The sequence below is a fragment of the Microchirus variegatus genome (assembly GCF_963457635.1).
Source record: "Microchirus variegatus genome assembly, chromosome: 3".
Lineage (NCBI taxonomy): Eukaryota > Metazoa > Chordata > Actinopteri > Pleuronectiformes > Soleidae > Microchirus > Microchirus variegatus.
The window spans coordinates 27271607-27343695 of record NC_139804.1 but is presented as its reverse complement, the minus strand read 5'-3'; the positions used below and the strand labels follow the sequence as shown (position 1 = coordinate 27343695).

Here is a 72089-nt window from a genome sequence, read left to right as displayed (position 1 = left end):
GGTACCGAGTGTCCATTCACCACCCTGACCTCCTTGTGTGCTGCCCCTAACGACATAAAGAGCTCCCGACTTCCTGCACTGGCACTGAACACTGGCAAGGGACATAATTTGAGAGACGCACAATCCAATATGATCGCCAGTCTTACGAATACGTGCCGATGGAATAAAACTGGAAAGCAGAAAGAATATCTTTGAGACCAGCAGTGGATTTTAAAGTTGTAGAGCAGAGCAAAGAACGAGAAACTACGTTATTCTGGAGATATCTATAGATCGTGCTTGTACCAGATTAATTTGTACATAATAACGTGACCATCATTTACAAATTTCAACTGCCACCAACAGCAATTTCAAGGACTCATATTATACCCTATTTCTCAAAGTTAAATTTGTTCCCTGGTGTCCTAATGAACATGTCTGTGACACGCTTTGGTCAAAATACCTTAAAACTACGTCAGCGTCACTGAGGCTCCGGCAGCTAACAGCAGTTAGCATTTGGAAAAGCGATCATTTGCCGACTCTAGCAGGCACATTGCCTTCATATATAACATGTATCCACTGGACAGATAAATCCTCTGAGGCTGGTAGTTTGTGTAGGACTCTGTGCTGCACTGTGGAGCCAAGAATAGAACTTTTCGAATACCGTTGGCCTCGCCAGCACTCTTGCGTGTTTTACGGACAAAAAAAAGTGGATTTTGCATCATATGTTTAAATATGTTTAATATATTTAAAGGGGTTAAATGAAGAAAGTACTGTACAAATGTGATTTACAAAAGTTGTAAATCTGGAGATCAACAGGTGTGAAATGTCTTCTGACAAAAATGACAAAGAGCCCTCAGTCTGAAACACAGATAACAGATGGATTTGCTCTGCTGATGATCATTCATTGTCAAGGAAGAATGATGGAACTGGGATGAGAGGGGAATGAGGGAAGGACGCCTTAAAGGAGAAGTGAGAAGGAAAGACAAAGGGGAACAGGAGGAAATAAACTTCATTTAACAATTTTTGACAGGATGCAGAGAATCAAATCTCGTCTCATGTGAAAGGAGAACAAATGCTCCACCTCCAGCCAGTTAGAAGACTGGGATGGGGGGAGGTCGGTTGTAATGGTGAAATTATGTGGGTAAACCCCTGAACTTCAAGATATGAAACTAACTAGAATCGGATTGAAAACTTGAAGGGGGGAAGGGTGGATGAGTAGCAGTGGGGGGATAGGGAGATGATGGGGGAGGGAGGTAAGAGAAAGAAGAATAAGTAGGGGAGGGGGGGAGGAGGTCATTAAAGTGCTCTAATGACCTGCTGATTGATGAGGGGCCCAAACTCTGACCCTAAATTACTGCAGACCTTGAGAACCAGTCCTGTGCTCTGCTGATGTATGTGTGTATGAAAGTGAACTATAGACACACACACACACACACATACACACACGTAACAGAATTGAATGCTTTTAAATGCAGAAAACACTGCCAGTGCAACAGAGTCAGGCAACCTGTTACAGCTAATGTGTAGCTAAATGTTTACCAGCTGTCCTGCCTTGTTGTTGTTGTTCTTTTCTTGGGAAGCTTGCAAATCATTACCAACTGACAAGTGAGTTGGTGAACGTGACCACGACCACGGCTGCTAAATATCACCTTGCACCGATATTCGTAACCAGGCTACTTAATCGGGTTTATTATGGGTTCCTCACTGAGCAAATCGAGCATTTCAAAAGGCACAGAGTGCTGTGAGCGAAGCGCTAACATCAGAGAGCTCACATGCTGCAGGTGTTTGGCAGGTACAATGTTTAACATGATCACTTTTTCACTTTAGGGTAAAGGTGGCGCATGAATGAAGGACTTAAAGGAGAGCCGAGGCTGACGGGGCCGTCATGATTAAGTCATAAATCTTTGTATTGAATACATTAATAAATTTGACCTGAAGATTAAGGGATCATCAGAGTTATCGCTGCTCACCCTGAGGGAATATTAATGTTTGTTTGAACTTTATGACAATTTCACTTGAAACCCCAAGTCAGGAATAATACACAACTCTTATGTGTGTGTGTTTCCTCTTCTCCGTGTTGTTGTTTTTTTTAAGGTGGGAGTTGTGATAATTGTGCAGAAGTCACAAAATACAAAATTTTTCTCCTATTTCTGTCCATAAAAACGAGCCAAGTGAACTTTGAAATGTGACGTATTTTCCATATTTGACAAATTCATTTTTTGTTTTAAATGTGAGTACTTTTTGCTCAGGTGTGTTTATATAGTTGAAATCATGTCATCAGACTGCCTATAGGATGAAAAAAAGGATGTAAGACACTCTATATTGCACATTCTTATAGCCTCAACATAGTAATGGGGGAAAAACAGCCTCAATGCTCTGTGTTCTAAGAGCTAATGTGCAAATACATACAATATGGCATGTTAAAATACCAGCTGTTCAGAATCCATAGACGCCATCAGTGTCATGTCACAAGTGTATATGATTGAACCAGATGAGAAGGTTAATCAGCAGCAGGATATGCTCCTCAGTCTGACCGATTTTCACATGTGTGTTCCCTGACCTATCAGAACACAGTGTTGACTCGTGAATAACAATTGCTCACTGTTCTCACTTTATTCCTCTTCAACACACACCCTCAGACGTGCACACACACACACACACACACACACACACACATACACATACACATGCGGGGAGATACAGAAGCAGCCAAACATTTGTAGCCAAATGAAGACCAGATGAAGCAGCCATGACATACTACTGGAACACATGCTCACACACACAAAACACGCATACACACACACACACACACACACACACACACACACACACACACACACACACAACTCTTAAGCCTGAGCCCATGCTTCATTTAGAGCTGCGACCACAGCTTTATTCCTCTTTACTCCTTCTCTCATGTGCACACAAACAGCAGGAGCAGCAGTGTAGCTCCTTCATTACAGAGCTGTAAACTGCAAAATGCTGTTTGGGCCTTGTTAATATGCAATAAAACTCTGTTTTTTCCACTTACCCTTCCTTCTCTCTCCTCCCACCCTTGGTCTTTGTTTGTTTTTTATGAGTAAACAAACAAAGTTGCTCTTGTTGACAAAAAAAAGACCCCACTTCCTTTAATAAATGCCACACGTGTTTACAAAGCTGCAAGAGCATCAACATATTGTGTGTGTGATGAACTCACTATTCATATTTCAATTATTAATTTAGCCAAAATTATTCTAAACTTACCAATTAAAAAAAAAATCTGCTTGAAAAATTTTGTATAAAAAAATACAATGTGTGTGAGTAACCGATAGGAGAATTTGGCCCAAAGCACAATATGACCTCATAGCCTGATGTTTCAGCATTCACTGTTCTGCACAAGCTTAGGATCGGGTTAACTGAGAAAGCTAGGGCACGCACACACAAATGCACACACGCACGCACACACCATTCCACATGCATCTTTCAACTCTTTAACAAAGCTGAAACCCAGACACACCACAGTCTAATTTGGCCACACAATTGTGCGGCTGCTGACACATAAACACACACACACACACACAGCAAGAAAACATAGATTACACACATTCTTTCGGCTTTCTACATCAACACATGAGCCTTAAGTTCATGCTGATAACATCAGCTTAAAACAACTGTAACTTGTGGTGTGTGGGATAAGAACCGAGAAGCACTGACTTTTAGCTAAGACAAATCTGAGGTCGGGAAACGACATAGAGGAAAAAGGTGGGGAAGAAAAAGAGGAAGAGGACAGATAATAGCAAGGTGTGCATGATAGGTTACAACTTCCTTTACTTTACAACCTCTTCTTATGTAACAGAGAAATATAAGGTAAGATTTAACTCGAAAGGTCTTTCGAGGTAAATCTAATAAAAATACATCCTAAATGCAATAAGTTGAGATTCAGACAACTTTCTTGATCCCATGAGGAGCAAGTTATGTGCAGCTTGTACCTGCAACGACTAATAGATTATTTAATTGATTCCAAAATAATCGTTAACTTTTTTGATAATCGAGTAATCGGTTTTTGGCCCACGGTTGGTGTAGTGGTTAGCACTCTCGCCTTTGCAGCAAGAAGACCCAGGTTCTCTGGTTCGGGTCCCGGTTGGAACAAGTTTAATCCCCGGTTGGAACAAGGGCCTTTCTGCAAGGAGTTTGCATGTTGTTCCCCGTGTGTGCGTGGGTTTTCACCGGGTTCTCCGGCTTCCTCCCACAGTCCAAAAACATGCAATATGGGGATTAGGTGAATTGATCACTCTAAATTGACCGTAGGTGTGAGAGTGAATGGTTGTTTGTCTCTTATATGGCCCTGTGATGGACTGGCGAACTGTCCATGGTGTACCCCGCCTATTGCCCTATGTCAGCTGAGAAAGCAACCCCTGCGACCCTCCGGAGGAGGATAAAGCGGTAGATGATGGATGGATTGAGTGTTTAGTTGTTTTTTTTATAATTAAAAAAAGGTCTCAGATTATTCAGCTTCTTGAATGTGAAGAAATCATGACAACTAAATCATTTTCAGTTGTGGACAAAACAAGACTTTTGAGATGCTCATTTTGAGGTTTAGGGGAAAAAACGATCAATGTTTTCCAACAACTTATCGATTAATCGGGAATAATCAGCAGATCATTCGACTATGAAAACACTCATTAGTTGCAGTTGTTAAAGAATTAAAAGCCATCCAAAGATTTATACAAAGCAGAATATACTGTGGCGATTTCCCCACTTAATCTTCAGTATGCAGCCAGTGAAAGAAAGAACTTCATCTTCTTAACGGCATTGAGGCAAACAGAAAAGAAAGAACTGTGACAACACGTATAAAATAAGAACTACAACAACCTGGAATCGATGAGCGAAACAGAGACGAGGGAATTACAGAGTCTTGAATAAATGAGAGTGGAAAAAAAACCCAGAGCGACTGGAGGACAGAGGAACAATGCCAAAGACCTGCAGGGTTTGAGAGGCCCTGTGAATCGTCATGTAGCTCATAATGTGAGAAGAAAGAAATCCACATGAACTTGACACTATGGATATAATACGGATGGTGGGACGGTGGTAATAATGGCAGTCGTTTCCCATTTAGACACCGTTGGATGTAATTATTCGTCTGGCAGTGAGCTGGCACTGTGAGGTGATGGATTTCTTTATGTGCGTTCAATGCTGAAAGAAAGTGAACTGATCACAATGAGTTTATCAGCAGCGCTCAGGTCGGGAGTGAGTGACAGAGAGATGAAGGAGATAGTCTCATCAGAGGGTCATTGGGAAACAAACAAGCCTTTCCCTTCAGAGAAAACAGAAGAGACCAGTTGGACATCTTCCCAGCCTGTAGATTTATGGCAGCACACTGAGGTGAGACTGAGAGGAGAACGTCAGAAAGCACATGCACCTTTACCAGTACACTGTTAAAAAACAATTAATCCATTCACAGTGGCTGGATATATAAAAAGCGAGGTATCTCCTTTACACAAAAATTAGCAGGTATTTGCAAGTTTTTGAAACAGTGGTTGATCTGCTAAAAAAAAGTGACTAATTCCTTTTTCCATTGCCAATAGAGAAGTGGGGTTTTATTCCCACGGTGAGTCATGTTTGACATCACCATAGTGCCATAAAGCAACACATCAAAAAGCAACATACAACAGGAAAAAGTGCCATGGAGACCAAATGGCAATATTACAATAGTAACACTTCAATTTAGTTCACTTCTTTGAACTCAACAAGTTTGGATCAGTGCTTGAACGATGCACATCATAACATCATGCTGGAAATTGGGCAGAGTCAGTCAACATCTAGACGGCCAAATGAGGAAGAAAATTTAGCATCGCGTTCATCCAGGGGTCCTGTTTCCATCGTTGCTGATCAGATCCAGAGTCGATAAAAACCTGTCATTTGACCCAGGAGGGAAAGGCAATTGTATCCATTACCACTGCAGGCAAACACCAGATGTTAGCAGGTGTTAGTGTTTTAGGAGGTTTTTTTTGAACAGTGCAGGTTTTAGTGGGTGTTGGTGGGTTTTTTGACAAGTGGAAAAGGGGCTAAAATTTCATGACTGTGGAGATAAGAGTGAGAAATGAAGGGTAGGGTTCTCCTGCGCAATGAGATACTATTAAGTCATTTTTATTGTTAAATATTTCACAATAAATTGACTTAGTTCTGCTTGTATTACACTTATATTACCACTCAACATGGTCACCATGCCCTATATGTGTTTCATGGTTGAGCAGTAGATAACTTCAAACATTCTGCAGACCTTTAGATTTTAAGAAGCTGTGTTGTGTATTTTGTACATTGTTTTTTTTCACACAGATCGATATGCCTTACACAGGATATTCATGTACAGATTGAAGCAAAGTTGAAATGTATCACATTGCCGTCATATATAACATGTATCCACTGGACAGATAAATCCTCTGAGGCTGGTAGTTTGTGTAGGACTCTGTGCTGCACTGTGGAGCCAAGAATAGAACTTTTCACGGACTTTGGGACTTCTGGGTTAGGGTTAGGAACCTAACTTCCAATTGCCCGGCCTCCTTCTGTGTTGTTGTCCCCTCACAAAGTTGATTATGCAATAAAGCAAGTTCTACATATTGACATATTTCTTTGTCTCTGCTTTATGCTTTATGTAATTCCAGGTCTCAGTGCTCAATGGTCATTGATTAGCCTTGCTCTAGTAGCCTTTATCCATGCCTTAATTGTAAAATCACTACTTGGTACTATTTCACACTTTCCACACACACTGAATGTAGCAGCAAATGTGAAGTTTGCAGATAAAATAATAAATGTGCCCCTAACAGCACGTACGCATGATTAAAAACATCTGAAGAGACATTTGAAACATTTGAAAGAGACCAACAAAAAGAAAAACAATGAGAGAAAATGAGTTTCCATGTTTTTGTCCTTGGCACAGTTGGTAGAGAACATGTTCTCTCTGTGGGTAAAGGGGAGGTAGTGGGGCCTCCTTCCCTCTCCGCTAATCACACTTAATGATGCAAATGGGCCTAAGACATACCTTTGAAATCAAATCCACTTACAGGCACACAAAAACTCACACTAACGGCCATACGGAAACTCACAAAATGCACACACACACACACACACACACACACACACACACAAAGTTTCTCTGGAAATACAGCAAAGGATTGTTGCGGCGAGGAGAGGAGGAATGTAAGGTAAGAAGTTTCCAATCCATCAGCAGGCCCCTAACTAGCCTTGCAGTGGCACAACTAATTGCTCCTAATGACCTCATAGGTCACGCACACACACACACACACTTCTTTTGCCATGTACAGTATGTGGCATAAGGAAAAGAAGTTGAGCCAATTGGTTACCATACAACTGTGGACTGTCAAACCTTTTCCCACTGTGGTCTCATGTGGTAAGGACTAAAATCTCTTTACACAATCATGACTTGTCTTCCACGTGAGGACAAGAAACTGGTCCCCCTCACATTTTAAGTTGAAGGCATGTGTAAAAGTTAGGGTTAGGATTAGGCAAGTATACAGTCGGGTCAAGGTTACAGTAAGTCATCAGGAAATGAATGTAAGTCATGAGTGTGTGCATGTGTGTGTGTCTGTAGACTAAGCAAAACCCTACAGCAACATCAGGATCCTATAGTGGCATTTCCTGAAACCAAACGCTATCCTCTTACACCCTAACCCCCAAACACACACACACACACACACACACACACACACACACACACACACACACACACACACACACACACACACACACACACACACACACACACACACACACACACACACACACACACACGGTTGTAGGATTAGCCCTCCCAGCATTCAAAGTAATTTGCCGTGGGATACAACAAAGCTTTGTTTTCAATATTTCAAAGATTTACTATGTAATTTCAAGAAATCGTGTTAACAGGCTTTACTGCAGGGGTCTCAAACTCACACAAAAAAAACGACAACTCTGCAGTACAGGGGTGGGCGATATGAGCTTAAATTCATATTGTGATATTCCATCATAATGTGATATACATCACACAGAATTTCAAAATAAAAGTGTTATAATATGGAACGATAGTGTTCAAAAAACATATTTATGTCGCAAAATGAAATACTTATGGCCCATTGTATTATAATAAAAGGCATTGCTCACTCCGTCAAGGGACAACGGAGACGGCAAGAGCTGCGATTGGTCTTCAGGACAGGCCGAGCTAAGCTGCTCTGTGCCGGCTCACAGTGAGCACCGAGCGTCCACAGAGGCGGAGCTGATCACCGAGCGTCCACAGAGGCGGAGCTGATCACCGCCGACAACGCCGCTGCCAAACTATAAATACGTCATATCTTAACACACGAAGCACATGTTTAGACTCTAAATGACCTATTTCTGGCCTCAACTTATCTTAAAATTGCGTTCCGTGACACAGAAAAGTGAGAAACGGCCACTGTTTCACAGTCTTTCTCTCACGGACGCCATTGCTCACTGTAGCCAAAAGCACGACAACCTTGCGCAGCGACCCCTACTGATCGGGTGGGAAATTGCAGCGCGTATCCGTCACCACGACGCAGAAGTATGAAGGCTCGAGGGGTCTCCGTGTGTTTACGCAGTCGGATAACGCATTATGCAGTCGGAGAAGTATAATGTGGCCTTTAGGGTAACCCAGCTGCGAGTGTGAGACCTCTGCTTTACTTTGAGAGTTTTTCCATACGCAGAAACAGTGCTTTGTTTCCGACATTCTGTCAAAAGAAAGAATCACAGAGAGAACAAGAATGTTTCTTTATTTTTTTTAAAGCATAGACGATGAAACAGATAAGATCTACCAACTAAAGCAAAAATAAAGACCCTACAGCACTGGCTGTACTTTCAGCTGCACAGAAAGAACTCTCTGGAAGTTCCACAGGTCGAGTTTCCGCGTGAGCTTGAACGAAACTGAAGAGTTATGTGGAGCTGCCACTCTTCAATTAAAACATGAGAAACAGAAATGTGCCTCCATAAACACACGTGTATCCATGCACAATCATCTATTTGTACAATAACATTCCATAACCGACCACATTAATTAGCCCTCTGTGAGGGGCCTGGACAACATTAAAGGAATATTTTATATTACTAGAATAGGGGAAGAATTTTTGAAAAATTGTACCTCCCAACCTCCGTTTCCCATGAGTCTTCATTGTTTTTTGGTAACGTGCCCACCAGTGACACTTGGTCCTGTTAGCGTAACTGTTTGCAAAGATGGCGGACACAGGGAATGAGGTTCCTTCCCCTACGGGTGGGTCAAAAAAAAAGGCTCGGACCAAGTAACCAAATGTTTTTCAAAAAAACGACCCCGATTCTATTCTAATACAAAGCTAAATGCAAAGAAAAACACACCTTAAAACTGGTCCTAATGAGGCAGAATCCCTGAGGAACTGGTTAAGTTTAGGGGTAAGATTTGAATTGTGGTTAGGTTAAGGTTAGGCATTAAGTGGTAATGGTTATGGATAAGACTATGTTTAGGCTGTTCAAATGAATGTGTTTGTGCTTAAATGGCCTTAAATTACTTTTGAAAAAGCTTTAGAAGCCTATCCATGCCTTAATTGTTAAATCACTACTTGACTCACCCGTGACATTTGGTCCTGGTAGCGTAACTGTTAGCAAAGATGGCGGACACTGTTCTGGGAATGAGGTCCCTTCCTCTACGGGTGGGTCTAAAAAGTGCAGAATTAGCGTTGTAGTTTCAAGCCTCAGACCAAGGCAAGTACCAAGTGACCAAGTGTTTTTCAAAAATACTACCCCGATTCTAGTAATACAAAGCTAAATGCAAATTGGTGAAGTATTCCTTTAAGTGCAGGTCCTTGTTTATAAGCCTAAGAACAAAGAATGAATTTGAATTAAACCACACTCCACCCTCCCAAACACATACTTGTACATACATGCACACTCTGGTGTAGTAAAAAAAATAAAAACAAATAAAAACACATTTCCTCTTGGGTGGTTGTACATCTGAGTGGATGAGAGGGAGCTAACAAAGCACTACTGGCATCTACGGCTTTTTCTCTTCCACACTAATTGCTTCATTGTGTTTTTATATGGTTACCAATTCTAGTTGGTACAAAGACATGTTTCTTCAAGACAGGCCTTCAGGTTAAATAGAAACACCTTTACACAGTATTGTAAATGACTGTTTGGATGGTGTTTTCAATCCCGTTCCAACTGGCATGCTCATACGCATTGTACCCCCTTGCAATATACCGATGCCTTGACTATAAAACAGCAAATGTAACAGTGTTATAGAGTTCATTTTAAACGTTTTCCTCTTTGAAAAACTATAAAATGTTTGTTGCCTGAGGCATCACAAAGATTTCTGTTTGATGCGAACCAGACCCTTTGGCATAATGATTAAAAAAGAGGTCTCCATGTTAGCAACAGAGTATTGCCTTTCTTTTACTGTCACTGAATGATTTACATGCCTCCACAGCATGTATCATCCTTGTGGAAAAACGCAACTCATCCATGAACAACAGAAAAAAACTCTACCCAGTGTACTGCCAAGCCTTAGGAAACCACCTCCCAAAGAAAATGAAAGACATTTAGGGAGCTGAGAGTCAACACCTGTTTATTTAAACCCTGGTCTTTCCCAAATGGTTATTAATATATTGATAATAATGACAAACATTCCAAATTATAACAAAATTGTACACTCTTACCTAAGTTTCGCTAATCTTGAATAACCGGTCCCAAATCCAGAAAACAGGGATTTGGAACATATTTGGAAAAAGGCAGATACAGGAGCATGGGATGTGTGTGTGTATTTTTTTTACCGTTTCATTTGTTGAACTCAAGTTGAGTCGATATTATTGTAGAGCCCTCAGCTCTTTGAAAGCATCTCAAATGAACCTTAAAACTTCACTCAGTACCAACATGCTGCATAGAATGGTACAAAACATTCCTTCCTCATTAGGGATAGACTGATTATCTGCCAGGCCGATTATCGGGGCATATCGGCATCTTTTTTAGCAGTTAGCATTTGGAAAAGTGATCATTTGCAGGCTCTAGCAGGCACATTGTCGTCATATAAAACATGTATCCACTGGACAGATAAATCCTCTGAGGCTGGAAGTTTGTGTAGAACTCTGTGCTGCACTGTGGAGCCAACAATAGAACTTTTCGCAGACTTCGCCGACTTCCGGTTTTCGGACACCGTTGCCCTCACCATCACTCTTGCATGTTTTACGGACAAATTCCAGGAATTTAGCGTCTTGTGATGTCCCAAGGAGCGTGGAAGTCAACTGTACTCAGACGGAGGCAGAGTTCCAAATATAAGCATTAAAATTATAAAAAGTTGATAGTGCATAATATGGGACCATTAAAGGTGAAGTAAGTAGTTTATAGTGACATCTAGAGGAGAGGCTGAAATTTACAACAACGAACTGCTCCTCTGCTCACCCCCTCCCTTCCCTGAGCGCTACGGTATCCTCAGCTGGTCAAATGTCGTCCTCGTTGTCTTTCTCCATGTCAGCAGATGAGGTTCTAGTATTTATTCAGATGTATAAGTGTCTTTTGTATATCACTGTAAAATATGTGTGGTCCTCCATTCTAAACGCGTAAAAAGATCCACTATCACCCTGGATGTCCAATGGACGCGGAACGGCCGCAGAACTGCAGCGGAACGGCAGCGGCACGGTTCTGCTTCGTCCTCTTCGTCCTCTTCGTCAATCCCCCCCGGGCGTGTTACGGCAGCGGCGCGGAGCCTTGGGAGCCAGCGGTATTCACGGAAGATCGAGCGATAATCTCGAACGTGACGCGAGTTCGTGAGATCCAGCGATAGCCTGTGTGTATAAAACAACAAAAACAGCTTCTTTCATTCTCCTACGTGGAAGAACTGTTCCTGGTGTCATAAATTATTTTATGTTTCTCCACTTCAACAATCAGTCATCGTCATACATTATGACTCTCTGAGACGCTCTGATTAATTGACTGTTGACCTGGCAGCAGCGGTGACGACGTAATGTTGATGTGAAGTTGTGACAGGCTATATGACCTGCGTATTGTGTTTTATTTCGAAAGGGGGGCGGAAATGTTTTACTTTGATTCTGTGTCGTTTTTCCTGTCTGGTGCGATCTGCTTCATTGAAATTTACGAGTTTCAGCAGCGGCAACGGAAAAAATAGAACTGATTCCTATCGATAGCTCTGCGGCGCGGTGAGCCGCTGCTGAGACACGTCTGGTGGAAATGCTCTCATTGATTAGAATGGAATTTGCGATTTGCAACGGCGACCGCGCCGCTGCCGTTCCGTAGCCGTTCTGCGTCCAGTGAAAATCCAGGGTCAGCCTCGTCTCGGCGCTCTCTCCAGCTGACCAGTACTTTTCCACTCCGTTTATACCTCAGACTCTCTGCTCCGTCAGTGGAGGCTGGACTTCCGCTACAAGTAAAGAGACGCTTGATTTGTTCTCTCGGGTTCGTCTATACAGGCTCCCGTAGAAACATGGTGTCTCGCTGCTAACAGTGGCTATGCAACAGTGGCCCGTGACCATGTTATTTTACATGACTTTCTGAAACACTACGAAAATGAAAAAAAAACTATTATACAGCGACTAGACAATGCAGGAGCACATATAAAAAAGTGGATTTTGGGTTATATAAATCCATAAATACTACGCAGTGTCCCTTTAAGTGTTGTTTTTTGTATTATTCGAAATTTTGACACCAATATTTGCACTTTTACTACAAATGAATATCAGGTCCAAACATCGGTTCTAGGCTTCCTTGTCTACTAATAATCGTTATCGGCCCTGAAAAAACCATACCGGTCAATCCATCTGTATTCTTCATTTTTACTTTAACTATAAGAAGCTTAAATGACACAAACCAACAAGAAACTGTAAATGCCGTCATAATAGAGTGGAGCTTGGTATGTGGCAGGAAAAAAAGCACAACTGGTTGTCAGGTAGCAGGAGCAGTCTTGATTCATAGACCAAAAACAATAGACATTATAAATCACGACGCGTCGTATCAGATATATTTCTACAAGTAACAATACTTTGGTCCATTAATCCACTTGTTCTTTGGGTGTGGATTTCCTCCAGAAACTTAGCCTATGTCTGGGTTACGTTATGGGAACCGGGCCATTGAAGCACACACACATACTTTTAGTACACACACACACAGAGCTCTTGGTGCTGACATGAGACTCACAAGCTGCTGGCCAAATTGTAGTTAGACAAAATGGCTGCAGTCAGGCTAAATACACTGCGGTCAATGATAGTGGTAGCACTCAGTAAAACAAACAAACACAACAACCCACAACCACCATGCAAAGTGTGTGTGTGTGTGTGTGTGGTGTGTGTGCCAATATCTTGGTTTCTACATCCTTGTCTGTATTCACTCACCCTATTTGTACAGTATTAATGCATGAGCATGAGTTCCTGTGCGTGTGCAACAGTGCGAGTGTGTTCACTTACACAACTGTCAAAGCCAAAACAACACTCCACTGCCAGGATGGAAAGAGAAGAGAAATAGGAGAGGGAAAATAATAGCTGTTCACAGTTTAAAAAAAAACAAAAAACTAAACTATTCCAATAAATCGGCCCCCAATTCCCATTTGCCGCTCCTTTTTTCTTGTTCCGAGCTGCTTTTATGGGTGAAATTAGTCCTCCCCAACCCCCTGACAGTATAATAAAACACTCTGCCAGGTACGTACACTTATATTAGACCTTGGAGAGAGTGTGTGGAGCAAAGAAGAAAGAGAAAAAAAACAACGATTTAGGGAGAAAAATGGACCACGAGGAGGGTGATGGAAATATAATGAAAGCAACAAAGAGCGTTAGTGCTACGTTGAGAAAGAACAGATACATACGCAACGTACTTGAGAGATGAAAAGTGTAAAACAAACAGACAAGAGGAAGTGAAACAAAAGAAGAGTAAAATGGGTGGAAAATTTGTCAGAAGACGAATGAGGAGCAGACAAAAATGAAAGGAGGGAAACTAAATAAAGAGGCAATAACTTGTACGAAGAGAAATGGCACCGAAATGACTTTTACATCTGTGGCTGAAAATCCCTCTGGATCACTGCACATACAGCGCACGCGCACGCACACACACACACACAAACACACAAAATCATCCTGAAAACTTTACATCCTGAAATGCATATACTTGAAACTCTTTTTTCATTTTCCCCCTTGGAAGCAGAGGGAGGGATGTGGAAACATAAATCCACAGGGCTGTTGACGGCAGCCAAGAAAACAAGAATATGACTTGTCACGAGTGACCTCATCGGGGTCAGAGGTCCTGTACCCTGAGAAAAATAGAATGAAAGGGGGAAAAAAGAGAAACGAAAGGGGGAGGCAAAACAGTCATTCTAGACTGCGACATAAGATGTGTTTTTTTGAACACATTTCACCATTTTCCATTGGCCTAAAATGTTGAATGAAGTTTTGGAGCGATTTCCTTAACTTAATATTGTCATTAATATTCTACAGACACATCTTTCAAAACATGGCATAATAGGATCTTCTGTGATGACAAAGAGGCATGTATTTGTGAAAACGGTCATGTGATTTTTATACGATGCACTTTCTGAGCAGTATCTTAGAAATCAAGCGTGAATTCTTGGGTCCTTTTGCTCACAGGGTTCTCTTCATTCCAGTAGAGATGCAAGTTTTTGTTGAGGCCCTGCATCCAAACCTTGGTTTTGCACCTGCGTTGTGTTCACGTAAAGAGTTGAGACGTTTTCAGTGAATTGCAGGAAGCGCGGTTTGGAGTCAAGAGCTCAATAAACTATGTCTGTGAAAGAAAAATGCCGTGTAACACATTCCTCAGAGCCTCCTCACTGTGTTATGAACAGCTTTGTCGAAAAAAGAGGGGGAAACGATGGAATGCAGATTTCATTTTTCCACTTAAGTTATTTCTTTCATGGAAGTAATTTTTAAATGTCTCTATCAAATGAAGCAGACAATGACAAATAATACCACCAGGTTTAAGCGCAAGTTTTCTTCTTCGTCTTCTTTCTCCATTGTTTTCATTACAGTATTTTTTTTTTATTAAATATTATCTACATTCCCTCTCTCATTCCTGTCATGACTGTGATGCTCATCCTGCAGCAGCAGACACCACAGTGACTGCACAGCACTATCTCTGCTGCAGTCAAACAGACAGCGACAAGTGTAATTGTGGCTTGTGGTTTGGCTGAGCATTCAAACGGAAAAGCAGCTTGTCCACATCTCTGTCTCTGTGTCAGCTACGTCCATTTGTCTTCCAGTATGTGTGTGTGCTAACATGCCCTTGTGTGTGTGTGTGTGTGTGTGTGTGTGTGTGGAATGATTCAGTGTTCATGTAAATTATGTCTGTCAGCCACTGTCTGTGGTACAGCCAGAAGTGAAGAGACAAAGACGGTACACATGGACACTTAAAACACTCACACACACACACACACACACACACACACACACACACACACACACAATCACAATTGGGCTGCAAGGACTTGGTATGGTGAGAATGCTATGATGGGCACCCACTGCTGCAACAAACATTAATGAGCCATTTGTATTAAGCATTTTCCCAGCACACTCTCACACACCCACACACCATATGCTGGACGATGACGTGTGAGTGTAAACCCACATCGCGTATCAAAACTAAACACCCACTTTAGCTTATACTGTACACAAATGCACATGAACCAAAAACATCAACGATGAAAGAATATTTACAAGGTACAGACAATGTGTGGTGTGTGCTCTTATGCTCAAAAACTTTGGGGACTTAAACACAGATCTTGTCAGTGATCTACATGGCACCTAACCTGGTCCTAATGAGGCAGAACCTTGAGGCTAAGATTTGAATTGTGATTTTTTTTTTTTTTTTTTTTTTTTTTAAAGCTATCCAAACGAATGTATGGAAGCCCGTTTCTGCCAGACAAACAAAAAGAGGTATAAAAAGTAATAATTATGAGATAAAAAAGTTGAAATTATGACATAAAAAGTCATAGTAATGAGATAAAAAGTCATAATTATGAGATAAAAAAGTTGAAATTATGACATAAAAAGTCATAGTAATGAGATGAAAAGTCATAATTATGAGATTTAAAAAAAAAGTGAAATTAAGAGATAAAATTTTGAAATATGAAATAATAATTATGAAATAAAAAGTAATTATGAGATATAAAGGTCGAAATCATGAGATAAAAAGTTGAAATTATGGGATAAAAAAAAGTCATAATTATCAGATAAAAATGTGAAATTATGAGATAAAAAGTCATAATTATCAGATAAAAAGTCATAATTATCAGATAAAAAGTAATGATTATGAGATATAAAAAAAAAGGTAAAAATTGTGAGATATTTTCATACAGTAGTTTAAGTAGCAGTCAATGCAGTGTCCCAAGAAGAATAGCTGTGCAAACCTGTGTGAGTGTGTGCATGTGTGTGTGTGTGTGTATTTGTTTTGAAGCTATTCTTGTCCAGACTCTGAATGAGCGGCAAGAAAACAGGAATCTGACTCCTGAATGAAATGTGTTTGTGTGCACAAGAGCAGCAAACGGAGGGAGGGGACGTGTTTGGTCTGATTACTTTTGTGGACTTCAGGACAAACACCCACTCCCTAGACTCCCCTGTGTTCACTCCATTATAACAGTCGCACTATAACAGTACACACACACACACACACACACACACACATTGACAGGCATGTCGAGGGAATGAGACGTGCACAAAGGTTATCTTGTGAACATCAACAATCACCCTGATGGAAAACTTGATTTTAAATCCCACTTTAAATATTTGGACTGCACTGTCTGTGGTTTTATGTTTCAGCTCAACAATAATCCCTTCTCGCACACATACAGTACAGTATAGTCTGAGTGTTGTCAATGATGGAGTCACATGACACTCTGCCAGTCCAGTTACCAGAAGCAATCAGAAGCTGATTCTGCTGGATTCTGCATTTTCATTCTCCTAAACAATAACTTAGTTCATGACTTTTGCAAACTTACTTTCATATAAATATTACATCATGTAATAAAACAGTCAGTATAATAAAAAAAATCACAATATTATAGCTAATTAGCCAAGGAAAGCTATTTTTAGTCTTCCCTTTGAAGACGATTATATCGTGTCTCTGTCTCTTTAAGGAAGTGATAGCTCCAAACAAACATTATGAATACATCAAAATTCCTGTGAAATTCCTTGACATGTCTGTAAACATACCCATGCCCTCAAGCAATTTTGTGAACAAACAACAAATATGTTTTTAATTTTTCTTTTACGATCTTTACTTTACCTGGTTATAAAAAATAAATAAAAGCACCCATTTGTGCTTTAGTCTTATTGACATAAAATTGGCTTTATTCTTGTTTAATTTGCTGTCTTGTCTATTTGGTGAGCTGCTGCTGCACGACTGAATTTCCCTACAGGGATTAATAAAGTCAACTTATTGTTGACAGCAGAACAAAAATCAAGCATGCTAGACTGTCTGTCAGGAGGTCGGGAATCATGTCAAATCCATTTCTGACTGTTGTTCTCTGTGACACACTACAGGGTATAAAAAGATTGATTTGTGGGGCAGATTAAGCTATAATTATGCAAGTCTGACCTTGGCATAATGCATCACACCATGTGTTGGTGACCATTTATCCAAGTGTCTAATCCAATTCAATCAAATTCAAGTGCTGTACAGAGTAATACATAAAATACACAATAAATAAAAGGCATAGAACCTTATATGAGGTGATAAGATACATTTAAAACTAATTAAAAGACATACAAACATTGATAAAACTAGGAGATACCTGAGGTGCAAGCACAACTGGAGAACACCTGAGATGACCAATGCAACTACTATGCTGCCCCTATTATATCACATTACATCTATCTATAAAGCAAGTTGCATCTGTGTGTCTGTCTATGACAGGCATATCTCACTGATCGTTCAGTCAGATTGCCCTTAGATTTTGGATATAGATTGAGCATGGCCCGATGGTGTGCATCCTTGACTTTCAAATTGTTTGGAATAATTAGAATTTTCGCTGATTTATCACGCTACACCAGGCAGTAGGCAGCGGCTCATCAGCAGCAGCTGCGCTGTCCGGAACGGGGCGATGGGAGTGAAGAGGCTGTCCTCACGCTGGGTGAGACATTTTCACACGATTCACCACAGAACATGGTGTTATACTGAAATGACGAAGTCAGGGTCCATTCACCAATACGCGAGCACATATTTATTTTGCATTAGTATGCTACATCTTGGCGGCTAACTTGGCGAACCTGTTTCCAAAGGTACGCTAGCAAGGCTACGATTAGCATTAGCGTAGGGCTAACATAATACAAACACTGTGCAACCTCATTAGGCACAACGCAAATGTTTTAATTTTTGATTAGCATTAGCGTAGGTAGCTGTTAGCCACTCCTTATGATGCATTACATAACTAAAACTCTTCTTCAGCGCCCACTATAGGAATACATACTTCCTACAGGCACTGCACTAGTTCATTTAAGTGCTGTTGCAGGTGAAAGTGAATGATCATGGTCTGTTTTAAGAGTTTTTCTTTTACCTATGATAGCAGGGTTTTCTCTCGTGAGGCACAGCTTGCTTTGTGTTGACTTAATCATCAGCTAAGCGCAACAAGAAGCGAAAGTTAAGCACTGGTGTTTTCTTATTAAATGCACATTAGATCTGAGTATTAACCACAAGAGCTTGATAAAACATTAGCTAGAGACAGGCCACAGACCTGCCCACTGTGTTGTCAAAATTAAACTGTGGGTAGAGTACTCCAGCAATAAATGTGTGCGTGTGTGTGTGTGTGCGTGTGTATGTGTGCGTGCGTGTATTCCCACAGCAGGGCCAGTGTTTACTCTTCCTCTGGAGACATAAGTTCTATTTCAGGGAGTGGAGCAACAAGACGGGGAAGAGACAGGTGCCAAGGAAGTCAGCCCAGGGGTCTATGAATAACAAACTGGAAGAGAAATGGATGACGGCGTGTTTTCAATAGAAAGCAGCACACTACACAAGCTCAACTGGGAAAACAATGATCCTTTTGCTTTTTTATTCTTTTCAGATCACATCAAGATGAACTGATGAATCTTCTATTTGCTTTCCTGTGCGTCTACGGTCCCATCTCTTTCCCGCTCTACATATCTCTGAAGTAGTTGCTCCCGCTTTCCTCGCCACATATTTCTCACTGTGTTGGAAAAACACAAGCACCCAACTCCCTTCTCTGCATACACTAAATCATTGTCTCTCACACTATGCACAGCTGCATGTTGAATGTCGGCCCTTCACCTTTTCAACACAAGCAGTTGACAGAACATTTCCACTTCATTGTCAGAAAACTCACACGCACACGCGCCATACATTTCTCCTCACCTTCTGAAAAACATCTGAGAATTAAAATCACGATCATTTCCTTGTAAACACGATGTGTTTACATGAATGCAAACACTGTCGAGCTCCTCATTCTCATTTGATGGTGTCAGGTCGGTGCTGTCAGATCCACGCATGAATCACATTCACACTTACAGTCCTTCAGAAGTGGTTCTGAGAGGCCGTCCGTCATGAGGCAACGCTCAGATTTATACACTTTCATTTAACAGTCCAGTATCTTGGCTTTGCACTTAGTGAAATATGGAAACTATGAAGGTCCTTCAGAGTTGCCAAACGAAAGCACATACTATGAAAACAATTACATTGACATAGGTTAAATCCACATTTACATCTCTGCTACAAAAATGTTTCAATAATTTGGGTTAATCAATCAATATAGTTGCTAAGGCAGGTAAGGGATGGAGTGAAATATTCACAAAGTGATATATCATCGCACTGACTCAGAAGATTCCATTGTGGAGGTGTCTCACTTGCGACAGTGTCTTCTGACTCTGTGTCCGACTCTGGGTCAAAGGGACTGCGGTGGGGATTTGTGACGAAGCCATTTTTTAAACACTGTTAACAAAATGTTTTGATAATAAGTAGCAGTGCATCCACTGTTCCAGAGGGGGGAGCTGCGCTTCTGAGAGCTGGGGTGCTAATTACGTCACGTCCGGGTATTGGCCAATCACAAGACAGTTGGGAAGGCTCTATGCTGGCTGACCAATCACAACACAGTCTGTCTTCTGGGGGTGAGATTTCAGTCTGAAACAGCGCGACTGACGAGAGCTTCAGTGAGGAGAGATTTCTCATTGCTCATTTACAGCAACTAGGAGGTTTTTGACCATAAAAACAAGTTAATGTATGAAAGTAGACCTCCATAACTCACATATATGTGCGATAGGACTCTATGGGAGCTTTAAGCAATTTGACTTGGTGTCTCATTGAGGCAGGATTTAATATGAAAGCAAGTTAAGTGACCAAATGTGAAGCGAGCAGTGGACAAGAATAAAACTCCTGCACCAATTCCTGTACTTCACCCTTTTAAATGGTACAGTATGTAAGAAGTAGGGACCTCTAATGGTGAGACTGTAGATTGTGACAAACCTCAGGGAACTACAGTAGCCTTTGCATACAAGATAGAATGTCCATTTCAGGTGCTGTACAAACATTATGGTGCAGGATGGCGGCCTCCATAATGCCAAGTCCTTGTCTAAAGTACGTAAAAGGTTAGAATAACCAAATGATTCTTATATAAACATACATCTAAGTAGAATCTTTAAGGGCATGTTCATACTTCAGTTGGACAGACATCACAGTATATTATTATATGGCTGTCTTGCAATACATCAGTTACTGCCGAAACCACTGTATAGCGATTATTATTGTTATCAAATTCCATGTTTAATGTAATGTACCACGGCTTACCCTGCAATTCCCACCCCTAATGCAGGTATGTTGGTATTCTACTAATCCCTCACATTTTTTGGCTCCACTGCCGTTGAATAATTCACTGTGGCAACAAATCTGTGTTGAAGTAGCGCACAAAAGGCATGTATTCATGTTAAATACTAGTGGATGCATGCATGCACACCCACCCTCAAGCACGGGGATAAATCAGTCCGTGAGCAGGGCTACAGATATCCATATTATGTGGTTACTTAGTTACAGCACATTAATAAAACTCGTCCCAGTCACCAGTCAGAGGAGAAGAGAAACAGCTGTGTCTTGAGAAGGTCAGGAGGAGAAGAAGAACTCCCAACGCTCCGTGTCGAAAGTCTGCACACTACTTTATAATGTGATGTCAAGTTTATATAGATTTCCCTTCAGATTAAGCGTGAATAACGACAATAAAAGAACAAAGCCAAAGCGCAAAGAAAGTGCTACCTAATTAGTTTGCCTACTTAGTTGAACTCTGTACTGCAATGGCTTCTCATCTATAATCACAGGAAACTGCCTTCAGCTGGTGGTGCAGATGTTCAATGGATGGGATATAACTATTTTTCCTTCGCGAGCCAAATTCTCACCCACACAGATATATAGTGCGGCCGTGGGGACAGTTTTCTGGAGGCAAAAATCACACCCGTTCCACATCCCAACTGGATCGCTACCACCTGCTCATCAGATTTGTGGGAAAAGCTCATCAGCTGCCCAAGGCTGTGAGAAGGGACTCTGCTGTTACATATGAGCAGGGTTACAGGGGTTAACTCTCCAACAAGAGGCCAATTTACAGCGACAGAGAGCAACCATCTATCAGCAGTCTGTTGCCTGTCACCCAACCGGCAAAAAGACAGAGCCGCCTTGAATTGAAGTCATCACTCAAAAAAAAAAAGAAATGGCTAATCGAATTATAAAATAATGAATAGATGGGACAGTTCATGCTGAATGCTCGTATCCTGCCAATGATGGCCGTTTTATTTTGCTGACAGTACTGAAGATATTATCCATGCAGGGGAACCATTTTTAGAGGGGGGTTTTTTCCCCACAAGTCTGTGGTAAAGTATGTAAAAAAAATCTACATCTGAAACTATTTAAAAATATTATTTTATGGAGAGTTAAGTGGTGCAGAACCACAAGCAACCAGGCAATAAATAAGTACCTTAAATGACTGAGTTATTCAGATCATTTGTTGAACCACTGGTACTACTGTTCGTGGTGTGGTAAAGAGAGAGAGAGAAACTATAGGGGAGCCAGACATAAGCCCTAATAAAGATTTTGCTTGTTTTTTCTCTGCGACATTGATTGATGATGGATGATAAGCAGTCAAATATGATCTACTGTGACGATAATGCAATAAAAAATAGTATCTAACCAACTACATTTAACATGGCCCATGTTGTGTAATGTCTCCTTGCAAAAAAAAGACAGTGCACATTTTCCAGTTTCAGTCAAAGTAGATGCAAATATTCGGGATGTGGTTTTGCTTTTATTTTGAAAAGCTGAAAGCCATAATCCACATTTACTGTGTTCATTCAAAAAACACGGGACTGAAGTCAGGTTAATGTAAATTATTCATTTGTTTACTTATTGTGGGCTTTGTTGGTAAATTAAAAAATTAATTATGTAGCTTGTCACCAGGTGAATTACACGTGTCATTTTAGTTTACCTTTAATTTACTAGGAAGTTACACTGAGATAAAAATCTCAATCCAGTGCAATTGGACTACATTAACTACGTATAACAATACAAATAAATATCACACACACAGAGCAAAGCACAAATCAGATCATTAGCATGATTAAAGGTATGTAGTCACATGATCACTCACAGTTTTAAAGAACTAAACACACCATGTAGTTGTGAGGCCACAAAACAAAACACTTTAAGCAGGAGTATAAATTGGGCTTAAGAGTGTAGCACAAAGGGCAATCAACATTTCTCACAGATCAAGCAGTCATTGGGATATGTATGTTGCATTATGTTAATATCTCAATGATAATGGGCCCTGGTTAGGGTTAGACGATCTAAAGTGCATGGTTTAAAGTGCAAGTATTCATAGGTGTTTTAACATCAGTTAAACCAAAAAAAGAGTTGTGTATTTTTATTTTTATTTTTATATATATATATATATATAGTTTTTTTTAAACCGAGCTGGAAATCAGCTTAAAAGAAAGGTTAAAGGAATGTTCCAAGGAAGTTAAGGGAATTCGCACACATGAGTAGCAGCATAACATAGTTTACTCACGGAAGAGAGAGAAGTACAGTTGGAGATGTGAGTCATGTGACCACACCGTCGAGGATGGGGTAATGCACCGGTTGGAAACGAGCAATGACACTTGCGCTTACAGATCATTAAATCTGAATCATTTTGGTTTGAGGACAAAACAAGACATTCAAGAACATCGTCATGTCCAGGTTTGACAAACTGTTTTTTAGCATTTTATAGACCAAACGATTAATCGTGAAAATAATCAACAGATTAATCAATTATGAAAGTAATTGTTAGGTTGCAGCTCTAGGCCCAATGAATGTTACATATTGTGCAGCCCTAAAGTGAAAGTGTAGAGTTTGTGAGATCATGAGTAGGACCATTGTCAGAAAAATTATTCTAAAGCTACTGGTTACAACAACACATTTACACACCAAAGAATTGTATATGAATTACTGCTTTAGAGGGAGTGGGAGAGGCAAGAGGTGGAGTACAAGATAATAGAGGTGAGACAGTGATGTAGGAGTTTAACCAAGTGTGTGTGCATGTGTATGGCATTCTACAGCAGCGTTATGTGATCCTGTTGTCCCAGAGGGCACAGATCACCTGCAGAATCCCCCCCACTCACTCCCTCCTACACATGGTTTCCGTCTCCTTTAGTCCCACACCTGCATTCACAAACACAAAAGCTTTAAAATACTTAATTCATGGTAGTAAAGCCAAAGGCCCTCAAACCCACTCTCTGCACGCAGAACATTTGCAGTTATGCACACTCACACCATTCCAAGGAGTTGGCAAGCCTATTAATACTGCACTTCAATGGCCGGGGGATTGGGCATCAAGCCGTAAGATGCTATCTGGTGACTGATACACATTTGTGTGTCTCTTTCTGTCCTCGGGGTACTGCCTTTCACTTTGGCTGCCAAGCTGAAAGGTGAGAACGGTTCCATTCCCACAGCAGGACCAAGATGGCCACAACAAGGATGTGGCCAAACTAACGTGTATACATTTAAGAGGATGGTTGGTGGGCCCCACATGAAAGAGGACCCCATACTTCAAATAGATGGCACACTTATTAAATATGTGTAATGGTTTTCATGTAGAAATTGTGGTTATTACACCTTTTTTACAAATCAAAATGAAAAAATGTTTGATACTAAATTAAACGCAGTTCTGCTAAAAATAGAGGCAGTTGGCAACAAACAAATTCTGAATAAATTTTGAACTGCTGGTATTAAATCATTTACGACAGATGCAAAACGGCCTGCCCATACTGGTGCCATATCTGATTTTAGCTCCGCTGAGCTTCACAGCTGTCTGCTGAAATAAGGCTAGATTATTACCAATCATAAATCACTTCCTCAACTTTGGTGCATTTATTTTGAAGGCCAGAGGGCACAATAACAGAGACAGCATGTTTCTGAGCAACGATAAAATTCTTTAAATATAGAAAAGCTTCATACTATGTAACTACTGTTAAATTAAACAATAAAAGAGGTGTTGATTTGATGGAGACTTTATTGGCTTCACTTATTTAATGTTAACGTTAATGCAAATAATCACGCAGCTGTCCACTGCCTTTAGGCATGCTGACGTTCAAACAAATCACCAGAATTCGGGAAGAAAGGTGATTTAAAGTAGCTATATGGAAGAAATGCATGTATGTATTCTCCTTCATCTTATTGTATCACAATACAACAATAAATCATCAGAGATTAAGGAAATGTGCGAAACTGAAATAACCGCTTGACTGAAAACAATGTTACAGTCTACTCACAATTGAAACTTAATTTCAAATTCTGTTTGTGTTCATGTCGGGGAAAAGTGTACTGCAGTTCCTAGAAGATCTGTCTTTTGGTTCTTGTGGGATTAGATGCGCAAACCACCTGGCAACCCACAAGAGCCTCAAGTCTCTGGGAAAGACAGAGAGGTAAGACAGTGCACTGAAATACTTATACTTCATGTGAGACCATTTAAATTTAGATGGTGCTATTTAGTCATTGGTTTTAACCTCCAATTGCATATCTTACATTTATCCACTTTAAGTGACTTTGAACATCTCTTAGGTGGCAGTTCTCAGTTCTTGAGGTCAAAGGAAAATGATTAGACTGGTTCAAGATTGGGCCACACGGTTAGCGTAGAGGTTAGTTCTCTTGTCTTTGCAGCAAAAAGACCTGGGTTCAAGCCCCGGGTTGGAACAAGGGCCTTTCTGCATGGAGTTTGCATGTTCTCCCCGTGTCCGTGGGTTTTCTCCAGGTTCTACAGCTTCCTCCAACACATGTCCAAAAACATGCAGATTGGGGGATTAGGTAAATTGATGAATCTAAATTGACCGTAGGTGTGAGAGTATGAGTGAATGGTTGTACCCCGCCTATCGCCCTATGTCCGCTGAGATGGGCACAGGACCCCCCACGACTCTCTGGTGGAGGATAAAGCGGTAGATGATGGATTGATGACAGAACACCAACAATAACTCAAATAACCATAACTCATTACAATTAAGGACGATCATTTTTAAAAAGCACAATACAACTATCCTTGCAGCAGATGGTCTACAGAAGAAGAAGAAGAAGTAGTTTCTATGCTATTAAGGAGGTAGGAGAGGTGGCTGTGATGCAGAGTCAGAATCAGGGAGGTTAAGACTGGGGAGGTATAACCCAGCTCGGTCAGCCAAGATACATGTCCTTCCACGAGCAGGGTTCTTCAGTATTACACAATCAAAATTAGAGATAGACAGATGTTTTTTACCGATACCGATTATTAGTAGTCAAGTAGGCTGATAACCGATATGGAGTCGATATTCATTTGAGGTAAAAAAAATTTGAATAAAACAAACACCAGCAATTTATCTTTAACGTTTAAATGCCATTAAACTTTTCAGATTTGCAGCATGTCAAAGGTTTTTTTTTCTTAATATAACTGACATATATATGTTATTTTATCATTCACTTTGTTTTATGTTCAAACAAAGACAAAAGGTGCATGGAGTTCCCAGTGTCAGCAGCATCTCTTATAAATTGAACTGAAATTTTTAATAAATTAATAAATAAAAAAAACTGATGCCAATATGCGTCAAAATGCCGAATATTGGCGTCGATAATCGGCCTATCCTTAATCAAGATGTTACCAAGGGTGTTGTAATTTGGGTAGAGGAAACCACACCACTGAGTGCTCACTGTTGGCAACAACAGACAAAAAGAATCCTATGAACAAACAAAGTGTATAGTAAGTAATAAGTGGCATAGATAATTAAAAAAAAAGCCCAGACTATTTTTGCTTGGCCCACAACGATAACAATCTGCACGACTGCTCTGCAAAACAAACACAGACATCAGGCTCCAATGTGAAGATTTAGATTGTGGTTTAATAGTCTGATCTAATCGCCTGCTTTCAGTGTGAAATGTAGGCGCAGTAATAATGCAAGTTAGATTTTGAGGTTTCCAACAAAGATAAACTAATAAAAGCACAGATAGTGAATGTTTTTGAGATACTGGTACACGTGAAAAGATTTTATCAGCGTGCAAACATCATGCACGGGTGAAATTCCTAAATCCTCCTCAACCTCCCACTCGGCCGCTATCCACATCGACTTTCTGATACATTCTGATTGGATATGTACTGCCCCTGTGGTTCAGCACTGCACAGCGTCTTCCACACAATCACCATGAATTAACTTGTCAGCATAAGAGTTTATGTGATACTTACACTAACCTTTAAGTCACACGCACGCACAGTGTCAGAGTTACTCATATCACAGTTCGTCGTGTAAACGTGTGCAACTTAAAATGCCATGGCTGTAAACACATTTAAAAACATGCTAATTGCAGATTATTTGATGAGCAGCAAAATGCCAATTCAGGCAGGTCAATTTTCATGGGATACCTGTTTGGCCATCAACTCATTGGTTTATGTACTTAAAGGGTAACTGTGGTCATTATCCACTCAGTGTGATGGTCATTAGTTTGTCAGTTCTAACACTTTGTCTGCTCAGCCCTGCTATTCACACTCTGCTGTGAAAGTAAACAGAGGGGATGACATGTGCTGCTGGTGGCTTGGGCCGATTATGGTCTATCGCAGTGACATCACTCTCACTTTCTTCAGATTAAATGACTTAAATGAACCAGATTGTGGGCTGTTTTTTCCCTTGCTTCTAAAGGTCTTTAAAGCCACATTTTAGCTGCATCCACACATGCACTGAACTGCAGAGGTTATCCTGTGTGTGAACACTCATTCAGGGGCTTCTCTGTCTGTCCGCTATTCTTTTTATTTATTCATTGTGATATACATAGCTTCATCTTTGTTTTATCGATTGTGATATATGCAGCACTGCTGAGTTGAAAATGAATTTGTTCTCTGATTAATGTCTGAATTAACTCATGTGAGAAACTCTGGAAGATCCATAGCGAGTGAATGAGCGAGTGTGCTGCTGCATTTGCCTCTGGAGAATGTCTGGATTAATGATTTATTAAACTCTTGCTGGACATGCTGTCACTGTAGCAGACATGCCATGACATGTTTTGATGACAGTCTTTAATCTGTCCTCAGATCAGCTTTACTCTTAAACTTGGTGGCACTGATTCTGGCAGAGACAGAGGTTCAGGGCAACAACCTTAGTGTGACCAATCCAAATAATGAGGATTCTTTTTTCTCTCTTTTTTTTTTTAAGGTGAAAATGTTTGCACATACCTCTTTTAACATCAAATTAGCAGGCATTTGTCAGCGGAAGCCTCCATATTCCCATTGGGACTTTCCTGGTCGAGTAAAGGTTAAAGGTCGTCTTTCTGTTTTTGTTTGATTTGCACTGTACACACACACACACAACAGAAGAATGCACCATGGAGACCAGTGAAAAGGTTTTTTTTCTTATAGTACAAACTTAAATGAATGCATGCACCCGAGTATCATATACTGTATTTATATAATCACGCTGGTCAAAAAACCTGTTCAAGCTTTACCAAAGGCACTGTGTTTAATAAACAAAACTGACTCTTCAATGTATGCCAGTTTTTATCAGCTTTGGCTCCAATCGGCATTTTTAGGAAGACAAGACCCCGGGTGAACATGCAAATTCCCTCTTCATCATGCTTCATTTTTGGCAGCAAAGTAAATTCTGGAGTCTAAATTCTATAGCTGTGTCCCAATACTGAAGGCTGCATCCTCCAAGTACGCAGCCCACGGGGCCATTTGTCTCATTGGCTGCACACTTGGAAACAGGAGTCACTACTTAGTAAGTCCCTGGCAATATCAAATGATAAAATAGTTTTTAAAATCTAATGGTCTTATTTTCGTAAAACACTTAAGATTAGGGAACACATATTCACCATTAACTAGGTGCTTACTAACATATGTAAGTAGCATACTAGCCCTTTATTAGTATGTAAACATATATTAACACGTATTAACATAACCTTATTCTACCTCTATTACGACATGAATTAAGATTTTTCTTACATATGGTCTTAATATGTCATTAATATTAACTAATAAAGGGCTAGTATGCTACTTATATGCATGTTAGTAAGCACTTAGTTTATGGTGAATATGTGGTTTTGCATTTCTATAACACTCAAACTCCACCACGTCTGTTGTCGTGTTGTTGTAATAAAGGGTTACAAAAAAAAGTTCTGCCGCTGGGACATCTGGGATACGGTTGGACAGGGACAGTAGAAGCCACAAGAATAGTGTTAATCACCTCAGCAGCTTCACTCAAGTTCAAAAATCCCAAGTAAACCAACTGATTTAAGTGTGAAAGAGGCTTCCTGTCGCTCAGAGCTGGAGTTGAAGCTGTGTTATAGCAGAGCCAGAAGTGAATGCCGATATCCGTTCCCACTGAAGGCAAAAGCTCAACGTGAGCAGGTGTAGTTTTTTTTTTTTTTTTTTTTTCACCAGTGCAAAATGAGCTATAGTTGCTTTAAAGTAATCTGCTTGATTCTGAAGAGGTCTCCATCTCATGTTCCCATCCATTCACATCTTTCTTTTGTATGCATGCGCACAGGCAAACACACGCACCACGCCCCTGATAACCATCAGCTGCAGGGCACAGTCTATTGTTTCAGCTCAGTGCTAATTACTTCAGGCCTTAACCCCAGGTTCAGGCAGAGAGCAGCAGAGGGGGATGGTGTGTGTATACAAATGCATGTGTGTATATGTGTGAGTGTGAGAGCACAGAGAAGTGTGTTTGTGTGTGTGTGTTGGCAGTAGGGGGCAGGGTTGACGGGGGTGCAGAGGTCAGCGCTGCTGCCAATCAATTGTCACACTGGATTCGCCTAAACATCACAGTATAATCCAGCAAGGAAATACATGGCATCATCATGCATGAGCGCAGCCAACCAGACTCCTGAGCTTGTCATGATATAATAATGTATGTGACTCTCTTATCAAAAGCAGCTCCCGCAAAAAAAAACCTGACTGACACACATAACAGGTCAGGTTAAGGAAGTTTAATTGAGTTTTAAATTTAGTCAAGGTTTTATAAAAGGTAATCAAAAGGAATGTTGTTTTGAATGGGAATCTTTTTGTCTGCACGAGTTTCCTTCTGTGCTGGAGTGTTCCCTTAGAATTGGTTTGAGCTTTAGAAAGGGCACATTTTTTAGGGTTCCAGACTTCCTCACTTACTCTCTCTATGTGTGTGTGTGTGTGTTTGGGTCATGAGTGGAATGTCAAAATCAGGTCTGTTATCTAATCCAAATCCAGCTGTGTCAAAGGGTCAACACACAAAATTAAAATACATAAATGCTTGAATGTGGACACAAGAATATATATATAAAAAATGAGGTTAGAATTCTCACATGAAGGCTGTGCAGAGGTTACATTAAAAATACTTTGCTCACCGTCTTCTGTTCGGAGGGCCTCACATCATTCCAGTGCTGATACATTGAAACTCGAGGCTCTATAGTCACACAACATGGTTTCAGATAAGCTCTACAGAATTCCGACATTGAGCCAGTCCGCTACAGTCTCACAATTGTGTAAATCACAAACGGACCGATTCCTCTATCTGTCCTCCCCCAAAATATTTGCAACCAAATCCGAGCACTTTCTCACCCAAGTCCACCTTTGCAACATAGAAATGACAAAACAACACTCTTCGCTGCTAATTTCATGCTGTATAAGAGAAACCTTACACCCAGGGTGCCACAAGCAAACAAAACCTGTCCAGTATGTGAATTCATTGCAATGCAAAACAGATTTCCAAATGCTTCAGCATCACTTTAGACCCTACTTTCAATTACAATGTCACAAGCACTTAGAGCTGACGGCCCTTTAGAGGAGGAGAGTGGAACCTATGGTGAAGTTCCAGACAGCCTTAAAAGACCATTAGGGACTTTAAATATAAAATACACACACACACACACACACACACACTCACACACATACAATCCCATACACACACACCAAAATCCACTTTTTGAGACTTTCTAAATTTACAGCCAACGAAAATAAATGCTAGCCACATCAGCCAGTATAAATATAGGTTCTGGATATTGTCAGAATTAGTTGGGGGAATGCCCTCTGAATATATTTGCAGGAGGAGAGGAGAGGAGAGGGAATGCAGTGCATGAAAACAAGAAAAGAAAAAAAGAAGGATGGGAGAGGAGAGGAAAGGGGATAGGAGAAGGGAAAATGCAGAATAAAAGGAGTGGGGGGGGGGGGCAGGGGGGTAGTGGAGCCCGCCCTCCTGGTCACGGGTTGGTCAGGGAAACCCAACTCCAGTGCATGGATTGGTCGGTTCTACTCTGGACGGGGGGAAACAGTCTCTCCTCACAGACACAATAAAGTTTAGAGCTGGACGCTCGCAGGGCAGTCGCTGAAGAACCCACACCACTGTGCGGAGTCACTGCGCTACGCTGCCTGCGCTTCTCCAAACGGACTGCGTAACGGGGACACAACGCAACCAGGACTGCAGGACTTATTCAGGTGCATGTTTTTGCAGCACCCTTTAACAGACATGACGCGCTGCTCACTGCTCACAGATGATTCCCTGCGATTCTATGGATGTTTTTAATCGATTGAAGTGCTCTGAGTGGGATATTAACCACAGTCTCTAAAAGCGCACGGACTCCACGCGCTCCCCTCTGGTTGGAGTACACTACAAAGACGCGCTGCGGTTACCCGGGTGACCTGACCTATCTTTGTGTTTGAGGAAATATAAACTGTGAGGCCAGGCGACTTGAGCGTCGCGTTGACCATGGCCGGGATGACTGTGTCGCTCACGGGGGCTGCTGCCTTCCTCCTGCTGGCCGGCTCCCTCTGCCTGGTGCGGGCTTTCAGCGACGAGGTGGAGGAGATGACCTGCGACCCTATCCGGATCAGCATGTGCCAGGGTCTCGGGTACAACGTCACCAAGATGCCCAATTTAGTCGGCAACGTGCTACAGTCGGACGCGGAGCTCCAGCTGACCACGTTCACGCCGCTCATACAGTACGGCTGCTCCAATCAACTCAAGGTACACATATACTGGACTGATGTGGCAGCCACACATGGCACAATCAGTGCTGTTAAAATAGACTATTGGGTAGAACAGACACAACACACAGGAGAGGAAGAAAACACACGCATGCATTGGATTCACACATGCACACATTTAGAAACAGTGATCCTGGTCTGAAAAAGGCACAGCCTTGGTCTGGGCGCTATATTTGTGGGTGGATGGGGGTGTGAGGCATTACTCATGATGTGTGTGTGGACCTAAACCACGCAGTCACATGATTGAGGGTAAAAGCAAATCCCCACTGTTTGCATCATTACATTTTTAAGTACAGGAAAGTTTAAATAAGAGAGAGAGTGCACACGAGGACAGTGACTTGTCAGGACCACTTGTCCTCATGTGGACCAAAGACTTTAACTCTGGTTAAAGTTAGGATAAAGATGTGAATTAGAGTTAGGATAAGGTAGATTTTCAACGAGACTAAGGATAAGCAAAGAAGGTGAAAGTTAACTCGGTGATAGAAAACAACACAAAAACACAATCAAACGATGCCATATAAAATAGAGTACTGTTGGAAAGTAGATGTTGAAATGTCCAAAGGAGTTTTGGAGATATTGCTGCACTAATACTAATAGTTTTCCCAAGTTCAGTCCTGGTACAAGGCACCAGAAGCACTCATAAGCCAATAATGAATGTATAGTAAATAACAGTAAACCACTAACAACTATTGAAAACTTTTTTCACAAGTTTTGACACATTACAAAGTAGTAGGATAAGCACAGGTGAGGCTCTGCTCAGTTAAGTGTCCCCACCGTGACAATGAGCCGTCACGCAGCCAAATGAAATTCACCCGTCATTCATTGGAACACGCAAAAAGCCTTGCTTTTACGCCTGCTGCCACGAGCCGTCCTTCCTGTTGTGCCAGGCTGACATGCAAATTTCAATGAAAATGCCCCCTCTGTCTGTTGACATTCTGAGTTCATGCTCCACACAGCAACAGCTGAGTGTTTTGGTGCCATGTAGCGTAGTCTGCTCGTCAACAATAGTGGCCTCAGTGTCCCAAAAACAAACGCAGCTTGTTTGTTCCATGCATCATGTTAAAAAAAAAATCTTAGATTTTACTGTATACTATTAACATACTGCAATAACTCAAATGTACACCACTTATGGGGATACCAGCAGTGGATGAATAGACTTATGCTTCCGCCTTTTTTTTATTTAACTTTCCAAGATGTTCTTACACTCACATAATCACACACACATGTAAACACTGTCAACACATAATCCACTGTCCTGTTTGTCCCCGTCATTACAACGTTACGGTTAATCACTGATGTGTACAGGTGCTTCCAAACAGCGAAAACTAATTTGATACGCCAAGTTGATACAGTGCTTAGGGGACATTTGACAACTGCAGTGGAAAACCAAAGCGTCCCACTCCAGCTGTAAAATGTCTTGTAAGATTAACCCCCCTCACACGAATGCACAGGCACACACACACACACACATGCTAAAGAGGGAGGAAAGGGAAACCATATCCCCTAACATTTGCTCTAATGGGAGGCCTCCTGACCAGTAACCAGAGCAGCTTTTAGCAGTGAAGTGACAGCGCTCATGTTACCAACGGTCTGGGAAAACACCCAGAATGTGTTGCATTACAGTCACGGGTAGAGACGGCACAACTTACTGCAAGAAATACCAGAAATTGTTTTGCATGCAACTCAATATCTTCTGCTTTTATAAACTCATGTGAATTTAGGAGCAGACTCATAAAAAACACACGCAAACATATAGTCCTTTACATAGCAACATGGTTGATTTGTAAGGTTTGCTCGTTCAGTTTCATCAAATCACATCACAGCTTTAATAAATACAGGTTAGTCTACGAACAAAGATCCTCTTTTGTGGCGAGAAACTCGATACTGATTTCAGATCAGCCGGTCTGCTCCATTTGAAATCTTTGCTACTGCCAGCACAGCACGCAGTAAAGAACTGTACTTATAATAGTCTACTTTTAACTTATCGTTATAATTGTCATAGTTGAGTTTTTACATGATACTTAAGCAGGTATGTTCCCATGGAAACATGAGATGTATAATGTTTCTGTGTGCATCGATTTCCCTAACCACGAAACCATTATAGGAGTCATGTTTTATTTGGGCTCTGTTCAGGGGCCGATTACAAGCTCAAGATCAAAGCTACACATTCAAAATATTTTATTGGAATTAGTGCCCAATATTTATTCTTTATGTCAGGAATACGTGTGTATGTGATATACCTGTTGGTTGCAGAGCAAACTGTAATTTGTGCTTGTTTATTATCACAAGCCTGGCACACATTGCAACCTTTTGTAACCCCTGCCAACGTACCTATACCCACACATTTCTAACCACCTCAAGTGGTCAGATGACAGTTCACTATCTTTGTAACCCTGACTTGGATATCTATTTCAAAACCACTGCCACGGGACAGAGAAAACCCAGCCCTGGCAGGAGGAGGGGGTTGTACACCCTCAGTGTTAAGTCCACAGATTGACTTTAAAGTCATAAAGTTGTATGTGTAACCTGGGAGCAGGTTTGTCTTGGACTCTTAAGTTTTGGACAAAGCAGAGCAGGATTCGGAGGGTTTTAAGTGGTAGTACAGAGTGTATCCATCGGGTACTAAAGTAACTGCTTCCACTTGTTTACCTCCTGCTTCACAGTTCGAAGAAACAGTGTAACGGACACTGGAAAAACTAACTTTTATCTTTGTGTTTTTTTCTGTTTTCAGTTCTTCCTTTGCTCCGTCTATGTGCCCATGTGCACTGATAAGGTGCCTATCCCCATTGGCCCATGTGGTAGCATGTGTCAATCTGTCAAGAGGAAATGCCTCCCAGTTCTGCAGGAGTTTGGCTTCATATGGCCTGAGGTAAGTCACACCAGCACAGGAACATCCTGCATCCAAGACATATTTGAACATTACATACCAATGTTGTATGAGTTAAACTCCATTGCCAGCTTGATATTATGTCATTCCAATCCAAATGCCAACGATCACAGAATACCACAGAAGTGCACAGGAGTGGTGCAGTGGCTTGCATTGTTGTCTCACAGCAAGAAGGTCACTGGTTCAGATCCCTGGTTCAGAAGCTTTCTTTCTGTGTGGAGCTTTCATGTTCTCCCCGTGTGTGCGTGTGGGCTTTCTCCAGGGCCTCCAGCTTCCTGTCACAGTCCAAAAACATACAGATTAGGGATCGGGTTAAATGGGCAATCCAAATTGTGCATGAATGAGTTAGAGTTAGGGTTAGTTGTCATTAAGGAATGAAAAACAGGAAAACTGGTGAACGACTTTGAAAGATTTTTGAGAACAAAATCATCATTTACCGGTGAGTGTAAAATGGCAAAATTGGCCTTATTAACCAGCTAATTGATTTATTAGTTAGTGACCAAAGACAGATAGATTTACAGAAACTGCTTCAATCGGTATCCATCATAGACGGCTAAATGATTAAATGCCTTTTACCGTCACATTGTCTACAGGTGCTCAACTGCAGCCTGTTCCCACCTCAAAACGACCACAACCACATGTGTATGGAGGGCCCTGGAGACGAGGACTCGCCCTACCAGCCGGTCCGCCCTCCGTCCTACCAGGAGGAGTGCCAGGCCCTGGGATCTGCCCCTGACCAGTACACGTGGCTGAAACAGACCGAAAGCTGCACTCTCCAGTGCGGCTACGACAGCGGACTCTACCGACGAGGGGCCAAAGTCTTCACGGACGCGTGGATGGCGGTGTGGGCCGTGCTGTGCTTCCTGTCGACCACTCTGACGGTCTTGACCTTTCTGTTGGATTCACAGCGTTTCTCCTACCCTGAAAGACCGATCATCTTCCTGTCCATGTGCTGTAATCTGTACAGTGTTGCGTACCTGGTAAGTAGGAGATTGTTCAGTCACACTGGAATAAAACCGTTACAAATACATAAAGCTTCTAATCGACAAAACACAAAATCAAGATATGCTCAGATAAGAAGCGTTCATAAGAGTATTCACAACTAGAAAAATTGTGGTCAAAATGTTTTATATTTAGTGATATTACATACATTACATATTACATTTATTGTTATATATTTTACTTTGTAGGTACGCCTGACTCTGGGGAGGGAGCGAGTTTCCTGTGACCTGGATGCCACCGCTGTACCGATACTAGTACAGGAAGGGTTGAAGAGCACCGGCTGTGCCATAGTCTTCCTTCTGCTTTATTTCTTTGGCATGGCATCCTCACTTTGGTTAGTAAACTTTTATATACATATATATTACATCAGTTTGAAATCCTCTTTCCCCAGTTGTATTATTGTCATCAGCTTCTATTAATAAACCCTGGCGGAATAATTGGAACTTGTTGAAAGTTAGATCCTGTTTTCTTAAAAGCCCAACTATCCTGTCTCATAACCGCCGTCATAGATGGATTAATTTCCTCATTCAAAGGCCCTCAGTTGCAGTGGAAACACAGTGTTGTGTCAGCATTTCTTTTTCTTCCTTTTTCCTGTTTTTCTTCACGCTTCTGCTTTAAAATGCAATAAGCTAGAAAATCTCAAGGACGCCGTTATGCAACTCAATGACTATGTGGTGTCGTGATGAGCTTATTACAACAGAGGACTGCAGATGTTTGCCTGGCTGGATACAAAAGTTAAAGTTTTCAGATGCATTGGCAGTAAACAGCATCTTGTATGGAGGAAAATCGATGCCTGTTGTGTTCAACCACAACGACTCCGTTTCTAATCCCCCTCTCTTGCTCTCTCTCTCTTCTAGGTGGGTGATCCTGACACTCACCTGGTTCTTGGCCGCTGGACTGAAGTGGGGCCATGAGGCTATTGAGATGCACAGCTCCTACTTCCACATAGCAGCCTGGGCTATCCCAGCAGTTAAAACCATTGTTATCCTAATAATGAGACTAGTGGATGCAGATGACCTAACAGGACTCTGCTATGTTGGCAACCTGCAGCAGGAGGCACTCACAGGCTTTGTGGTGGCTCCACTGGCTTCATACCTTCTCATTGGTAATTACAATAGATTTTGTAATGTATATCTGTGTGGTATCTTTCTTCTTCAGTGCTCACACACTATATATTACCTTGTTTAACCGTTTTCTTTTCCGTCCTTCACTTCAGGCACACTGTTCATTTGTGCCGGCCTGGTGGCTCTATTCAAGATCCGCTCAAACCTGCAGAAGGACGGCGCCAAGACGGACAAGCTGGAGCGGTTAATGGTGAAAATCGGCGTGTTTTCCGTTCTCTACACTGTCCCAGCGTCCACCGTCATTGGCTGTTACCTCTACCAGCTGTCCAACTGGGGAGAGTTTAAAGCCAACACCAGGGATTCATATGTCGCATCAGAGATGCTTCGAATCTTCATGTCACTGCTCGTGGGAATCACGTCAGGCATGTGGATCTGGTCGGCAAAAACCCTGCATACCTGGCAGCGCTGCTCTGCCCGGCTGATCCGGGACAGCAGGGCAAGCCGAGCGGGTAAGCGGGTCCCAGGGGAGGGCTGGATCAAACCAGGGAAAGGGAATGAAACGGTGGTGTGAGAAGGAAAGAGAGAACCGGACAGGAATGGACTTTTACCTGCTTCTCTCTCACTTTAATTAATGTTTCCAAGAGGAAACAAGAACAGAGGGACTTTGATAATGTGATACAGGAGTGCAGCAGGAGATTTCTCAAGAAAAGCCACTGGATGTGACGACATCAGAAAAGATTGCGAGAGTCCAAAAGCATGCCTCACCCTCACTGGCAGACTCTGGAGTTAAGGAGAAAAGTGGACTGAGTCACTCAATCTGCAACAGCAGCCTCTCTCTCTGCCTCAGAGACACTCCAATTGCCCAGAGATAAAGAAAAGTGAAGGAGAAAGAGAGACGGACAAGGCAGAAGAGAAGCATCAATATGCAGACCAGACACATCAATAAGCTTTGGAGCACCACGTCTACCTCCGTCTCTCTTTCCTCCAGAGCCCACAGCAGAAGAGAGTGAAGCTGCTGGATACAGTCAACCCTGAGGCCTTTGTGTGTTTATTGGGTCTTATGAATTTTTAAATGTTACACTGGAGGGGTCTCGGTGCAGATCTTACACAGATATAGACTGAAGTTTCCCAGAAGTGTCTGACACCCTTGAGAGCCCCGTGCCAAAAATCAAAATGGACAAAATGTGATGAAAATCTGAAATATTCTCTCCGTCTGCATCGGACTTACATTTGAACAACATTTTGTTCATTATTGTACATTATGAAACGACAGGTATTGTGTCTCAGAATGTTTTATTTTTTTTAGGGGGGGGAACCAGCTCTAAGCTGTAATAATGCACTAAAAATATATACAATATGTGAATTGTCTGTACTTGGTCTTAAGTGCATTACCTGGGCCGGCAGGGGTGGGACATAATACAATTATGACAAAGTCTGTATCATATGCACAGAGCCATTAATGTGGACATTTTTGGTCCATTCCTATAAATCAAAAAGACGTGTAGTTTATTGTTCAATTTGTTAAAAACACATTCTAAAATCATGTCAGCTGGGATTGGCACCAGCAGCGATCCTCATGTGGAGGACAAAGCTGACAGATAGAGAAAAACAATCTGTGGTTTATTCTGCCTTTCCTATGTCGTTTAAGTCTGGTAGATATGAAGTCAAACCACAATGAATCTTGGGAATACCCCCACTTGTGCCTTTTTTTTAATGCGTCTGGGAAATGTAGGCCCGTGTTACCGCAGCAGTCTGTGAGAAGCTCGGCTAGCGTTTGCCGCTGAATGACCGACGAAATCCAGGAAATTCAATTATTCTCAGCGCTCTCTTTCCAAAGATCAGGCCCTAGGGCAGGTTAAAGAATGACAGGTTATTAGACAATCACTTACCAAAAGACACATTTTTAAACTTATGCAGGGACACACAGGAATCAAATCCCCCTGAATCTCACCACCTTAGATATGAACACTATCAACAAAAAATGAGCGACTACCTGTATATTCTTTTTTCCTGATCACCTTAGTAACTTCACCACAGAAGCAAATTGAAGTTGGCAGCGTCTTTAGACGAGTGTAGCTCTGCTTACATACTTGTGTGTGTGTGTGACTGTTGCTCTCCCTGGCCCACTACATGCCTGTTTCTCTTTAACCTCGTCTGCTTGCATCATGGCTCATTTCCCAGACGATCATGTCATCCATGTAAAGGATTACCGTTTGTTTTATTTTAGAATCTCGTGGATGGTCGGAGATGACGTTCTGATTCGCTTTATCTCGCACCACATTTTTAAGATAAAGGGCCTTTTCCACCTTTTTTAATTTCAGTTCTTTTGTAATCTTGCTGACTTTTTTTTTTTTTATGTCTTACCGCGCTGCATTTGCCAAATTCTGCATCTGCTCCTGTGCACTGTATATTTGCCTGACAATCTAATAAGCAAAGCTCTTGTATTTCAGTGATCCTTTGAATGTATACTGTGTGGGATTGTGTGTCAAATTTTGCCTACATCTGAGTAAACAAAGTTGGTTCTGAGCAATTTTAATGTATGAGGGATTTAATTAGTTGGATCTTTGCATTCGTGCGTCTCATATGAAACCAGTTAGTGCCTCGAACAGCCTGCCATAGGTATTTTTGAAGTGAAATCTTTAGAATGGGGCAGAAAATGTTTGTTTTCTTCTACTCAATATGCAACCTCATGGCATTTAAATATGCTTTCAGTGGTAAAACCTCATATCGTGAAAAATCAGTCTTTCCCGAGCCAGCATACCATGGCACACTTATGTTTCCAAAGTCAAACAAACATGACAGAGTCAAAATGAATTCAATTATCCTGTGAAGACCTCCCTCTGAGCTAATGCAGTTTTCCCCACTCACATGATCACACTGAGCTTCAGGTGACATTTCCATACAATCACTATTTAGTTGTGACTTCAATTAAATAAAAGTGTGCGCGCCACTGCCTATGACGAAGGAGAACCACTGGTAACATGGATTTTTAAGAAAGCACAGCGAAGAAAATTGGCGTTGAGTCATTTCACCGACAGCGATCGCAGCCTTTAAGGTCCAGGCTGTTAATTTTTGTAGATAAGTCATTGTGTTGATGAAGTAAACGTGTTCAAAAAAGTAATTGTTAATTTATCCTTGTACAAAATGACAAAACATTTTTAAAACTTGTTATTTAAAAGAAAAACTTTTGTATCAGAAGATGAATAAAAGCTTTTTGTTTCCAATTCATGCGTGTGTGTGCATGTTATGTGAGGGAATGACTCCCAGACAAAAGGTTGTTGACAACGACGTTTAGGGCTGAATCTAACGATTATTGACCTCCGCCAAGGAGGTACACACTAAGAAATCAAAGTAAGAGACTGTACCTTTTGCTGTCGCTCAAGTTATACCCTATCAGGGTACAAGCACTGTACCTTTCTCAGTGTGTACAGGTACATTTTTGTCACTAGGGGAAGAAATGTTTCTTTAGAGTTACAAACAAGCAGGTACAAATTTTAAAGGTACAGTGCTTGTACCCTGATAGGGTACAGCTGGAGCAACAAAGCATTTGTACCTTTTTAGGTACAGTCTCGTACTTTGATGTGTGTATATGTTTTCACCGGAGTTTGTTTGTCCGTCTGTCTGTCTGTCTCTCTGTCGATTAGCAACATAACTCGAAAAGTCAAGGACGGATTTGGATGAAATTTTCAGAAACTGTTCGCAATAGGACCAGGAACATGTGATTAAATTTTTCTTTGGGGGGGGGGGGGGTGGTCGTCGAGCTGCATTGCCAGTGGTCTGCGCTCTCCGAGTGCTTTTCTAGTTTTCATTATGAATTAATCTGTCGATTTGTTTCCCGATTAGTTGAGTATACGTTAGATCCATAAAATGTCAGAAAATGTTGATCAGTGTATCGCAAACCTGAAAGGACGATGTCCTCAAATGTCTTGGTTTGTCCCAAAACAAAAAAATTATTCAGCTTTCATGATTTCTTTGTCGTATGGAGCAGAGAAACCAGAAAAGATTCACATTTAAGAAGCTGAAAAAGAATAAAATTTGTTTTTATTCCTTTAAAACACTCAAACCGATTAGATTATCAAATTAGTTGAATTTATTTAGTAAATCTAATTATAATTTATTAATTAATCGATAATGACGTTTCCTATGTGTGCAGACAGCATCTGGATGAAAACATCATTACTGGTACCACTTGTGATTTTTATGAATTCTTTAGACTAGACCTACACTTACTTTAACCACCTCCCAGCCATGCTCACTTAATTGGTTGAGCAATGCTGCCACCTCTCGTCTCAAGAGACAATCTGTGTCTCCAATCTTTATCAGACGCTAATGCTTTTAACCGCCGAATGATTTCCTCGTTAACCCTGCACACGTACACACAGCAGTGGCTCTGTTTGAATGTGTTTTACATGTCTTTGTAAAAGTTGCTCTGGTCCAGGATACGAAACGCTCCATAACCACTAAATTTGTTTTGAATCCACAGTGGAAACACAGTGATTATGCTGTGTAAACATGACTGTACCATCCATCACGTCAAATCAGCCATGAACTTATAACCTCCACAACACACACACACACACACACACACCAAAATTAGAAGTAATTTAGTTTTACAATTACACTTAATGCCCTTTGTACTGTAATTTACCAAGGCAAGAGTAAAATTGCAACTGGAGAGGCTGATTAATGATGGGCATGACTGTGTGTTTGTGTGTAGACGACACAAGAGAGGGAGAGAAAATGGAAAGAGAGAGAGCGCGCTCAGATAGCTTTCCTGTAATTTACTGTGAGCGAATTGAGTGTTTGTTTAAGAACTCACTCAAAAGCCTGAGGTAAAGGGAAAGTGACAGCATCTACTGCTCTATAGTTTCCAGATGTGGCTCCACTATCACACACATAACATTCATACATGGGCAGGCATGTTCACAGACATGCACTTTCACACAACACAAGACAACATAACCTTAAAGGAGTTTTTTTGTTTTTTTTGTGGGAGTGCACATTACAGGAAAACACATGTCGTTATGCTTTTCACTTTGCCAGAAACTCTCAGGTTCACATTTTTCACAAAATGCCACAGGTCATTTGTCTCAGGGCTTCTCCCTCCATGTGGTGGTTTACCGTTTCTGTGGAACAACTTGACACACACACACACACACACACACACACACACACACACACACACACACACACACACACACACACACACAGACTTTCAGACTTTCCAGCCTTGAAAATAACAGAAACCTTTTTAAACTTTATTTCAGCATAATCTACTGATCTGCATTGGGTCACAACCAGTTCACTCTCCGAGTCGTGCACACAGAACCACACATTGTTCCACCCCATTGACAAAGTGCATGTTATGGTGTTTTTTTTTTTTAAACATATTTGAAATGTGAAAGGGCACTATTAAAATTCCTTGGACTGATATCCTTGGGAACATGTTTTCAGAGAGCCGGCGCTCTCTTGTGTGTAATTGTATATCGCTTATGTGCATTTGCACGCATGGTTGTGTGACGACATCGTAAAACGAGTCGGGGCTGAAATAAGGAACCGCAGACTTAGGGGAAGAAAAGAAGAAGTGAGAGAAAACAAAACACAGAGACAAAAATAGAGAAGAGTAAAGTGAACTAGAGGAAGAGAATACGAAATTTGTCGCCAACAGCACATCGCTGCAGCTGTTCCCTCTCAGCAATGTTGAAATAATTTTCCCATTCTGCTTGGCATCTACGCTCTATGACTAGTTTTGAGTAATGGCCACCACTGGGGATTCTGGGTGACGTAGTTGTCTTGGCCGAAGAGCCAATTTGGTGCAAGGAGGATTTGTAAATCCTGGTTCTTGAGCCAAGCAAGCTAAAGGGTTGAGACTGAAATCCAAAAGCCCGGCCAAGAGAGTGAGACTGGAGAATTACTCATCATCACACGGCCTGTAAAACACCCCGGGGGGGTGAGAAAGGTTGGATTTATTTTTTTGGCAAGTCCAACGTGTACTGTATGTTCCAGGTCTGATCAAACAAACACACATCAAACAAGGTCATAAAAAACTTTGTACATTATATTAAGAATTATGTTCAACACAGAGGGAAGAAAATAATAATTTACTGCCATTCAACATAAAAAAGGTTTTTATTTATGCTTCATATGCGTTTGGAAAACAACACTACCGCAGGACTACTTCTCTTTTCCTTGGACTTTTTCCTTGCTCAACAGAAATACCAACTCCACCCAGCCAAGTGTAACAGTAGCACCTTTTCTTTGCGACCACTAGATGTCAGCCTTTGCCAGTTTGTCACCTCAGGGGTAACTTTCCTCTGACAGAAATTGAGGTAATGGTCACCTTACTGCATACTGTGTGAACCCATCTATCCTTTTTTATTCATAGTTCTATCATTTTGGAGAATACTAAATAAACAGAACTTAAATATTAGTTGACCATAGATAGATATTTCTCAACAACAAACTAACAAGTTGTGGTACGACTTTACCTGACATGATCCTATTACAGCTAATAAACTGAATAGTTTGTCAAGAAAAGACGACTACAGTTTCAGTTCTATCTCATATGTAATTTTAAAATGAAACACATGGTTTGGGATTTTTCAGTCATCGTCTTAAAAAATGATATGGTCACAGATAGGGGTGGGGGAAAAAATTGATTCATATAGGAATCGCTATTCTAATCATCCATCATCTGTATCGATTCATAAACTTCAAAAATCGATTCAAGATACACACACACACACACACACACTTTTTTTTTATTATTATTATTATTATTATAAGTTTCTATTTTGAAAAACCACACAAAACACCAGTTTGTGTTATTTGTGTACAGTTTATTTTTGTAACTTCTGGGAGAAAAAGGCAGCTAGTCTAAGCTTTTATTTATTTAAGTTATTTTTTTGTACAGCAAGTACGTTTTTATTTGTTTTGAATGAATACAAACTGTATTGTTTTGATGGCATAATTTGCCTCAACACAGTCTCTGCATTGTATCAATTTTTGAATTGAGCATCGTTGAATCGAATCGGTTGAATCGAGAATCGATTTTGAATCGATTCGTGACCCTAAGAATCGGAATCGAATCGTGAGCCACCCAAAGATTCACATCCCTAGTCACAGAATAGGTAACGGAAATGATCATTAGTTGCAGTCCTACACTTTTAGATAATAAAGTATTTGAACCTCAGAAATATAAACAAATGTCCATCACGCTGAAACCATCGTTTAACAAGTTTACACAATAGTGATTCACTTATTTCTTTGTGTTTGTCAGGACAGCAGTGTTTAGATCTCCCCAGCAGCCACCCAGCAACACTCCTGCACTGCACACAGGAAGTGATTTTCTTTCCATCAAGACGGCTGGAGGCAACGGCAACAGTCACTTGTAAAGCAGCGTGACTGACAAAACACAAAGAGATGCAGAATAATAACAACAAAAATCGACCCCTAAAGTCAGCTTTAATTCTTCCTCACCGCGTTTCAGCTTTTTCTCTGCTACACAGAACAGACTCATTGCTTATTGAATCGTTCAGTCAGTGCGGCTGATTACGATGGATGGAGCATTGTGCTACGAAAGAACCTTAAGGTTGAAGGCGTTCTTCCCCAATAGGTACAGAAAAACAACAGAGGGATGAGGGGAAATCAATCAAGTCCAGTTCTCTGGAAGGATTCTGGTTGTTCAGGACTTGATTAAATTATTTCATAACACAACACATTGCAATTTAACACTGCTGTATGATTTGTTGGTTTGACTTATGTATTGTTTTTAGGTTGCCTTTTACTAATTTTTATTAATTTTTTTTTACTTTTAATATTACAATCAAAGACCATGATACCATTAGAGCTGCAAATAACGGTTATTTTCATAATCGATTAATCTGTCTATTATTCTCTATCGATCTTGTTTTAATGATGAAAACTTCTTCAAACCGATTAATCGATTATCAAAATTGTTGACATTTAATTTAGTAATCGATTAATTGTTTCAGCTCCAGATATGATATCATGTTCCTCATATTCCTTACATATTGAATGACAATTAACGCATATATTTAATTAAAAAATCTTGAGTAAAAAGTATGATACTGACACTTTCAGTACATTCTTCATAAAACAAACTAGATCCGATAGATTATCTTTAACTACAGTTTGGTTTAGCTAATATTTTGCTTAAGGGAGGTATCTGAACACCACTGGTTATCTCACAAAAAATCTCATAAAATCATGCAGGTGAATGCCTCCACTGTGTGTAACAACTGCTAAAAAAAGAAAGGCAAATATTCTCACTTTGTATTACAACAAAAGTGATTAAGCACCAGACCACAGGTGAATGTAATGTGCTATATCCAGAAATGAATGTGTGTTCCATGTGTCATCTATCTCACAACGCAGAGAAAGGTCCCATGTGGCACAATGCAAGGAAACCGTAATGACACTACTGTGCTACAATGAGTAAATGTGGTGCAGACAGGCCGAGTGAATCCCTGTTTTTTCCAGCAAGACATTGGTCAATTTTACAAATGTCAGCTGGTCAATGAAGACACACACAATGGAGAAGGTGAAGAACGTGTGCTGAAGTTGTGTGGAGGTGGATGGAGGTAAGACAATGAGACAAACATTGGAGGTGGTGTTGTGGTTAGGGAGAAATGTCAGAGAAGACGACGGGAGGAGAGTCTACTAAATAGAACATAATAAATTACCTTGTTGCCAGAAAACCATACAGGAGAATAACTCATAGAGACACATTCCATTTCCAAGAGCTTGTCTGTCTATTTCCTATTATCACGTTCACAAGGAGAAAAACAGAAGAGAAAACAGTATTCAAAGCCCTTGAACTTGCTTTTCTATGCTTTTATTGTTGTTCTTTATGCCTCTATGGCATGCTGTCCTAACACGTCATGTGTCACATCATAGCTCGACTATGTGTGCTCGTCTTTGCTCACATCAGTCGCCACAGTGCTGCAAATGTTAAACTTTGTTCAAAGGCTGAATATCAATGAGACAATTAGCTAAAGCCCATGATCCAAGACTCGCTCGTGTTTCTCAGAAGAAGTCGGACACTCAACAGTCCCACCCCTGTCACACAGATATGGGAATTAAGCAGCACGAACACACACACACACGCACACAGTAACAAACACCTAAAGGTCATCAGATAAAACAGAAATGCCGATGGAGGAGAGGACGAGAGGCCTGGAGGGTCAATTAAACCATCTATTTCTCTTTGTTTTTTCAGCCGCATGACTGGAAAACAGGATCCAAGAATTTGTGTTCTATGAACAAAGTAAAAAGAAATCCCTTAATATGACTTAATGCTCAACAGAATTCATCTTAAAATAATCAGCAGGGATTCATGTGACACAATTTCCATTTATCCATATCTTTAAATGAGACACAGAAACAGTCTGTGTGTGTGTGTGTCTCTGTGTCTGTTATTCGTAAATCTCTCCAACCGATGGTCCAATCGATTTGGTGTCTTGCTACGGGTACAAGTAAGTGCAGTGCCAAGTTTGACATTGTTTGGATAAGTAATGCAAAAGATATCATTAAATATATCGGTAAAAGAAGCACACACAGGCTTTCGGCGCTCTACTGTAGCCACTCCCCCTGTCACTCACACAGCACTGTGGGCTACTTGATATTTTAAAAAATACTACATCATATAGAATGTTCACAAACCATGATGTTCCACAGCAAATGACCAACATATACTACAAGTAAATGTGAATCATAAAATATACCCTTTTCATGAACTCTGATTGTTTCAATCACGGTTCATTAATGCTTTATTCTGTGTTAATTGTGCAGTTGAAAATGCAGGAAGGTGACACCATCACTTTTGTCCATAAATAACAAATAACACGTATTAGTGTTTGATTATAGATTTGCATATAGTTAAACAAAAATGCTCAGTGTATTTCAGAGTGGAGAGGGAGAGAGCAGGTAATGCCTGAGAGAGCAAAGGGAGCAAATGGAGGAAAAGAGCTGGAGATTGATGAGGCCTATCATTTTCCATCAGTGAGGGCCAGATCTCAAACCTAATGAGACAAATATTACACACACACACACACACACCCACACCCACACACACACACGATTTTAATAAGCCGGTAAAATGCACCCGCATCGCACAGCATCAGCAACACACGTGCACGCGGCTACACTCACATGTAGTAGAGTGGACCTCACAGATTAGGCTACAACATGTCATCTGTGTGGAAATTCTTCAGCGTGAGTGACAATATGCAATATGATGACAGTGAGCGCTTGTTTAGCCTGGCTGGAAATGTGGCAGATGAGAAGAAACAGACTATCTGGTGAAAAGGCAGAAATGCTTCTGTTTTCGAAGAAAAACTTGCCATTGATGTACAAGTGATTGTAATGGGCCTTTGTGTGTGTTTAGAGAATAATATTTATGCTGCCAGGCTATATTTATTTTATTGCCATGTCCCAATGTATCATGACAATTGATTTTCTATTTTTGTATCATTATTTATATATAATATACTTCTATTTTAAATTTTAAAATGTTATATTAAAGAAAAGATGCAAAAATATATATCTTTCTGTATGCTGTAAAGTGGTTTCAAAAATTGAAAAAAACATTCACATTTGGTTTCAGGGAGAATAATGACGCAGTTCCACAGTGTACATCACACATAATGACACACGTGAGCTGAGAACAAATGATCAAAATGTATATGCAATACTGACGGTATAGCTGTTGATGTTCCTCTAATATTAATAATAATTTTTAAAATAAAGGTAGTACTCAAACTATGTGTGTGCAGCTTATTAGTGGGGATGGGAATCGGCATCGTTCAGTATCTGAATCAGTCCAATATTGGTCAAAATATCTGGATCAGATATTAGATAGATAGATAGATAGATAGATAGATAGATAGATAGATAGATAGATAGATAGATAGATAGATAGATAGATAGATAGATAGATAGATAGATAGATAGATAGATAGATAGATTCCCAGTAATATTATTTGTTACAGGGGGAGAGAAACTGTATTGCTAAATAAATTCTACATCTTCAGTCAGAACCCAGCTGCAACACAGTGGTCAGGTAATGGCCAATCTCAGTGGTGATAAAGCTTTGGTCACATTTCTGCAGTAAAAAATGATTTTATTCATACAAAACCCAACGGAGAGAGGCTGTATGTTTATATTTATAGTTGCAGACCAGCAGGTATAAAAGATGAGAGGTACTGACAGTTTGTGCACAGACTGAACCCTAATTATATTTGCCCCAAAGGCCTGTCTGCACATCATGCTGCTGGATGCTGGATACAGGCAAACCCTTTTATTTTAAAATTAATCTTTTTTCTCTTTCTTTTTTTTTTTTTACCCTGGGGACATTACTGCAAGTATGGATGCATGGATGTTCACAGCATATTAAACTATTTATTTGAGGGAATTAAAATCCCTTAAGAGTCATACTACAAAAGTAAAACCAGCTTCTCCCAAGAAGGAAAATGCAACTGTAATGTAAAAGTCAGACGTGTGCGTTACACACACACTTGATTTAGTCATGAAAAACACACCAGCCTGACAAGCAGCGTAGGTAATTTATACATTTCCTGTCTCATCAGTGATTTGTGTTTTGGTCTACAACACATGTTGGTTCTCTTTCCACATCTGCGCAAGCCAAGAAAGCTGTGGCATCAGCATTATACGACTGAAAACCTTAAAGTGAAGAACAATAGAGGTAAGTGTCTCCACTTATGTTTCCATGTCTGTGCCAGAGAAAGTGGATTTATGGCACCAATGCAACGCCAATCGAGCTTGATTATAGGGACTGCACGATATTATACTTTTTTTTTTTGCCAATATCAGATATGTCTTTTTCACGCTTTTCATTGATTCTCTTCTGTGGTGAAATTAACATTAAATGTTTCATACTCATGTTGCAGCAGATATGTTGTTCATTGTACAAAATAAATACAATAGAACATTAAGAAATAATAGTTGGAGATTTAGATAGAGATAGAGATGTATACTGGGACTACTTATTGGAGTTCACCAGGAGATAAAAGACAGTACTTAACTATTGTCATGCATCGGGTGGCAAGCATATAGTTACTAAAAATAAATAATTAAAAATATTAACAAAGATGTTATCATCTTTCAAATGGGCATCATCTTAGATGCAGTTTGGATGCCATGTCACTGTGCTAAAGTCATAATTCATGCAATTATGCCAATGCCTTTAACAACACTGGTAGCTGGGGACATTCAGAATGTTTCCTCCATATTGTAGTCTTAGATGTATTTATTTTAAATCAAAAAGGAATTAAAAATAAATCTATTTCTTGACTTGAATATATGTAGAAACATATTTAAATAAGAAATGTATACAGAAAGTGTAGAGGAAAAGGGGTTTAAGGGGTTGGAATAGGACTGAAACACCTGTTTACATACAGTAACTGGCTAATTATTTTCTCAATTGACAAATTAATGAAATATCAAACATTAACAAACAAAGTTAACCAAAAAAACAAATATATGAGCGCAATCATGGAGAAACACAGGGTATTTAAAATGACAAATACCACAATACTTGAAGGAAAATGCAGCTTTTAAATCGACCACTCACTGAAGCTCTTCAACTCCTGACCTCGCCTTTACCAATATCCTAGCAACTGCAACTGGCTTTCACTCCCTTTTACTCCCATGACCTGGACCATGATTGACTGTCTGTGGCTCTGGCAGCCGGTGCAAGTGAAGTAATTAGCTTTGGAAGACGGTGCATGAAAGGTGGAGAATTCATTTTCAGACGGGACGTTGAATGAATAACAGTTAATAAAAACCTGTCACGTACTGGATGAGCAGGTGTCCTGCTGTGTTCTTCCACTTCCTCTCATTGTCCTCTCAGTCAGGAAGTGTCGCCCTGGTCCATGGATGACGAGACAGGCAACACTTTAATAAAGCACCGTTATTAAAAACTAAGTCAGCAAATCTCTCACTTGCTCTCAGGCCAGTTCCCAGCTGTCTGAACCAGCTCACGACACAACGCCACAGGGTCATCATCAGAGACTAGTGCTGCACATTCACATTCTGCATGATCCTTAACTCAGCCGCAGGTCTCATTAAAGAATAAAAAGTGAGTCATAAAGAGTACTGGCACTAATTTCACTCATAAACCCCTGAGTGCTTGAACAACAGATGTGTTCTGAGGAAATCATACTGTCTCACACTGAGCCAGTTCATTGTGTCACACTCATAACAACATCACCTCCTGCTAATTGTAAGGCTGCTTTTGCTTGTGTTCTTTCACTGTATAAAATAATCCAAAACTTTCATCTCACCAGTGCTGAGCAAGATTATAGATAATATTTTCTCCCTGTGCAGCGATGTGCATGAAACTACAGGGGAACATGATATAGCAGAGCAAGTAGGTGGACATCATCATCATCATCAACATCACTGGTTTGTTTTTGGTCTTGTTCCAAGTCAAAAAAGGAGGAGAAGCCTAAACAAAATCATCATCACTAACCTTAATCCAGGACCAGTTGATGCCTTACCCTAACCACAATCTAAAGCATAGCCTTAAGAACTTAACCTGGCTCCTCAGAAATGAGGTTATGCCTCATTAGAACTAGGTTTTGGACTCCATGAGGACTACTGGTCCTGACAAGGTCAATGTATATGGCAGAAAAGGTCCCAACGTGCTACAAAATCTAACCATCACAACTAAATGTCTACTCCTCAACTTTAACCTTAACCCAAGCCTATAATCTCTTGAAAGTTTTGAGGATCAGTCAAAATGTCCTCACGTCTTATGGTTTATATATTTTGGTCCTCACAAAACACACAGAGGTCCACACAAATACACACTCACACTCACACAGATGAATATAGAACAACTCAATCCATCATCTATACTCCTCTGAGGATCGTGAAAGGGGCTGGCGCTAATCCCAGGTGATATTAGAGGGAGGCAGGGTGTACGACCTGGACATGCTGCCAGCCCTTGTAAAACTGACATAAGGAAACATATGCATCTAATGAGGCACTGTTAATGACTACACACAGTCTCTCCTCCATGTATGAACAACCACAACCACACACACCAGCTGAGGTGAGTGATCAGTCTTATTTTACAGAATCAACTCTGGACTGTCTGCAAAAAAAAAAAAAAATCAATGGGAAATTCAAATGTCAGATGAAGCTTGAATGTCAGTGAAACTAAAATGTCAAGAAAAGCTTCACTCACAGTCCACAGAGATGCACGCAGACACATCGGTGCTTTTTTCTCTCTCTCTTCAATTATCCATCTATACCACATTTCTGTTCAATTTACATTACTCAAAAGCTCCAAAGGTCAAAAGGTTGACCACTTTTTTTTTGTTTTTCAATGACATTTTCTGTAGCATCGTCACCATCATCATCATGTTGAGGTCAAAACATCCTGGATCAAGCCTCCGATGCTAAATTATTTAATTGTCAAACTTAATAAGAATACTGTTAACGACACTATTTTTGCCTTTGTCTCATAATCTCCAAGTTTAAATAGACTGGGGCTATTCAAATGTTAAACATGTACACACAGAGGCCACACAGACCAGTGTGAAACTCTCTTCCTCCAAATCAGAAATTGTGGAGCCATGACTGAAAGATTGTTATTTTTCAAAACTCATGAAGGTAGCCTTCACACTTCACGATTTAGACATTTCACATACTCTTCTTCTTCTTCTCAGTCTCACACCCTCTTTCCATAATCCAGCCTAACTTCACCCTTCACCATCTATTCCTCCATATCCGTTCCTATCCTGACATCATCTTCCGTTTCCCACAGCCTCTTGTTCTACATTGATAATCCCCACAGTTTCTTCATCCTCTCTGGTCCCCCTGTTTCAATCCCCTCTCCTCCTTCTCCTCTCATCTTCCCGCTGAGATAACGCTGCAGTAATCTGTCTTCCAGTGCTCACCACTGCGCCGATTGAGTCCACAGGTATATGGGCAGCAGGAGACAGGTGATAGGGACAGGTCAGAGGGATGCTGTGACTGACGCAGGTGTGTCCACATGGGTGTGAAGAAGAAGAAGAGCATCTGAACATGAGAGACACACACTTCTGGTGCTCATTTAAGTGAAACTTTCTCCTTTTGTTTCTGTCAAACACGCACATGCACACACATGATCTTTGTCTCATTTGACTGTTCACAGGCTGCATGCATTATGTATGACTGTGTGGATGAGAGGAAGGAATAGACAGCTTGCTGTGTGTGTGTGTGTGTGTGTGTGTGTGTGTGTGTGTGTGTGTGTGTGTGTGTGTGTGTGTGTGTGTGTGTGTGTGTGTGTGTGTGAGAGAGAGAGAGATGGGCAGTGCAGTGAAACCAATTGATTGCAGACTCCCCCTCAGAAAACAGGTACATGTCTTAGATTGAATTCTGAGTAATACTGCGTAAGAGACGTGTGTGCTGAAGCACAGCTGTGGTTCACTCTCGATGTCTGTCTGCACATAATAAACACGTATCTCTTGCTAGAAAAATCCGTTTTTTGTGTGTGTATTTGTTCCTCTGAGACATGCATGTTGTGTTATTGTGTAATTTATTCAACCTTTACAGCGAACTAAGGCTACCACACTCACTCAGGGAAAGCAGTGGGCTATTCTCAGCACATTAAACACACTTGTACAACACCACAAACTTTCAACTAATTAGGTGCAAGACAAAGCTCAATTCCTTCCGGACACTGCAGAGTAAATGTGTGTACAACTAATTATAAATATACAGCCAGGGTCCTCACTAAAGCCTTAGTGGTCTATAATTAACCACAAACGAGAACAAATCCCAACACTTATATAACCGTTAGCAACAACAAATTGAAATGCTACGCCGGGGTGAACCAAACAAGCATCGCCACATCAATCAAATCACGTGAGATTTGCGCACTCACCTGTTCCAACGTCACTGCGCCTCGACTCTTCTTTAAAAGTCCACAACAATCTCCACGGTTCATTTGCGCTCCTGAAACGATTACTAGTGCTTAATTAGCGCGTCTAGGTCTAAATATCCACCAAAGTGTCGCTATGCTAACGGTGCTGTAGCCTGCACACCTGAAAACATTTTCGCCACTTTCTACTAATCTATCACAGCACGTGTTGCCAGATCTCGCGTGAGAAACAAGCAACCGGGAAAACAAACTCCAAAACAAACCACTTCTTTCTCTCAAAAAAGGAACTTAAACCAGTTTTTAACATTTATGTAACATGATAAAACAGATGGGATATGAACATTTGCAAATCCGTTTATAAAAACATGCAGATATGGGGATTATGTAAATTGACCTTGAGAGTGGATTTTTTTGTAAATATAAATATTATCCTGAATCCACATTTATGAGCTCATCTTTTTTCTTTGTAGCCTCAGTTCAGACTGTCTGTCACTCAAATAAATCTTCTCTGATTGGCTAGTACTGGTTGCCATCAGGATCAGAGCCAATCAGAAGCAGAGTGTGGGTGGGAAACACTCAGCGGTCACCTGTGTGTGTGTGTGTGTGTGTGTGTGTGTGTGTGTGTGTGTGTGTGTGTGTGTGTGTGTGTGTGTGTGTGTGTGTGTGTGTGTGTGTGTGTGTGTATGTGGAGAGGGAAAGGGGTCAAAACTATCTGCCTGACAACTCATGGAGTTGGGAACAAGCCCAAATATGCAATTACACTTTAGCAACAAGCCCATTAACCTGCAACCTTCGACTACCAATATGTGTAAGTGACTTTACAGAAAATTAAGTCCAAAGTTGCTTGTGGGCTTGGTTACTATGGATACAGCCACTTCACTCAACATGTGCCCCCCTCCCACCGCACAGCTTTTGGCTCAATGACTCACTGATTAATTAAGGTAAATCATGAAACCATTACATATAAATGTTATCTTTAACGATGACCAATACTGATTTCATCCTTATTAGCCTATTATTTCTGTATTATTGTTTACAGGCCTGCCCAAGGCCCGTCCACAGTCTTCAGGCCCCGATCAGTGTTTACCAACCAGTTTGAAATGAAAAGAAACCATTTGTGACAGTGAAATCTACGAAGGGAATCGGACGAGCATCTGTTCAGCCCGCACGCAGCCGAACAACTGAACTGTCGCGAACAGATTGGACTCCCCCAGTTTTCATCTTCCCGCCATCTGCCATGACACCCTTATAGTTGTGTGTCTGTGTTTGTTGACAGTGCGTAAAATTGCCATTGTCTCGTCATTCTGTAATAGTTTCACTTATTTGGCGTCGTGACTTGTCAAAGTCAATCGTATGTCAATTATTTGTGCTTTTACTCAATATATTGGTTTAACGTTATCTCTATCTATGTTAATCCAATACAAATTAATTTCATATTTATTTTTGTTAAGTTTTCTTGTTATTTTAAGAGACTGGACCACAGCATTATAATGTTGACCTACATCACAAGGACTGATGCTGACCCACATTTGCCCTCATTTCTACAGGAATCATCATATTTGAAGGCAAACCTGAACTTAGCTCGTTCAGTTTTGCTGTTCTCTCTCCACTGTGATGACCTGGCTGTGGGTTTTCTGTGCTAAACTGGGGGTCAGTTCATGACGGGGAGTCACAGGATGAGACAGTGTACCGATGAGACCGTGCAGCAGGAGCATCTGCCAGCCTCTGGCTCTCCATCAAAGGACAGTGAGATGGGGGCAGAAAGAGGGAAAAAGACATGAAAGTGAGTAGCAGTGATGGAGACGAGAGAGAGAGAGAGAGAGAGAGAGAGAGAGGCTTGGGTTACGCGACATATGGCCCGTGTAAGCAGACAGATGTGCCCACGTCCTGTTGCTTCTGCTATCACAGTGCCGTCGATGGGATGGATGAACAGACAGATGTGTGGAGAGGCTCCACTGACAAGGCTGGGACTCTCGAAGCCTTCTCTAATGATATTCGCTTGTCTCCTTTCCACCTCACACACTCACGTCTCGTCTTTCAGACTCTGTTTACATTTGCGGTGGGGTTTTTCTCATTTTCAGTGTGTCTTATTCTTGTTAGAATGTGGACAGATGAGCGAGGCGTCAGCTCTGTGGTGGTCTCATGTGTTTGTGCTGTGTTTGTCCCTCATTCCCTCTCCAATAGAGATAGTTGCTAATGTAACCATAAATCATATAGCACTTGTGTCACATACACACACACAGTGAGGGAGAGTGAGGGAGGGAAACTTGAAGAAGAAGCAGACAGTGAAGCAACAAAGGAGCTGCAGGGAGGTGGTAAAGGTGAGACAGAAACAGAAGCCGAGCATTGGCCTCTGTTTTGCAACATTTCAGAGCAAATCTCGGGATGTAATTGGACACCAAAGAGTCAACACATGCCACAATTTACACTTTCTTTCCACACTGTATTGACTCAAATTAAAATAAGTGTGCTACATGAATTCAATGCAATGCATACAGATGTAAGGTGATGAGAAATAAAACGATCCTGACACTGTTTCATTTTGGAGACAGCTTTTAAATTGATACTATCTAACATTAATCATTAACCTTATAGGCATTTACCCACTAATCAATACAGTCTACCAATCAATAATCTATACCATCTAATAGATACACCTGACAATGTCATCTTATCAGATTAGTTGTGTATCACTCTGTGACAACACTGTGGAAATAAAGCACTGCTGGGCACAGACCATTATTGCCGTTGTTTTATTTATATTATATCACTATTATGCCAGATCATGTAGGGTCCTCATATTCAGTTGGTTATATCATAAAATGGAAATAATCCTGATTCTGTCTGATAACTTTCGCCGAAGTGTCAGTTGACTGGATGTAAATGAAAACACGGCGCCAGGCTATTTTACAGACACTGAGAGGAGATTAGTGGTTTTGTCTGATGCAGGTCACATTCTTTCACCTTTGCATGTGATGTGAAGCATTTATGTGAGTAATGCTCTAATCTGCTCTTGGTGCTGCTGGTGTTACATATATATATATATATATATTGACCCAGTTTGATCCAATGGTAGGTGCAATAATGCTGTGTGATACTTTTGTAATTTTGGTTGTTGTTGTTGTTCTACCTCTGTTTGGTCTTTGTGCGTCTGAAAATGGGCTCAGTCAAGCAACACTATCAGACCTGACTGAGGGAGCTTTTGAGTGTATACACCGGCAGCTGAAGGATTAATCCCTTCAAACCCTTGAATGACATCCTATAATGTCTCATGGGCACTACTTCTCCAACCCGTTTGCAGTAGTCTCGCTTCACTAGTGTTGCTGTTGCCTCCATTTGCTCTGAGATAAAACGAATCATGTGTGCAATGTGGGAACACCGCTATACTGAAAAACATAGAACATGGCGCGCCATACATAAAAAAAAGTGTATTATAATTATTAATGTAACAGTTATGCACTAATATTAATTTGTAATATTATAAATAGTGATTAATGCCACTACATCTGTTTTCAAACCCATGTTTGCATTTTTTGCCACAAGTATTTTGTTATGATTATTCTGTTACACCAGAGGGATACCAGAGATGCCTGAGGGTCACAAGCCTTACAGAGTTAAGGGGCCTCAGAAGCTAAAGCGGTAAAGCTGTGAGTTAATGGGCCGTGTGTGTGTGTGTGTGTGTGTGTGTGTGTGTGTGTGTGTGTGTGTGTGTGTGTGTGTGTGTGTGTGTGTGTGTGTGTGTGTGTGTGTGTGTGTGTGTGTGTGTGTGAGAGTGTGTGTGTGTGTGTGGGGATATGATGAGTTACAGCTCCCCATGCAGGGATATCCCACCACTGAGTGTTTACAGGTCAGTGGAGTGAAAAACACAAACGCACATGTATCCAAATAAATGTACTCCCTGGCAGCCTGACTGCAATTTATTACCTCTATTTATATCTGTTACAGCTGTGGAGGAATCAGAGGACTGGGGATTGGAGGAGAATGCAGAGAAATGGGGGCAACAGTTAGAAAGACTAGGATATAGAGAATGGCATGGTAGAGAGGGATATATATATATGTATATATATGTATATATATATACATATATATATATGAAAAATGGAGAAAAGGACTGAAGGTGACCAAGACAGACGAAATGCATAGAGATGTCCGCAGGATTCTGGGACAGCTGAGATCTTGCAGTAACACGACGACATCCCCTGTTGCCATGACAACTGCCTCCACATGAGCCATCACTCGGTCCCATGCTTGCTCACCCACACAGAAAGGAGGCACACGTATATATACACACATACATGCACAGGCTCTGAGACACAACTTTCGAAACATGCCCTTAAACTACCACATTGCCTGGCAACTTACTTCTCCTTCCACCCACTTCCCTCCTTTCCATCCTCCCACTCTCAAACACCCGTCCATCTATCTGTCTATCCATGCTCTGCCTCCCCTCCCAGCACATCAACATCTGTGCTCTCTTGTGTTCTGACTGCCACTGTTACACAGTGTGTGTCCACAGAAGCATTTCTGTTTGTCAGGGATTTCCTTTGAGTTTTCAGGGATGTCGGCTCTGCTTTCAAGGTTTAATTCAATTGAGCTAAAATAACTGAATCACCATGCTACCGGCTATAGTACTCATCAGTATCAAGTATTCATATTTTTTTCAAAAATAGGCAGGAAATAATGTTTGAACTTTGAATTGCGCCTCTCTGTATCAGGCTCAACGGTCAATGGTGAATTTATTTCACAAAGTAAAACAAAATGTGTGTCAGTCAGTACATGAGTTGTGATTATTTGGACGTTAATTCAACGTGTCTTGTGTGATAAGAAGTTAAAATAACAGAACAAAAGAAAGCAAAAAGGAAAACTCAGAGCCAGTATCCTTTCCAACAACACAGCACTAACAAACTAGAGTGCAAATAATTCACAAGTTGTTTGTTTATTTTTATGACTTCTCATGGCCCAGGTGCCACAGCCCAGAACATCATCCTCTGTATTTCCAAATACATCATTTATTTAACTTGTTAACATGGTTTTCCATGCGTCTTTGTGTTTCTGTTTATGTTCGTGAAATATAACACAAACTGCGAGATAAGCACTGCAGCAAACACAAGATCCACACAACCAAGAGGAAGGATCGACATTCTCAGTGACGTTTCAAAAAGGTCAAGTCATAATTATAATTTCAACGGATCCTTGTTCAGGGCGATGCGGACTATTATGATGATTTCAAGTCATTCCGAGATACTTTTTGTTTTTGAGACTAAAGTCAAAGTGCATCAGGGCAAATGGATCATTTTCTGAATTTCAAAAATTAATTAAAATTATTCCTTAAGAGGTTTGCAAATATTTTCCACTGATCCTTGTTCAGGGCGATGCCGACTATTATGATGGTAAATTTCAAGTAATTCCGAGATACTTTTTGTTTTTTTGAAGAAATTCAGCTCACTGTCAAAGTGCATCAGGGCCAATGGATGATTTCAAGAATTTCAAAAATTAATTAAAATTATTCCTTAAGAGGTTTGCAAATATTTTCAACGGATCCTTGTTCAGGGCGATGCTGACTATTATGATGGTGAATTTCAAGTCATTCCGAGATACTTTTTGTTTTTTTGAAGAAATTCAGCTCACTGTCAAAGTGCATCAGGGCCAATGGATGATTTCAAGAATTTCAAAAATTCATTAAAATTATTCCTTAAGATGTTTGCAAATATTTTCAACGGATCCTTGTTCAGGGCGATGCTGACTATTATGATGGTGAATTTCAAGTCATTCCGAGATACTTTTTGTTTTTTTGAAGAAATTCAGCTCACTGTCAAAGTGCATCAGGGCCAATGGATGATTTCAAGAATTTCAAAAATTCATTAAAATTATTCCTTAAGATGTTTGCAAATATTTTCAACGGATCCTTGTTCAGGGCGATGCCGACTATTATGATGGTAAATTTCAAGTCATTCCGAGATACTTTTTGTTTTTTGAAGAAAGTCAGCTCACTGTCAAAGTGCATCAGTGCACACACACACACACAGTGATCTTATCCAAAAAGATCAATCCCAGGGAAAGAGACACACACCAACGCCTTAGACTTTCCCGGAGCAGAGAGAGACACTTGTTGTAAAGTGGAAAGCATTTAATCCATACTGTCATGAATTATACTCAAATATTCTGCCTCCTTATGTGACAATAACTGGATGGGTTTTAAGATAATATTACATTGAATCAGCCGTTTGCACAGAGTTTCCGTTTCCACAGAGGAGAATAAGACACTGTCAGTTAGAAGGCACAAGATAAACACATATTGACAGCAGGGTATTGAATAATTTATTTATTTTTTTTAACACTCTGCACTAATATGGCACGGTCGCTGTCCAAGGTGCTGATCTCGCACTTGTAATAAATACACACACGCACGCACGTGCGCACACACACACACACACACACACACACACACACACACACACACACACACACACACACACACACACACATAAATACACCTCCTAAAATTGATGACTGATTATGTATGCTGTGTTTTATTTTAGTGTAATGTAATTAACACAATATATACATTTAGCATCACATATCTTAGTTTTAAAACAATATCTTCAACAATTGAAAGCCACATTCCTGTTTACTCCCTAAATAAAGGCTTGCAAAAGTCCAGCATGCAATTAGTGAAATGCAGTAAAACATCCTCAAAAGGTTTATTATTTGCAAGGGAAATAACAACAACCTATTCACAGTCCATAGTCTACCAGACTAACCAGTAAGCCACAATATCTCCTTATAAGTATGTTTAAATAGATAACAGGCTCCATTATGCCTAATCTACATTTTATGTACCTGAAATGATCCTATTCACCAAAAAGCTACTTCAGGGACATTCTTTTTTTTTCTCTCTTCCTGCGTACTTTTAAACCACAAGGAGGCCATTAATGTAAAAAATATGAATATATCTACATACTGTATATACTTGTCTGGTAAAACTTTAGATTAGGGAAAACATAACTAGGTGCTTACTAACATGCATATAAGTATTAGTAATCATTCAGCATGTATTAACACCGTATTCTACATAACCTTATTCTACCTCTATTACGACATGAATTAAGATTTTTTCCTATATAAGGTGTTAATACGTGCTTAGTATTTACTAATAAAGGGCTAGTATGCTACTTATATGCATGTTAGTAAGCACCTAGTTAATTGTGAATATGTTTTCCCTAATCTAAAGTGTCACTTTATATATTTAATATACTGAGCAGGAGCAAGGAGCAGCAAAAACAAGAAATTACAAAGCTAAATTCTGATGCGAGAATATATATATACATATATATATATATGTATATATATAAAAGCCTTACTTACTCACATGCATCAGGAGAACCACGCTGTAGTGGTCCTCACATTTTTGCTTTTTTAACCTTCATGCTGCAATATGTCAAATAAATGATGTTGTGTTCTTTGGCACATTCTGTGTTTGGTACAAGTACACTGTGGGAACACAAAGAGACTGTGGCTCTCTTTTGCTCTGCCAGCAGGAGGTTGGTTTCTGTTTGTGATTCAGACAAGAATAAAAGAAAACCTTTTCCAGGGCTGGAAAGTCAGGCGCTGGTTGAGGTTTAACCAGCTTGCGAGCGTGCTACATGGCAGAGATGGAACTGTGTTTATTTCGCACGGTTCCACATCCTCCTCAAATACCTCCTCATAGATGTATGAAAGATGCACATACAGCATTATTCTATCAGACATTAGAGGAACACTATGAAAACAGAGTGATCCCATCATCACAACCATCGAGCATCAGATGAGGCTAATGTGCTATTCAATGGGTGTACGCACAGCCCTCTGTTGATGTTTTATTCTCTTTTTTTTGTCTGTACAGTCATTGAAACCCAAGCAAACACACACACACACACACTCCATGACTCCATGAGGTTAGTATCCACACACAGATAAAAACCCACTCTTATCGATCAGACATGGAGGTGCAGTCGTTACTCTCTTTCATTCAGAGTCTCCCCTGGGATGTGCTTTCGATTCTTCGTGCTCTTTCTTTGTTTAATTCACAGCCACAGAATCCACCTGCCACGGCCTTCATGTGCAACACTTCTCTCAAAATATATAGTGCACCTTTCTACATTTGAGATCAATGCCTGTGTTTTCTTAACAAAAAACCTTTGGTTTTTTTCACTCTGGTTATCACTGTTGTTATCATTTATGTTTGTCTTCACATGCACGTAAATGTCCAGTCACTGGCCAGTTTTAGATCCATTTATGGCAACACTTTAGATTAGGGACCAGATATTCACCATTAACTAACATGGGCTGAAATATTACTAATCATTAAGCACGTATTAACACCTTATTCTACAACATGAATTAATTTTATTCTTACATAAGATGTTGATATGTGCTTTATATTTACTAATAAAGGGCTAGTATGCTACTTATATGCATGTTAGTAAGCACCTAGTTAATGGTGAATAATCTAAAGTGATTTTTAAACCAAAGCAACCGGTAAACACAGACACACACAGAAACCGTGTTGTAAGGTACTGTATGTGCACTCATGATACTTAAGAGTGTTAATGTCTGTGTGAGCGAAAGAGGGAGAAAGACTGACTTTAAGTCATCCTGAAATCACATGCACCTTTTTTTTTTTTCCTTTATTCTTTATCCGGCGTGACTGAGAAGTCCCGTGATTATAGTCCCTTGTTATGGTCACTCTTTCTCTTTCTCTCTCTCTTTCTGTCTCTGGCAGATCAGAAAAAAAGAACGGAAAAGAAAAGACCAAGGAGAACTTCAAGGGTAGTGTCTGTAAGTAAATATATATATTATAAAACAATCACTTTTTTTCACAGCTTGTTGCCTCAGAGACGAGCAGAGAACCAGAGTAAATCTGTGAAATTTTCTGTGTGTGTGTGTGGAACATTTTGTGCTACATGCACACACACACAACGTGCATCACCTCTCGCCTTTCTCCCTTTTTCACGTCGATGCTGTAACTCGGATCCAATTATTACAAATTACAGTGGCGCCATGCCACTGGAAATCAGACTCTCTGCGAAGAAGTCAATTGTGTCTTTGTCTTTTGTGGATGAAAACAAACCACAGTGTTAAACAAGGCACAGAATGATCTCTTTAGAGGATGATAATTAGTCTGATGATGCAGGAGAAAGGGCCACGGCTGAAACACTGACAAATGTTGATTAATACATACAGTAGAGTGAAATGTTGAAGCTCAGCAGGCACATCTCCTTTATTTGGCCTTGATCTAAACTTTCCCATTGTTTTTATTACAATGTTGGTGACAAATAATTAGAAAAGTCAACTTGTTGAAGCTGGTCAGCCAAAGATCTGAATTAAAAGCTCTTATAGTCTGAAAGATATGATCATGAATATCAGTTTTTTGATCGCCCTTATGCATTTTAAAGTGTCTCTTTTAAATGCAATGCAAGGCCAGCCGTGCTCTACATTACATACTGTATGTATGATGGTTAAAAAAGGCTGTGTGCGCTGCTAGGCTGTAGTCACATGACAGGTCATCAAGGACAACTTTTTCTGTGTGAAATTAATTTTTTGGTGAAATAAAAGAGGTAATGAAAATGAAATAAAATCAAAACAGTTCCAAAAAGAATATGTTTTTTTTTTTTTTAAAAGACATACACAGTAGTATGGAAAATCCACTCAATTATCCATACAGGAACATTGAAATGCCATACCATGAATTTAAAACTACTTTCTTCTTTGAAAGAAGAAGAAAAAAGAAGAATCACAAAACAAACGTTTTCATTGTTGTAATCCAGCAAAAAAATGCATGTTATTTATGCAATGACCTTTCATCTTTCATTTTATATTTTGAAACCATTGAAAGCGTATTTGGTTCTATACTGTTTTCATGTGTGCACACTTTATTGTATAAGTTATGTGATACAGACAGACTTTAGTTTGACACTTGTTTGGGTTGAGATGGATGTATGCATGTAAAACTGTGTCAATGTCAACAACAATGTACACACTGTTTCTATTATATCATCTACGGTCATTGACATAAACTCAGCAGGATTTATTGTAACCATGACAACAAATGACCTCTAGAGCTGATGCTAAAATGTTGAAACACAAAGGTTTAATGCTTTGACCTTCACGCTGTCATCATGTATGAAGAGCCTTTAAAAACAAACATGCAGGCACACTGTCGTTCAGTAAAGCCACGTTTTTCTTTTTATTATTTTAGAATATGTTGAAAACTGGAGCTATCTTTAGTTATTGTATCCGTCTCATTATAGTATTAAGTATATACATTGCACATATTTGTATATACAGTATTTTATGCCATAATTACAAACTGTGAAATACAAATTTCATACAAAACCATTTATTTAAATGGAAAAATAGACATTGTCCTTGCACAAACATATAATTCTTTGATACACAATGTTCTTCCATATAACTTTGAATACACAGCCATGAAGTGGCATTAAATAAAATGGCTTATATAATATAAGGGTCTTTATTTACGTCAGTCAAATTTGCTGTACATTACATTATTGAATGAACCAGTTGGAGCGAAAAGATGATGGAGAAAAAGGGACTGGCCCATAAAGAACAGTGCCATAAAGGACTGTGTGGAATAAAATAAAGACGAGTGTAAATATACAACAGAATACTGTATAACTGCAGTTTCGAGGGTGAATTGCTATTGATAATTTGGACAGAACATTTTGTTTTATGTCCGTTTATTAGGTCTGAGGAAAAACAAGGAAGACAGGAAAAGAAAAGAGATCTAGATGCTGAAAAAGGAGAGGTGATGAAGAAGGTGATAAAGAAACAAGTACAGGAAAAGGGATGCAAGCTTTATAAATAGAGATTTCTTCCATTTAGTAAAGATATACTGTGATTTTCTGCAATATTTCAGTGCAAGTACTCATTACATGTGTCACCATGGCAACCCAAATGGTAGTGTCAATGTTTGAAGTCAGTGAGAGCACGACCTTGCCTTTCACGAGTGCACACAGCTGCATCCATCTGCCTTTCTGTCTTCCCCACACACACACACACACACACACACACACACACACTTACAGGCAAATTGGACTTGTGTGTGTAATGAGATACAAAAAGGGAAAATCAAAATTGTCCAGAGTTGTTACTGAGATCTGAAGCAGGAGGAGCATGTCCCACCTTTGTCCTGCTCTAACTGAGGGGTGACCGTGTCGGGGACCTCCGACTGGAGCATGTCCTTCTCACTGGCAATGATGTGTTTCACCAGACAGTTGGCTGCTTCATCGATGTTGATGTTTTCCTGGAGAGAGGGGGAAGGTAAAATGATAAATCACGTTTATAAAAGGGAGAAATGCATCTCATGACGAGACAAAGCGGAAGTATAGAGTAGCAAAAAAGCAGCAATGAAATGGAGTTTTGCATTTAGTTGTTCGTAGGAGCCGTCAGTGACAAACGGCAGCCATTGTTTGAAGTTACCGAAGAGACAAACAAAGAGGTGATCAAACAAAAGAGGTGGAAACAGGTTCCCGTCTGAACAATAGAACTGAAGAACAAGTAAATATAAAAAACAATGACAAAACATTACTGCTCTTCAAAACATCAGCACTTAAATTACTCAGACTGTAGGGCCACATGAATACAATCATTTAAAACAAAAGTTAAAAAGTCCAATAAAAATCCTCAACGGAATTATTCAATCCTTTAAATGGAATGAAAATGTGCATTCATTGGCTGGAGTTGAAGTTAAGGAGTACCTTTTTCATTATGCCATTATCTGCTGTTCTTTTGAGGAAAATATGCTTTACTTTACTTGAATATAGACATCGAGCAGAATGTCAAGATGGGTGAGACTAATGCAACTCGTCTCCTCTGTTAAATGATGAGCTTTAACAGACGTTTCCTTGGTAATTGTTGGAGATTAACCCACGTTTTTTTCAGGAGTGTTGAATCTTGACCTACAGTTCGGCATTGCTCGCACTCATGCCTCTTCCTGTGACGGCGCTCTGACCAATCAGTGGCCAACAGTCCGACGACGTCGCGCACAGTATCAGCTCGACAGAGCAGGTACTAAAAAAAAGTAGCGGATACCAGGTGCTGTCGCTTAAGGAAACGTAAAAAAAACCGCACCGTGCCACGGCTGTGCTAGTGGAAAAGGTGTTTAAGGCTCTGAAAGAGAATTACTGTGTGGTTTTAAAGGTATTTGTCGAACACAAATTGGCTTATTTATTCTACAGAGCCGCATTTTTTATTTACACACCTCTCCTGGCTGTCACAATAAAGCATAATGAACAAACCGTCCATTCTCGACAGCAGCCCGAGATTAGACAGCTACTATTTAGAAGATTTAGAGCTGAAACCTAAGTCGGCAAGAAAGACTTAAATGGCTCCCGAGGAAGAGAAGGAGCAACAATTGTTGATGACAAACATTCACTTCTTCTCTCGCTCTCTCTCTCTCAGTAGTATATGTGACACGGTGCCATCTGAAATGATCGTGATCTATCATCCTTACTGCTCTGCATCTGGGGAGTAAAAAAAAATATATATATAATGAGATAAAAACAACAAAAAGAAGCCCCTTCTTCACCTCTCCTGTGCATCAATGTGCATATACAGCACATCCAGTGTTACAGACTTTAGAAAAGTTACAAATACAATGTTAGAACAATGAATCTGCGACTCAAAAGCATGAGCAGATTGTAGACTACATAACTCTTTCATCACATGCCTGCTCTAACTGTGTGTGACCGTCTATAATTATTCAAGAGATGCATGACTGCTTGTGTTTTTAAAAGCGTCTCAATTACTTCACTTTCAACAGCGTGAATCCTCATCAGCACAGATTCAAGCATTAAATTAAAATTACTCTTTGGTGAAAAAAAAAAAACCTCTGAGCATTTAGCAAATCTGTTGTGCAAAGGAATGACTGGATAAACTTTGGCCAAATGTATGGGTACAACTTTTGCACTGTATTAAAAGCTTGCACGTGAGCTTGTGTGACTCTGTGCACGTCTTAGCCTCTTTCTTTCTTTTTTTTTTCTTTTCTACTCAACCAACTGTGAAATTCCTGCTGAACATTGGCTGCTGTAATCAGGGCTTGTGCTGGTGTGTCATTTCACAGTCAGAAGTCACTCTCACTACAATTTCACTCCGTCAGTCGTGAGTTTCACTGCACTTTACAGTACGTTTGTTTAGCCTCTTTTCTTTGTTAAATATACTACAAAGAGATTTGAGTACACAAAAAGTGTCAGAAATCCACAGTAATACTTGTATATAATTGCTGATAATGGAAGCCTTCATCATAAGGTTAATGTCTGCTTTCACCTAACCTGTAAAAATGTACTTTGTACTGATCCTCCAGCATCTGCAGCCAAAGCAAGTTGAAGCTTAGATGCAGTCTTGTATAAAGTACTTGAAAGGGATACTTGAGCAAAAGTACAAGTATCTAACCAGAAAATGACTTTGGTAGAAGTTAAAGTCACCTTTTTTGAATATTAGTCGAGGAAAAGTCTTAAAGTACCTGACATGTACCTACTGTATGTAAGTATTAAAAGTCATTTTCTGATATAAAATGTATTAGAAGTAAAAGTAAAAGTATTGGTTGGCCACTCAGCTGAGAGCTGAACAACAACTGCTAGCTAGCTTTTAGATAGCTAAAACCCAGCGTCTGGAGTGTACAACAAATTCCGTAGACAGGAGACCAGAAACCCGGAGACCACAGCCTCAGTGTCAGACACGGTAAACAACGAGCCGCTGGCGTGTTTTAAGTCCACTTGGAGCCAAAATCCGCGGCTAACAGCTAGTGCCGTTAAAAACAACTAGTGGGATAAATGTTAAATAAAAATTTAAAAATATAAATAATGAAGTAAAGTACAGATATGTGAAAATTCTACATTACAACACTGGTTAGAAGACGGTGTTGTCATACTACTGCTTCAATATCTCTACCAGTCAATAGTAAATGGTACATTCATCAATTCCCTCAAAATTCATGGACGTCCCCGTCCCTGGTTCATAGAGCCACTGATGCCAATAACTTCCTCACATCATGAATGTGCCTCTGTGGTGACAATTCAACAAAGAAATCAAGTGTTGGATCTGACACAGCTGCTGCTCAAGGACAAAAGACAGACACACCTGCTGACTCAGTTCCCGTCGAAGGCCAAAGTGTGTTTATGTGAGTTTATGTAAGTGTATGCCTTTGTCTGATCACTCTCACCTTTGCCGACGTCTCAAACCAGCCGGCAAAGCCGTTGTCCTGGCAGAACTGCTCCATCTTTATTCCGTTATTCGTGAGCACGTCGCGGCCTTGGTCACATTTGTTAGCCAAGAGCACAGTGGCTACATTTTTCCCATTGGCAAGTGTCAGTTTGGAATCCAAGTCCTCCTTCCATTTTGCCACGGCCTCAAAGGAGGAGGGCCTCGTGACATCGAACACAATGAAGGCGCCCATGGCCTCGCGGTAGTACACTCGCGTCATGTTGCCAAACCTCTCCTGACCTGGAAGACACAAACACACAATGATACACACACACGCACACATAAATTGCTTTTTTATTTCAGTTCAGTTTTAGTTAATTCAACAATTGATTTAGCAGTTTAAGTTTACTATTTATTTAGTTTTAGTCTTAGTTTTTCAGGTATTAAGAGAAAGCCTTGACTTGGGTTAGGGTTGAAAAGGATGAAATATGGATAATCAAATCCTTTAATTTCATTCTTTAACCTTTAACAACTGCAGGTAAATCAAAAGTAAAACTTCAAATGGTCTGCATTCCAGAATGAAGTTTTGGAAAAACAAAGACGAAGCTGAATTTATCTACAATTCAGTTTAGGTTAGTTAGTTTTGCTTTGTTCATTGGGAAGTTAAATGTAACTTGGCCATACATTGACCGAATATGTGAGACAAGGGACCTTCCCTGGACATGTTTAGGGACACGCCCTTGACCAAACAGGAAGTCGGCCATTTTAAACAGGAAGTGCCCACTAACTTTGCTTTACGTTGCCCGATGTGCACAAAAGTGTGAGATCATGGACTTATCTTTTTACATGTCTGCAAAAGATGACCTCCCAACAGGAAGTGGAGCGCCCAAAACAGGAAGTAATGTCTAACACTGTCCCATCTGCACGAAACTTGACAGGTGTGACAAGGGAACTTCCCTGAACACGGACTCGACATGCCGGAAGCAGCAGGCACCATCGAAATTACGCTGGTGGAATTTTCTAGTTGTAGTTTTTATTTCGTTTTGTTTTTTAAATTGCCATTTTTATTTCAGTTAACTAAATATTTTTTTCACAGGGAGTTTTAGATTTAGTTTTCATTAACTATAATAACCCTGGTCTCTACACACAACAGGCAGGACTAGATGAGTAGAGATGTATATTTAGTGTGTGTGTACAAACAGTTAAAGATAAAGATAAACTGTGTGTGGACCAAAAACATTTAAACCAAAAAGGAAGTGAGGACAATTTGGCTGCTCCTGTGTCACGTAAGCCTTAAAAGGGCTGTTTATGGGTTGAGACTTGGTTTTACGATTAGAATTAGAATAAGGTTGCGTTTTAACGTTAAGGCTAAGGGTTGGGGTTAGACAGTTGAGGCGATTAGTTGTGATAGTTAACATAAAGTTAAGGCTCTAGGGAATGCACTGTGACTGTCCTCACTAAGCATGTGTTGTCTGCTCTGCAGAAAATTCCTGACGGTACAAATTAATTTGATAAGCCCTGCAGGAATGTTGTATCCACACTGGTTTTCCCACCCATAACTTTACCATCAGTACCAGGAGCATAGATGCATGACACTGTCGCCTGACCAAAAACCTATGCTGGTCCTTCTGAAAGCAGCCATTGCAGCAGTGGAGAGAGAGTAAATATTGATTTACATGTAACTGTGCTGAAGCCCGTGAGTACATTAACTATTCGCCTGCTCTCCTGCACACAGTGCACAGATGGATGAGGGCACATGATCAGCTGCAGAGCACCAGGGAGGAAGTGTGTCTTGTTCAAGGACATACAACATCACAAGGGCAGTAGTCCATAATGGTTTTGCACCACATACAAAGTGAAACACTGTTTTCCAACTCTATGAATAAGCTAATTTGTCAATTACACAATAAAGTATACATATTATATGTGATGTATAAAGGCCCATATTTTGTTCCTATAATCAAATGTGACTAAATATGAGCAACAATTTAAGATAAAGGAAAATCACTTGTATGGGTAACACTTTAGATTAGGGAACACATATTCAGGATTAACTCGGTGCTTACTAACATATAAGTTGCATACTAGGCCTTTATTAGTGATCATTAAGTGCATATTAACACCTTATTCTACCTCTATTACGACATGAATTAAGATTTTTCCTACATAAGGTGTTAATACGTGCTTAATATTTACTAATAAAGGGCTAGTATGCTACTTCTATGCATGTTAGTAAGCACCTAGTCAATGGTGACTATGTGTTCCCAAGACTCCCTTGCTCAAAGTGAAGAGCTGAACTGATTTATAGATAGAATCGAATGGTCTGCAGCTGCACACTCCAGCAGCGCAACATTTATATCTATGTGATGTCAAAATGCTGAATAACCCTCAACCCATCTCTCACATATCTTCTGGTTTGTTCAGCTAAACCTGTCACTGTGTCAGTGCAGGCCACAGAGAAGTGATAGAGAATAAAAATAGACAGAGAGAAGATGCTATTTGTCTTGGGAAATTTACAGAAACAGCAAGTGTTTTTCTTTCAAAAAATTTCAGTCCACTGTCAAATACTCCTTATTTGATATTCACATTTTGAGCATGTTTGGTACTTAAAAAGGACTTAGCCAAACTGTAGTTTAGACCTTGGAACCCCAGGGCCTCTATATGTAGTTTCAGGCCTAGAGATGGGAATAAGTCACACATACTCAAGTCTGAAGTCTTAACGTTAGAGGCTCAAGCAAGTCCGAATCAAGCAACTCAAGTTGAGTTAGATGATTTCCCACATTTAAATATGCTAAAAAAAAAAAAAAGAACTGACGGAGTTTTACAGTGTCACTCAAACTGCAAGGACGACGTCATGGTCCCCTAAGACTTACTGTTTATTTAAAAAAGAAGATACAATTAAAAACAATAAAACTAGAGCCTATAATACTCACATTAGACCATGGAAATGAATTTCATATATCAGGCTAAAGAAGACGGCATGTTTTGCACACTTATCATAACCAACTTTTGACCCACAGAGACTTTAACTATAGCAACCAAATGAATTTCTGTCTCTACTTCCTTTGCGGGATTTGAAGTGTCGAATGAACGTAGCGGTGTCGGTGTCGCTTGGTTGCCAGGTTTCTACGTAAGGCCGCAACAGCAGAGACCCGATGTTTTCCTTGTTTTTAAAAACAAATAACGGTAACTCTTCAATATTTAGTAATATTTAGTAAAGAAAATCTTCCATTAGTCATTTCGAGTCATTTTACTCAAGTCTAAGTGAAGTTGAGTCTTTTACCAATGTTAGTCAAGGAAGTCTCAAGCCCTCAAATTCATGACTTAAGTCAGACTTGAGTCAAGTCGCGTGACTAGAGTCCCACCGGCTCTGCTCAGGACCCAAGTAAGGAGCGCATACAGTAAAAGACCTATGGCAGTTTTCTCTCTCATCCTTAGATTACAATAGAAGCTTTCTGTATACAAGAGCCTGGGACTGAAATCTCCCTCACATGAGCTTGAAACACATGACTGCTGGTGCTTATTGGGGAAGGAGCACAGGAGGGGAGAGAGCAGCAGGTCAGAGAATTCTTCTAAACCTCAGCCGACACTCATGTGAGACCAGAGAGCCGTGGCTGTTCGCTTTGTTATTTTACAGCAACAGCGTTATCGCTCGTTTTCTGCATTCACCACGCACAGTCAAAAGCATTCCACCCAAACTGAAAAGAGACTTTCTCATTCACACATTTCTATATTCTAATTAAAACAGACTCTTTCACTCCTCAGTTGTGATTACTAGAATGAAATCTATGAAAAACAGAGGTATTGTATAGATGAAGGTCACAGAGTTCAGCAGATTGTGAGGACTGGGTAAAAGACTGAATCACTGTTTGTGTACACATTAATTATACTGTAAATTTACAGTATGAGTGGTTAAATAGATAATAGGCAATTGTGGTGTTAATTTCATCCCGTGCGCTCCTTTTTCAGCTCTTACTTACACACAGTACATCATTTTGCGGCCTAACCGACCAGTGACACGAGGGGTTATACTAACGTTAATGCGTCAGGATGCTGCTTTATCATGTGGTGTTGTGATGATTTTTCATAAGGTCATGTGGTTCTCAACATGAAACAAGGCTCGTCTAAATGATTACACGGATTTAATGGCTGGTTTTACTTAAAACAACACTAATTATGGCTCATTATAGGGAAGTTCTCTGTAGAGTTTCCCTTGGGAGTGTAAATAATTTGAAGCATATAACTGCAGAAATGTGTGGCTAAACAATGTGAAGTGCTAATAAGTCAGCTGATGCATATGACGAATGTTAACCTTGGATATCTTTCAACATCGTCATCGTATGGAAATAGTTGTTAAAGTGCTCATGATTCTGGATCACCACCTTTATTCTAATGTCAGCCTCTCAAGAGTCAAGTCAAACCAAAGCCTCACACAGTAGGACTATGAAAATGATTTGTTTTATCATTGGGACAGCTTTGTTTCTAATCTAAAATGTCATTTAATAACCATGGGAAATTGATTTTTATAGGAAGCACCATACTGTATGATTATGAATCACATTCATTTAACAATGATGCATTTCCACTACCATTTTCCACTATGTGCATTCGTGTAATTTGAGTGCCAATTCTCAGTTTAATTAAAATAAATAAATCGAATTTTATTTAAAATGTAATCATGCTTTTTAAACATCATCATCATCAGACAAATCCCTACAAATGGGCAAGTTTTCCAGGCCGTGACTCAGAAAAAATTTGTAAAGTTTGAGTCACAGCAAAGTTAGACACACCGTTCACTTTTATGGATTTGTCAACAAACTAGCTTTCCTTCCATTAGTTAGCGCTCGTGTTTTATCCGTGCGTAAAAGTTGGGACAGTACCTGCGATGTCCCACAGCTGCAGACGCACCGTCTCCTGGTCCCAGTTGAGGACTTTGAGGGCGAAATCCACCCCGATGGTGGCTCGGTAGTTGGGGCTGAAGTTGTGATGGACATAGCGCTTGATGATGCTCGTCTTGCCGACACCGAGGTCCCCAATCACGAGAATCTTATAGAGGTGCTCCTTGTGGTGGTTGTTTTGCATGGCGACCGAGGAGGGCGAGAGCTGAGCATGAACCCACTGTAAAAGGAGAGAAGAGAGGGATGAAAAAGGAGAGGAGAAGAAGCACACACACACACACGGGACAGAACAGAGGGAAGTGGAGAGAGCGTGTAAGGAGAAGGGGAGGTGAGGAAGCACGCCCCGGTCCACAGAGGGTAGTGGATCACAGTCGCGTGGACCTTGTGACGCAGGGGAGCAGAGAGGACTGTGCGTAAACTGGAAGAAAGAAAGATATTCATTAACATTATGCTGACATTCTACTTTATGTGATGTTGCCTCTGTTAAATAGATATTCTAAAATATCCAGCCGTTTTGTGTGGAAAAAAATAAAACCTGTAAATTAGTTGTGAGATTAAAGTAAACCAGTAAACACAAAATGTAAAGAAATCCTAATAAAATAAATATAAAGTAAGTAAGCAAAATTTACGAGCCAAAAAACTAAAGGGTAAACTAAAGCATAATAAACTTAGAATTCTACAATATATGACTGGCAAAAAGTTACAT

General features: G+C 40.3%; 2 protein-coding genes across 2 annotated transcripts; one reads left to right on the top strand and one right to left on the bottom strand.

The window, feature by feature from the left end:
* The first annotated feature begins 30776 nt into the window (after positions 1–30776).
* On the top strand, positions 30777–39510 carry fzd4 (frizzled class receptor 4). Its single transcript, XM_083887194.1, has 6 exons — positions 30777–31397; positions 34149–34286; positions 34898–35284; positions 35495–35640; positions 36164–36411; positions 36523–39510. Exons 1-6 carry the CDS (start codon positions 31140–31142, stop codon positions 36939–36941), a joined length of 1596 nt encoding a protein of 531 aa, XP_083743320.1. The 5' UTR covers positions 30777–31139; the 3' UTR covers positions 36942–39510.
* Positions 39511–63432: 23922 nt separating this feature from the next.
* rab38a (RAB38a, member RAS oncogene family) lies at positions 63433–71567 on the bottom strand (the record flags this gene model as incomplete). Its single annotated transcript, XM_083886185.1, has 3 exons — positions 63433–63588; positions 66505–66785; positions 71366–71567. The coding sequence occupies 3 exons, from the start codon at positions 71565–71567 to the stop codon at positions 63433–63435; spliced, it is 639 nt and encodes a 212-aa protein (XP_083742311.1).
* Positions 71568–72089: the final 522 nt, after the last annotated feature.

Excerpts from the sequence above, each read along its gene's own strand:
- fzd4 (XM_083887194.1), top strand. The coding sequence starts at position 31,140 with ATGGCCGGGATGACTGTGTCGCTCACGGGGGCTGCTGCCTTCCTCCTG. Across the intron at positions 31,398-34,148 it reads GCTGCTCCAATCAACTCAAG|TTCTTCCTTTGCTCCGTCTA; the intron begins GTACACATATAC and ends TTCTGTTTTCAG. Across the intron at positions 36,412-36,522 it reads GGCTTCATACCTTCTCATTG|GCACACTGTTCATTTGTGCC; the intron begins GTAATTACAATA and ends CCTTCACTTCAG.